General features: G+C 52.7%; 1 protein-coding gene across 9 annotated transcripts; it reads left to right on the top strand.

Moving 5' to 3' along the window:
• The first annotated feature begins 27,255 nt into the window (after positions 1-27,255).
• MYOCD (myocardin) lies at positions 27,256-60,577 on the top strand. Of its 9 annotated transcripts, XM_039700787.1 has the most exons (14): positions 27,585-27,651; positions 34,850-34,915; positions 35,610-35,734; positions 38,357-38,412; positions 42,960-43,035; positions 44,144-44,305; positions 48,437-48,612; positions 50,083-50,208; positions 50,691-50,944; positions 51,280-51,433; positions 52,979-53,920; positions 56,312-56,425; positions 57,372-57,429; positions 58,027-60,577. In XM_039700787.1, exons 3-14 carry the CDS (start codon positions 35,704-35,706, stop codon positions 58,593-58,595), a joined length of 2,718 nt encoding a protein of 905 aa, XP_039556721.1. In that variant the 5' UTR covers positions 27,585-27,651; positions 34,850-34,915; positions 35,610-35,703; the 3' UTR covers positions 58,596-60,577. The 9 variants fall into 9 exon arrangements, with proteins under 9 accessions (XP_039556720.1, XP_039556724.1, XP_039556727.1 ...); XM_039700786.1 differs by lacking the exon at positions 35,610-35,734 and having other exon boundaries at positions 27,256-27,651; XM_039700792.1 differs by lacking the exons at positions 27,585-27,651; positions 35,610-35,734 and adding an exon at positions 28,226-28,318.
• The last annotated feature ends 371 nt before the right edge of the window (positions 60,578-60,948 follow it).

Below are 60,948 nucleotides of genomic sequence, written 5' to 3' on the forward strand. Positions count from 1 at the left end.
TTCCTTGTTTCCATCTGCAGCAGTCAGGTGCTCTGAGGAGGCATTTCTGCCCTGGTGTTTTGTTCCTCAAGCTGCAGTATCCATAACTCCTCCTTATCTCTGAGCCTGCTGTTCCTCCTGCAGAGCCTGATGACATGACTGCATGTGTTCTGCTCTCCTGGCAGCGTGGCTGAGCACAAACCCTCTTGCTGCTCCCTTTCCTTGTTTCCATCTGCAGCAGCCAGGTGCTCTGAGGAGGCATTTCTGCCCTGGTGTTTTGTTCCTCAAGCTGCAGAGGGGTCAGCAGCCTGCCCTACTAACACCCAGACCAAAACATCCTGCTTCCTGCAGCAGCCTGTGAGACTTGGCCATCTCTCACCTGAATTTCTCCTGCTCTACCGTGGGAATCCCTTGGCAACTGCAGCCCACAAGCAATGGACACCACACCCCAGCCTCCTCTTCAAGCTATTCCTCCCAGAAACAGCTTCAGCTTTACTGGATTTGAAGCCTAAATTCTCACATGTCAAAGCCAAATTCTGTCTCCAAGTTGCCCAAGCTCCCTGTCAGCTATTTTCTTGAAAGCTGTGGGGTTCAGGCAATGGGAGTGCTGCTGCAGATAAATCCTGCTCAGAGGGTTTGCAATGCTCTGTTTGACCCAGAGTGTAAAAACCTGCTTGAGCAATGCCTCCAAGCAGAAAACTTGTCAGAAAAATCGATCTGGTTGTCTCCCTATGTGTAATAATCCCTCTGCTGTTAGCAATGCCTTGGGACAGCAGGGATGGAGGGTGGATAATGGGAGACTTCACTGAGCAGTCTGAGGCCATCAGCAAGTCCTCAGCTTTCCCTGCTGCTCAATTTTCCTAGATTGGAAATGAAACACGGGTGGCAAAAGAACTGGAAGATGCTTTAAGTGTGCTTCTGGCCTGCACAAAAGGCTCTATAATGTGGTTGTTGCTGTGCATTGTTTCTCAATAGGCCCCTCAATTAGTTCTGCTGAGCACAGCACAGTGGGAGAACTGGTTTTATCTCCCTGCCTCCAGCCCTGGTTTTGGCTCAGCCCAAGAGGGCTGTCCACTGCTGCTCCAGCACAGGGCTTGGGGAAACGCTGCTCCAGAGAGAGCTCCCAGATGAGCAGGGCTGCAGGAGGGGAGGATGGAGCAGAGAGAATGGCCTCGGATGGCAAACACAGCCCTGCCTCCTCTCACTGGCACTGCAGCTCGCCAGGCTGGAAGAAGCACGCTGGGCTCCTTCCAGATGAGATGCCACCACCAGGATCAACAGACTTTGTGCAGGATTTTGTGATGCTTGGGCTAAATCCCAGCCTTGGAGACGCCAGCACAATCCCTCTGCTGTGGCTGTGACTCAGGAGATGCAGGGCAGGAGCCTGGGGTGCCACAGGGCAGCACGGCCTGGGGTGGCTGCTGAAAGGTGTCGAGGTTCAGTTTGGTGAGAGCAGAAAAAGCAGAAAACTCCCTGCAGGCTGGGCTCTGACACCTGCACATTGGGGTCTGGAGCACAGCTGGAGCTGTCATGCATTCTTTTTGAGGAGGACAAAAGGGTGCTCTGAGGAGAGCTGGGATTGTCCTTGTCTGCCCTCCCACAATCAGTGCACCCCCTGCCCATCCAGAAAACATCTGTTCGATGGTCTGGACTCCAGGTTGAACTTGCATTTTCAGGTTCTGGAGGCCTGATTGTCTTTTTGAGACCATCTCACCAGCCCTCAGTGGTTTTGGAGAGCTAGCACCCTGTTCATGTATCGTAGCATGTGCCTCTCTGCTTTGCTGTTCTCTGAATTACACACACAAACTAATAATAAAGGCATCTCTTCATCCACTATTGTCTTTCCTTATGAAAAAAAGACAAATTCAGAAAATAAATGGACATATATGAGCAAGGAACAGCTTTAATGAGATTAATATTCAATAATACACTAATGGTTTCACACTGAGAAGTAGAAAGTATTGTAGGTGTTGGAAAATTAGATGACATCAGTGAAGAATGGAAGGAACCAGCTAAACTTAGATCAGTCTGACAAGTGAATTTTTGAGCTGGTTTTGGCTAAGTTTTGCAATCAAGGAATTACATTTGCTGATCCCAGTGGGAGATCCATGCAACCAATAAAGTGCTACCCAGGGGTAGATTCTTATCCCTACTGGGGTAGACTTGTATAAAAGGCTGATGTGCATTCACTCATCACCCAGCTGCCTCAGGGGAGGATTGCAGGGTGGGCAGGCCCTGGCACAGGGTGCCCAGAGCAGCTGGGGCTGCCCCTGGATCCCTGGCAGTGCCCAAGGCCAGGTTGGGCAGGGCTGGGAGCAGTTGGGACAGTGGGAGGTGTCCCCCCAAGGCAGGGGGAGAACTGGGTGGTCTTTAAGGTCCCTTCCAAACCATTCAGTGATTCTGTGAAGACAAAACAGAGGGAACCAAAGGCAGATAAGATGGGGAGACAGAGAGTGTCTGATCTGAGACAAGGTGTGAGGCTGCCATGGCATTATGTAGAGACACAAACCCCGAGGGACAGCAGAGAAACATCAGAACATGCTGAGGTTCCCTCCTCACTCTTTGCTGTCATCATTCAAGTGCTAGGACACATTCAGTGGGTTAGACCCTGTGGAAGTGGAGGAGAAGCTGGATGCTGTAAATGCAGCAATCCCATGGACTCTGAGCATGCTGTACATTCATGTGCAAAAGAAACCTCCAGCCACAAAGCTTCAGAGGATGAATTTAAGGCTTGGAGGCATTATCCAACACTAATTTTCAAGTGCAAAGCAGGCACTCGGGGAATTTTTTTGATTTGATTGGTTTGATTTTCCCCTGGAAGCTTTTTATCATGTGCAAAGCCACCAGTGCAGCACTTCCTGCTGTGGGCAGGGTCCAGAGCTGAGCCCCCAAGGAGCCCTCAGTAGGTCATAAAGCTGAGAAGCACTTGGAAAAGCTGATGTAACAATATTTCTGTGATTGAAGGGTGAGGGACAGTGAAGTTGGGAGATTTGGGATACAGCTAAACTCAGAGGAACACGGGGCGTGTGGCTGTGCACAAGGTCACTCTGGGTGCAATTTGTTTGCCATTACTGGTGGCACTCAGTGGCGTTGCTGCCCATCCCCTGGAGAGGCAGGACACCCATCTTCTGGTCCTGTTCCTAGAAACTGGATCATCCTTGGAATATTTTGCAGCTGTGGCTGTTTTCATGGTTTGGCAGGTCAGGAGGAACATCGCTTGTCTTGACAACTCTGACTTCATCCTTTATTAGTTGTTCTTCTTCTGCTAAGTTTTCCTTAGGAAATTTATACTTTCAAAGAGCCCTGGGGTCCCTGATTAACCCAGAATCCCAGTGCTGGAGCCCACAATTCAGTTCAGAGTCAGCAGTGGGTTCCTGGGTTCCTTCACCCAGAACCAGGGTGTGGGGTGTGTTTGCTCTCCTGGCATTGCACTCACCCAGGGGATGGATTGTCCATTTCCCCACCCAGATGCTCTTAGGTTTGTTCTCCAGGAAGAGGTGGAATCCCTGGGCTCTGAGGAGTTGGGGTGTTGGGAGAGCCCAGGAGAATATCTGTGCTGGGTACAGCTCCAGCCCTGTCTCTTCAGGCCATTCTTGACAGTTTCAGTCCATGGCCAGAGCAGAGCATGAAAGTAAACACAACACGCCAGCAGCAAGGGAGAGTCCAACTCCACATCAGCAGAGAAGGAGGGCATCCATCCTGCCACACCAGAGGTGGCTCCACAGAGTACAGGAGGTCCTGCCAAGAGCTTTTCTTGGCTCTTCAGTCAAAACTTCCCTTTGCCTAAATTTCCATTGCTCCCGGGCACAGCGTGTGCCTCCTTGGAGCACCCCAAATAACCCTCACTCGCTACCATCGAGTTATTGTTTCATTTAAATGATATTGGAAGCTCCTCCAGCCCCAGCCAGGGAGAAAGGCTCTCCCTCCTTGCCAGGGGACTATGTAATACCAGAGTTTTGTGCCAGAACTGCTCCATGGGGGCCAGGAGAGAAGCAGGAGGGACATAATGTGCTTTCCATGAGGGAAGCCCATTCTACCAAGGTCTGCTGGGGCTTGTTCTGCTGCTGGCATGGTTGCCTCTCACAACTCGTGCAGGACTTGATAAAGTCAGACAGCTGGATGAAAGAGCATAAATACCCTAAACTTAAACATGCTATTGAGGAGCTGAAGGCAGGACATAAATAACTGCACTCTCGCTTTCATGTTTATCATACAATTGCAACAGGACCATATTTGGAATAAGTATCCCAATATTTGAATGCAACATGTGATTGGAGTTTATCTGTTGTCATGTTTTGAATAAATATTCAGAAAACTCATTATTTCGGATATCCCCCTCTTCTCGCTTTTTCCCAAATGAGCTGGAGCTAGGCAGTTTGGACACTGCTCGAGCTGTCTTTCATATTTCCAAAAGCTCTGAGCCCTGGAACTGAGCACAGCTCACTCCTGAGCCATCCAGGAGTCTGAGCCATCCAGCCAGCCCTGCTCCACACACCAGCCCAGGGTGTCCCTGTCCCTGAGGTGTGGTCACTCTGCCCAGCTCCTGTTCTCTGGAAGCCCTCACTAGCTGGGTGACAGCAGAGAGGCTTTCCTGTGACAGTGAGAAGGGCCCATGCTGCATCCCAAAGGAGAGGCAGGCAGAGCATCTGTGCTGCACAGACAAACTTCCTCTGCACAGGGGCAATGCCAGTCCTGTGAGCTCTCAGGGATGAGGGGAAGCACTGCCATCATTTTACCCTTTGAGTTTTAATAATGTCAAGTTGAGGCTCCCAGCATCACCAGCCATGATCAGGTGAAGCATAAGAACTTGTCAAAAAACCTTTGAGAAGGATGTAACAAAACCAGAGGATCAAGTCAACTGCAAAGATCTCTTTACACCCCAAGCAGTGTTGTTAACTGATTATATTCATTTATAAGAAACTCAGTCCTGTCACTGTGTGGAGGATGAACAGGCAGGTCTGCACCAGCACTGTGGATGATGTTATTATGGCAAAAAGCTGCTCAAAGACAGTCTCTGGGTAACGGAGCTTGCACACCCTGTGGTGGGCACCCCAAGGGCCAGGTAATGTGTTAATGTAAATCTTTACTGGTGCTGCAGGCAGTGAAGTGGTCCAGGGCTCTGCAGAGCACCTGAGTCAGTGACAGTGCTGCTCCAGGGGTGCTTTACCCAGGTCTGCTGCTGAGGGTTGCTCCTGCCCTTGCAAACACCTGATCACTGCAGTGGTACCTTGTTAGGACAATGTGGATTTGATTAGAGTTTGTACCCAAGGTTATCTTTGCTGGGAAATGTAGTGCTGCAAAGTAGCGTTCCCAGTAACATTCCCTTTATTTTCCCTTTCACTCTCACTCTTGCTAGATCAGATTTTGGCAGAGGACGTTTTGCTTAATTCCATTTACTTCCAAAAACATGAGTTCTGCAATTAATTTCATCTTTCTATTGTCTCAGAATTGTTGGTCAACAGGGAGAATAATTCTGGGCTGGATTTCTGGTGTGCATCAGGGTACAGCCCCAAACCGTGCTGCCAGGCACGGGATGCATTAGGGAGGAAATGAAATCTCAGGGCACGGCGTGTGGAAAGGCAGGATGGCTGCCTTGCCATCCAGCACAACCAGCAGCACACATGTGCAGCACTCAGTGCTCTCAGGCAGACATTCACGCCTTCCACCAGGGCTGCAGGGGACAGGGGGTGCTCAGGGAGCCCTGGGGCTGCCCACGCCACGAGGCCCTGGCTCACTCCCTGTCACAGTCATATTTTCTGGAAAAATCCCTTCACCCAGGATTCTTCTCCTGGGAAGCTGAGAAGCCTCAGAGAAAAAGGAAAACAATAATTATCTCATTTGCTTCTGCTGTGTTTTGCTCCTTTGGAATGTGGTTGGAGATTTTGGCCAATCAGTGCCAAGTGTTGGGACTGGAGAGAGTCATGAGTTTTCATTATTATCTTTTTACCCTTCTGTAAGAATTCTTTCTGTATTCTTTAACATAGTTTGGTATTCTTTAACATAGTTTAGTATTCTTTAATATAATATAGTATCATAAAAGAATAAATTAGCCTTCTGAGAACATGGAGTCAGACTCATCATTCCTTCCTTCATCTAGGAGCCCTGCAAATACAAAAACGTCCAGCTCACACCAGCCCAGCCCCACTGTCATGTTCTACTGCTGAGTTTCTTCCTTAATGTGTTGGGCCCCAGGGTGCCCTGAGCCCTTGGGGCTGATGGCAGTGCCGTGTCCCCAGAGCCTGAGCTATAAATCTTCATGGACCCCACTGCATGCTGAGCTGTAGGAAGCACAAGCTGTGGATGAACAAACAGTTCACCACTTTCTGTCATGCAGGGAGCCTACAGGGAGGATGGAGGGGCACAGGACAAGGGGGAATGGCTTCACACTCTCTGAAAGCAGATTTAGGTTAGGCATTAGGAGGGAAGTTCTGACTGTGAGGTCCTGGCACAGGCTGCCCAGAGGAGCTGTGGCTGCCCCATCCCTGGAAGTGCCCAAGGCCAGGTTGGACAGGCTTGGAGCATCCTTGTCTAGAGGGAGATGGAAGTGGATGATCTTTAAAGTCCCTTTCAAACCAGACCTGTCTGTGATGTTGTGCTTCCACGATTTGCCATCCTCCTTTCTGCTGGCTGCATGGCTACACCTCCATTTGCTTTGTGACTGAGAACTGCAGAAATCTGTCAGCCCCTTCTCCCAGGTGCCACTGTCCTTTTGCCAGATTCCCTCTTCCTCCCATGCAGAGGGCACAGCAGACAGGACACGGTCCCCCACTTGCCAGAGACACTCAGGGTGGGCACAGGCTGTGCTTGGTCTCTTGGTTCCTCTCTGTGCAGGCTTGGGGCATAAGGAGCATTCATCCTCCACAGGTTATAGACCCATTCAAATGCTCCATTTACACAAGTTCTTCATATTTATATTTATATTTATATTTATATTTATATTTATATTCATGTTCATGTTCATGTTCATGTTCATGTTCATGTTCATATTCATTTAGCTGCCCTTTTCTGCAACTGCACATCTCAGAAGGAGCACTGTGAACAGGGAAGCAGCCAGGGTGGACAGAAAGGATTGTGTGCCTGGTCTGTTTCTTTGCAATCTCCACTGGAAAGGTGCTCTGGTACAGCTCCTTCATTTGTGAGGTCCTGCACGGTGACTCAGCCCCTGCAGGTTCCTAAACACGGTGCTCATTTACTCAGAGCAGCTAACGCAGAACAGAGGGTTGAATTTGTTGACACATCTCAGAGAGATCTCACTGATTAATGTGCTGAATCTCAAACACAGGCTAAGACCATGAAATCCCTAACAGGGGTTTAGATCAGAGATAACATAATAATACACAGAACTCTTGGAAACATTTTCAAACCATGTAATGTCTATATTCTTAGTGTTCCTGACAGTGCTAATGGAACCAGAAAGTTGACAAGATCTCCTCTGTATTCAATTCCCTGATTGCTTTTAAACCCCTTTTCGTGTAGACATGGTTCTTCCAGCATCACCTAAATCTTTCAGGCCTGCAGGATCTGGGATCTCATGCCAGAGTCACTTCTCCACTCTCTGTGTCCAGGGATGAGAGGCTGCAAAGGCTGCCCAGAAAGAGATGCCCTTGCTCAGGGCAGGGAGGGATGAGCTTTCCTGGTGGAAAGGAAGATGAAACAGGCCAAGAGGAGGATGTCAGCTTCATTTCTCATCTTTGGTGTCTCCGTCCTGCTTGTCTGCAGCGTGGGGAGGGGAATGATGGAACGCTGTTTGAGTGTCCAAGGCAGCTCAGGGAATGCTTATCACTGTGCCTCATCCCACAGGGAAAGGCATATGAGAGCAGACCATGCAGTGATTCATTAAAAAGCTCTGCTTCCCCCTGTCAGAGCCTTACATGGTGTATAGCTTGCTCCTGCTGCCTTAATCCTTTGAAGATGCTGGGTCAGTTTTTCCTGTTCATCTGGCTTTAGCTGCACGTGCTTTCGGCTCATGGAACCGCCAAATTTCCCTGGGCTCTCCAAAGGGGCAAAAGCAAGGCTTTAATTTATCTCTGTTTCATTCTTTATTTATAGAGGGAGCAACAAAAGTGGAAAAGGAGTCGCTGCCTTTTCCCATCCAGCCCCACACATGCCCACACACTCGTGTTTACTCTCTCGAGGGTTCCCAGCAGGCAGCTCTGGGATTTCGTGCTGCAGCAGTCAGGAATATTTTCCCTGGGTTTTGAGGCAGTGAGGGGGAAGGCTCCCGAGCCCCCCTCCGAGTTCTGGCAGCGGTGCAGTTGAATGAGCTGAATAAGGGCCCTCCCCACAAGGGCTGTGCTGTGCTCACCATGGCATGTGCTCCCAGGAAGGGAGGAATCCCTGTCCAAACCCCGCACGCAGCCGGCTCCAGCCCGAGCTGCACCTCCACCTCAGTCACTGCCGGGGCTCCACTCTCACTGATTTTATCTGCTTTGCTCCGCTCGCTTCCTGCCCTGGGGCGATGTTCGCCTTTGCTGATGGGGAGCTGGGAGCGGGAGGGCTCCGGAGCGCAGAGCCCCGGCAGGAGCCTCCAGAGGGAGATGCCAGCCTGGCTCTGCCAGGAGCCTCCAGAGGGAGATGCCAGCCTGGCTTTGGTAGGAGCCTCCAGAGGGAGATGCCAGCCTGGCTCTGCCAGGAGCCTCCAGAGGGAGATGCCAGCCTGGCTCTGCCAGGAGCCTCCAGAGGGAGATGCCAGCCTGGCTTTGGTAGGAGCAGGTTCCAGAGGGAGATGCCAGCCTGGCTCCGGCAGGAGCAGCCTGGAGAATGAGAGCACGTTGCTGTGTGCAGGGGCAGCTCCAGCTCCGTGATCCCTTCTTTGCAGAAGCAGCCCCGTGTCTGGCTCATCTGGGCACAGGGGATTACCAGGAGCTGAGGACAGCTGAAGCAAAGCTCTGGTTATCAGCCCTTCCTCTGAAATGCTGTGTTTGTTTTGCTCAGTCCTTGGTCTCCCAGCACACGCTGAAGTCCAGTTTTTTCCAGACCTGGGGTTGCTGGGTGCTGCCAGAGGCAGTGTGCAGCCAGAGGGACAGACTTTGCTCAGTACTGACATTCTAGCTCATTAACTGTCTCCCACAGTTAATTTCTGTAATTTTGTACAATGCTCCTTCTCAGGGCACACAGAGTGTGTGTGCCACATGCAGCTCCTGCAGCTGGGCATCCTGGGCATCCCCTGGCATCCCCTGGGCTATGCACAGCCCAGGGAACCTGAGCTTCACCTCCAGGCTGTGCAGAGGGCTCAGCCACAGGCTCAGTAATGGACAGGGGCAGAGACAAGCACATGGGAGCTCAGCAAATCCTCCTTATCACACATCTGGAGCAGAGAAGAGGCAGGAGCCTGCCGAGATGCGAGCAGAGGGAAAGAAGGATGTGCTTGTGACACATCAGTGCGGGGTAGTGACAGCTCCTCTCACGCTGAGGAGCTTTTAGCCCCCCTCTCCTGGTGGGACCCAGCAAGTCTCCTCACACAAGCACTTGGCAAGGGGGAGCTCAGAGACCCCAGAGCCAGGAATCAAGCTGCTCCCCCAGAGCTCTGCCAATGTGCCCCCATTCACTACAGAGAGCTGAAACCACTCTGCCTGCACTTGGCTGTTTGCTGGCGCTCACACCGTGCGACTGACAGCCCAAACCATCTGCCATTGTCTCAGCTCCCTGACGGGGTGGCTTTTAAACAGGACACCCAAAAATACACTCTGGTTAGGCTTTTCAGATGAATATTCCACTTGGGGTTGAGTTTGCGTGTTCCTGCCTTGCACACACTTGTCCCAGCGAGGAGCAGCCGTGCTCGCGCTCGCCAGGAACCCCAGCACTGCCAGCAATCCCAGCTAGCTGGACACCAACCGTGCTGAGCACACATCTTGGCAAAGCTCCTCTCTGCCCTGGGTGGTGGCTCCGGGGGGTGCTGAGCAACTGCTCTGAGCACCGGGGGGTGGAGCAGCCTCCAAAACCTGACCTGGTTTATTTATGAGCTCGGTGATCCCTGCTGCACATCTCCCCACGGCTGGAGTGATGCTGGGAGCTTGGTGCTGCAGCTGCTGCCATGACAACTGGTGTCACTGCACTGTCACCTGTGAGAAACAGCTACTCACTTGTCATCCTTTAGGAAGGTTTATTAAACCAAAAATACAACAGAAGACTGAATAAAGAAAAAAGGTTAAGTGCTGGGAGAAAAATATTTTCCCTGCCATGTGCTCAGCCACACAATGGAGATGTTTTTTTCCTTTTTAACCCTTTAACCCCTCCCAAAGTTCTGTCCACCAACCCCTTCTTTGCTGTCCAGTGGTGGAGATCTCTTCCTCAAACCCTGACTGGAGGTCAGATGTCACCATGGTGCCAAGCTGGCCCTGCCAGGTGTCCCAACTCCCGCTGTCCCTTGATAACCACGTGAGGAGGTACGTAACATAAATAACTATAACATAACTATAAATCTATAAAACTTTTCTTAGCCTGTGTACATGATATTTGTCCATTAATTGTGAGAGTCAATCATCACATTACTCATCTATCACACACCCACTGCCCAAGTGCCCTGGCACTGCCTCTACCCCTCTTTCCTCTGGGCTGCCAAGCAGAACTGGAAATCATGGATTTAGCAAAGCCATTTTCACAGCCATGACTGTCAGATTTCTGCAGGCCCAGGGTGCACAGCACACAGCAGGAGCACAACACACTGGCTGCTGCAGCACCTGCAGAGAGCTGAGTGCCCCACCTCATCCCTCTCATGGGCTGGAGGGAGAAAAAGGGCCTGGAAGGTGAAGCCATGGGGCAGTGACACAGCAAAGTGTGTGCCAGGAGCCCTGCTCCTCTCACCACACACCATCTTCATTTGGAAATGTTCCAGTCTGGATCTCCTGAGGCCTTCAGGGAGCAGGAGCTGGTCCCTGGCAGGGAGAGCAGGGAGCCAGACACCTTGGCATGGGCTCAAGCTGGTGATCAGCCCTGCTTGCCTGCAGGTGGTCAGTGCTGTGCTGATGGACCTGGTGTGGCACAGAGCTCCTCCCCAGGCATGGCAAGGAAGCTGAGCAGTGCTGATTTTCCAAGGAAGTGCTGTGTGAGCTCCTGGGAATTCTGTGAACCATCCTCAGGACAGGCTCTGCCCAGAGGCTGCCAGGGAGTGCAGAGACAGGACAGACACAGCTGTCAAGGGAACCACAAACACCTCCAACAGCTCACCTAGGGACAAGAAACCCATCTCAGCACCTTCCTAGAGCAGGCTGGAGTGCCTGGCCAGCAGTTTTCACTGGGAGATGTCTCCTAACTCAGAATTTGACCTTGAGATGGGTCTGAGCCACAAGGCTTTGGGTGAGAAGTGGCGAGTGAGGAGGGCAGGTAGGCACAGAGCCCTGGCTGCCTGGCACCACCGTGGGTGCAGCTCTGTGAGGGTCACTGCCCTTGGCAGCTGCTGGTTCACCCACCCCTGGTGGCCTGGCAGCAGCAGGCTCTCACATCTGGGGGTCAGCACTGAGGGCTGAGCCAGCTGCTGTGGCTCATCCCTGCCCAGCCTGCGTGCCCCTGAAGCTGCCTGCACTCAGGGGACAGCATGTGCAAACCCTGCACCTGCCGGGGCTGCAGGGAGAGGGGGAAGCTGCCCTTTAGCAGGAGCTACAGGAGCAGGTGGGTCTGGGCTGCCTCTGCCAGCATGGGATGTCCCAGGCAGCTGCTGCACAGAGAGGCTGAAGGAGGGGCTGTGAGTCCCCACTTGAGCCACTGTGTCACCTCCCTTGGCACCCTGGGCTGACAGGGCTCCCTCTGCCTGTTCCCAGGTGCTCAGGGGATCAGCACCTTGCAAACCCTGCCTGGGTTTGAAATGTGCTCAGGCAGGTTTCACTTGCCAGAAGACTCAGGGCAGATTTGTGCCCTGGGTAATGTGGTGGGGGCGTTCAGGAAGGTGATTCTGTGCCCCTGACATCCACCCTGATGAGCTGGGTGAGCATCAGACCTTGGAAACTCGAGGGCAGAGTTTGTATCCAGGTCACAGTGGTTGGGTTGTTACTGGAGACAAGGAAATATCCAGTTCTGGTGTCAAATCACCTCTGAAGGGAATTGAATCATCTCTTTCCTGGAAGTGTCTCGCTCCCCCTGGTGAGAGGGAAGGTCCTGAGGACTTTTGATGCTCCACAAGAGGGGCTGACCCATCTCAGAGCAGGAGAGGGCTCACAGCCAAGAGCCTGGAGCAGGGCTGACTTTGAGGGACAGGGTCAAGGCCTCATCCCTTGCCACAGCCTTTCCTGCTGCTGATGTGTGCCAGTGAGGAGGAGGAGATCCAGATGGATGGGCTAAAGATGAGTTTTACATCATGGGACTCCCAGTCTGGTGTAAATCCTCCAAGAGCTTCTGGTTCTCCACCTAGTGACCTCCCTGAGATGGCAGAATGAGCAGATGGCAGCTGAGAATGTGACATGAGTCTCAGAAAATCAGGGCAACGCAAATATTTGTGATATTAGAAATAGCTGCAAAAATACAGAGCAATAGAAGACACAGTTAGAATTATAACGAGAAATGCATTCCAGAGCTGCCACGGTGCCTTAGCTTGCTTGGGAAGTTGGCATCTTGGCCTCTTCCAGAGAACAAGGAGGGACAGTGTGAAATGGAGCTGTGTGAGGAACTGTGCCCATCCCCATCTGAACATCCCTTCCTGATTTCTTCTCCCATGTAGAGGGCTCCCTTTGAAGAGAAAACCTGAGGCAGAGACCTCCCAGCTGGGCTAAGGGCATCTTGTTTGCAATGTCTGCTGCTTTTCCCTCTGTCTCACATTGAACTTCCTGGCTTTATTTGGAATAATTTGGGTTTTAAAGATCCTTTTTCTTCATGGGATGCTCATGGAGAAAATGGCAGCTTGGTACCTCTGTTTCAAAGCTCTGGAACCCTCCTGGCCCCATCACAGGGGCTGCAGACTGAAATGTGCTTGAAATACAAATACAGTGGCATGCTTGCACTGACAGTGGGCAGCAGGGAGGGGAGGGGGATTCTGCCCCTGTGCTCAGGTGAGACCCCACCTGCAGAGCTGCCCCAGCCCTGGAAGGAGCTGCAGATGCTGGAGAGAGCCCAGAGGAGGCTCCAGGATGAGCAGAGGGATGGAGCAGCTCTGCTGGGAGGAAAGGCTGGGAGAGCAGGGATTTGCCAGGAAAAAAGAAGTTTCAGGATGACCTAATTGTGGCTTTGCAGTGTCTGAAGGGAGCTACACGAGAGATGGAGAGAGACCAAGGGAACAGCTACAAGAACTATTAACACTAGCCAGTTTTTAGCAGAAATTTCATGTCTACGGTTTTTCCTTGGACTTCTAAACATTGTTCTGTGTCTCTCTCATTTATGAACTATTTTCACTGTATTATTCTGTATTTAATTGCTCCGTGTACAATCTGCCATCAAAATAATTTGAATCAATTGGTTTGGGAGGGGAGAGTTCCTTGAATTCCAGCTCATGTCAAGATGCAGACACTGTCACAATCCTACAAAACCAAATCTCTTTTCTCCCAGGCTTTAGCCCTGATTTTTTCTTGGTCATTTGGTGTGCAGCCAAGAAGGGAAGGGAACTGTCCACCACTGCAAGCCAGAGTGGTAATGCAGTTCTGTGCTTGCATTCACCAGAAAGCTGAGAATCAAACAGAGTTTGGGGCATTGTTTAGGTGGTTTAAAGAACTTTTTATCAGATCCACTGCTGCCTTGGAATGCCTGCTGCTGGACAATACCTGCCTGCTCTGCAGTGCTGCAGCCTGGCACGCAGGATGGGAGCCTGCAGGAACCCAGAGGCAGAATTGTGGGGATGGATCAGGATCTGGAGGCAGGAAAGCCAAAGGGATTGGCTGTGCAGGACACGGAGGTGGGACTGAGGCAGCAGCCAGCGAGGGGAGGGGTGGTGGGACATGCCTGACATCTTGTGTTCCTGGAGATTGCTGCTGCCAGGAGAGCGCGGGCGGCCGCTCCCGGCACGTCTGATGGCTGTCCCCATGGCCAGCATGGCATGGGGGAACACCAGGAAACCTGCTGGCTGTCCTCTGTGCTACAACCCCACTGCTGACTGTCCCCATCTCTCTGTGACACCACCTCTGGCTGTCCCCACTGCTGACTGTCCCCATTGCTCACTGTCCCCCACCTCTGACTGACCCCACTGTGTCCCCATTTCTGACTGACCCTACCTTTGACTGTCCCCACTGCTGACAGACCCCATTGCTCACTGTCTCCATTACTGAATGACCCCTCTGCTGACTGTCCCCACCTCTGTCTCCACCTCTGACTGACCCCATTGCTGACTGACCCCATTGCTCACTGTCCCCATCTCTGACTGACTCCACTCTGTCCCCATTTCTGGCTGTCCCCACCTCTGACTGCCCCCACTCTGTCCCCACTGCTCACTGTCCCCATTTCTGACTGGCAGCTCTCTTTCCAAGCTGGAATGCCTTGTCCCCCAGGCTGCCCATGCTGCCAGCTCAGCTCAGCTGTCACTTCAGGGACCTCAGTGGCTCTGACTGAGGGCAGCCCCTCAGTCCCTCTCAGCCTGTGGTTTCCCCTGCACCAAACCCTTCCCTGCTGGGAGCAAGCCCACCGTGCTGCAGTGAGGTGAGGCCAGGCTGCAGCGTGCCAGCCAAGGCTCCCCTGTGAGCACAGCTCTGTCTGCCCCAGAACACGAGCACTGGGGCCCTGCCAGCCCCACTGCCCCTTCTTCTTGCCCCACACACCACCCAGGAGGAGCATGTTTGCTTCTGTCGAGTTTTTCTGCATCCTGTCTCATTTTTCCTCCTCATCATTCTCCCTAGGGAATCACTTAGCACATTCTTTGCTGGCATTTTTGTCACTCGCTTGCACCTTTGAGCACACACACACACACAAAAACACACACTCAAATCAGGGTTAGTAATAAATAAAACTATTCCTTTCAAAACAGAAACTCATTCTTGTCAAGATTCCCATCTATAAATACCTCTGAAAAGGACAAGAAAGTTTAGCTTGGCATGAAAATGTGGGTACCATGAGGAATGCCATTTTTCAGTGCTACCAGAAGGGGCCCTGCAATAGCTGCATGCCATGGACACAAATCTCCTGCCTGGAATACGTGCCTCTCCTGTGCCTGGCTGTGCTCTCTGACCTATACATTGGGCATGCCTGGGAAGAAAAAGTCTGCAGAAAGCTGCAGGGAGCTCCAGGCAGTCTGACTGGACAGGCAATAGTTCACAAATTCCAGAAAAAAATGCCTTCTACAATGAGGTAACAAGAATAGGAGTCAGACCATGACAAGGGACACCCCCATGCAGAGGAATTTACCCTCTCAGGAGGAATTTACCATCTCAGGAGATGGAGAGGAAGCAGGCCAAGAAGTGACTTGCTGGGGAGGGACTTCCCTGAGCAGGTTCCCTGAGCCTCTGTGCCAGCCTCTGCTCTCTCTCCTAAAGCATTCTCCAGCTGGAGGTGCCCCCAGAACCCGGTGCCCCTACCCATCTGCAGTGCCACGTGTTGCTCTTGGCTGGTTTTTGATCTGCCCTCCAGCAGCCTTCTCCACAGGACCTTGCACCTTTGGTGGAATTTCCTGCTCTCCACAGATGGATTCATCCCTCCCTACAGCACATCCCACCTCTCAGAGCCCTCCCCAGCCCTGCTCCCACACCCTGCAGGGCCGGGCTGGAGGGCTCAACAACGCAATGCAAATAGTTCAGAAAGGAGAGAGACATGGAACAATGTTTAGAAGTCCAAGGAAAAACTGTAGACATGACATTTGAGCTAAAATGGACACGTCTGGCTGCTGTGGCTGTGCTTGTGAAGGGCCAGTGCCTGCCTGACTGGCTGATACAGCTTCCACAGGCACCCCAAACCATGTGTGAGCAGCAGGAGTTCACCCAGCTTTGCTTCTCCAGAGGACTCACCCTTCCCAGGTGCCTGCCCCGGTGCCCGTGTGTCTCTGGCACACCTCGGGGGCAGAAAGCAGACACCAGACTGGTGTCTGTGGTAGCAGAACAGCCCCTCCTCCCTCTTATCACCTCTAGGGAACAGCCCCATCTGTGGGGGCTGCTGATAGTGAGGTCCTTAGGTCAGGCCATTTCTGAATAAAGCCCCCTATCTTGGCTCAAAATCCTTTCCCATTCTGGGCTCTGAAGCCACGTCTGGAGAGTCTGAGCACTCTGGGCAGGAGACACATTTGGCTAATCTCTGGCTGTGGCTGGCTGCTCAGAGCACAGCTGACACCTGTCAAAGTGATAGCAGAGGTGGCTTCCCAAAGAGTCCTGTCCTCCAAACCCTCCCAGGCTCACGGCAAGTAGGAGCCAGCAGCCCTTAGCCCTTATCTCCCAGCTCTGCTGAGAGGAACCTGAGGTGTGTGAAGGCAGCTTTATCTCCCAAAGTGACAAAACAGCTCCAATAAATAAGCTACCGGGCTGGGGAAGGTCCCAGATGTGTTTCTGGGACGTGTTTTGAAGCAGCACAGCTCAGGGCTGAGCTGGGAGGAGCTGATGGAGGAGAGGAGTGCACTGCCAGTGCCACCCTTCCTCACTGCCCACAGAGGACCAGGGCACAGAGCCAACGCAGCCCCTTGGAGCAGGGTGGCACAGGCTCATCCAGAAGATGTTGGTCAGGATGATGAGCCTGGAGGGGTCACCCAGACAACTCTCCCCAGTTTCCTTTTTGGTCAAACCCCGTCTGCTCCTCCTGTCCTGAGCATGAGGAGCAGCCAGGTGTCCCATCAGAGGGAGAGGCTCCACCACACACCTCTGGACAGGGATGTGGGCTTGCTGAGCTGCTCTCCAGGCCCTGCACTGGGAGGGTGATGAACAGCCCGCAGAGGAATCCAACCACAGAGGACGGGCAGTACCCTACCAGAGCCGTCATCTCCCTCTTTTAGCTCTTCCCAGCTGCTTCCCTCCTTCTCCTGTACGAGGGAAACTGGTGACCAGAGCCCCAGGGTCAGGGCCATGCTCAGAGGAGCAGGCAGTCCTGCCATGTCCTGATTATGTCATTGGAAGCCAGAAAGAAAACCAGGTTTTTAGCATTTTTTCCCCAAATGTCATTTCCATTAGGTCGTCTGTTTCAGCCAATTTAAGCTCTCAGCAGAATTCCCACCAAATTTTATATCGACTATTTTAGGGCAGGGCTTAAAAAAGTGAAAGAGTTTGACTAATTTTAAACCCAGTGTTCCCGAGGGACACTTAACAAAACACACAATGTCTAAAAACCTTTGGAGTTTCAAGGAGTTCAAAATAACATTCCAGAAGGGATCTTTAGAAAAATGTTCCTGCACCGGTCCTGTTCCCGCCGCTGGGCTGGGCCCACTCCCTTTAATATCCCACATTTGTTTTCCATTTAGCTATCAAACCTACATTAAAATAAAATCTCAGAGTAAATGAAATCGAGCTAACCTGCCTCCTTTCATTTCCAGAATATTTAAGGCACATTAAAGGAGCAGAGCCTGTCTGTTTTCATTGCCAGGGGGGTCAGGTAGCTCAGGAGCTGAGCCCGGGCTGAGCACACCTTTGCTTTCCCTCATCCCAAACCCTCATGCTCTGCACCAACAGCCCTGAAACCACTCCAGGACAGAAGTTCTGGGGCTGTGAGATGGAGGCAGCCCAGCTGCCACTCGCTGGGAATCCATAAATCTCATTTTACACTAATCCAAGGGCTCTGTGAAGCTCCCTCTGTACCTTTTGTCTGGAGGAACTGGATGTGTTTAGAGATGGTTTTATTAAAAGAGGCTTGGAAGGAGTTATTTAAATCACCCTGCTTGGCATCCTGACAAAATTACCTGTGCTGAGCCCAAAATAAAAGCACACTGAGGCTTACAGAATCCCATACCTTATATAAATATCAAAAAACTTCCCTCACCTGACAAAAAAATACGTGTTTATTTATTACTGCTCCCCTCCCTCACTCTTCCCCCTTTCTCACCCCTTTGCCCGGGCTGCCCCGTGGCAGGGCTGGTCCCCAGCTCAGTGGCAGGTGGATTGTTTGGGGTTCACACCTGAAATTCCATGTGGGAATGAGCCTCATCTTTGTACAACACCACCAGCACCCCTCTGGTGGTGGCAGCCCTTTGAAAGTCATTTTATTTTGTCTTGATCTGTGTGGTGGGGAGTGATAGTGACAGTGTGAGATCTTTGGGAAGGAAGATTTATTTTAGTTTATTTCTAGTTTTATTTTATTTTTCCTACATTGATTTTGGTTTATTCCTAGTTTTATTTTATTATTCCTAAATTTATTTGAGTTTATTCCTAGTTTTATTTTATTTTTCCTAAATTTATTTGAGTTTATTCCTAGTTTTATTTTATTTTTCCTAAATTTATTTGAGTTTATTCCTAGTTTTATTTTATTTTTCCTACATTTCTTTTAGTTTATTTCTAGTGTTCAAAGTATGGATGCCCTTTGACTCAAAGATTTAATTTTTAGCAGCTTCTTTTTTTATAGATATAAAAGAAATAAAAATTAAGAATTAGTATGAGTCAACATCTGCCCAGAGAGCATTTGCTAAAATATTAACTGTACAAGTAGCTGGATACAAAGATTTCCCTCTTTCCATGAACAGCAGACAACATTTCTTTTTGTCAGCAAAGATATTTCAGATTTATTGAAGCATAGTAGGATAGTCTGTGTCCCAAACATACAAACAAAACTATAAATAGTTCAGGAAGATAAGAAAAGTATCTTACGTAAATACGCAGCCTAAAATGAATCCAGAATCCAGGAATCCTTCCTTGCTCCCCACTATATTTAACATTTCCAGATGTGTCTGGATGACCAGTTTGGGATTTGAGGCCCACTCCTTAGAGACAATAAATTGGAATAAATGTCTTATATAAATAAATAAATAAACAAATCTACTTTTCTGCAGTTGTCCCTGTCCTGAACAAGCATTTGCTATTTCACAACAGAGATGGTTTTCACTGGATTTTGCCTGTCCTGTAGATCATTGCCAGGCAGTTTCCTTTTCTTACTGTGGCTTCCAACTCTTTTATCCCTTGGACCACCTGGTCCTGTGGTCTTCACCCTGACCAGACTCAGATGTTGCAGTGGACCAAGGGCCTCAGTGATCTTCACATTGTCAGTGATTTTGGTCAGGAAAAAATGTCACACCGTGCAGTCTGTGACACGAGATGACAGCTGAACTCCACATCTGATTTTTAATGCAATTTTAGCACAGTCAGGAAGGATGAATGCAGCTCTCACAGAGCTCACAGCAGAGCAGGGGCTAAAGGCATCCCCTGCTTGTTCCATCACTGTCACTCCCACCTGCACAGGGAGGAACCACATCCCACAGCCAGCATGGATTCTCTGCACTCCTCAGAGTCTCTTCCTTCTCAGCCAGAGATGTGAGGCTCTGAAAAATCCCTTAGCACTTTCAAGGAAAATAAAAAAGAAAAAAATAGCTAATTTCTAAAAAATAAGTTTGTAAGAAATGAGAGATGATAAAACAGGCACATTTGGCTCGTTTTCCCTCAGAACTGGAAGGCTTTTCAGAGCAATGTGCACAATGATTTAATCTCCAGGAGTTTCCCCTTCATCTGCTTTAGAGTGGCAGGTCTGTGTTTACACAGCACCTCAGGGACCTGCCCAAAGAGCTTCCCTGTGTGTTCCCAAGCCAGCAGCAGGCAGCTCCTGTCCCCAGTGCTGTGATATTTTCTGGTTGCAGAGCTCAACTCACAGCCCGTGTTTGTACTGCTCGGGCTCTAGCAGCACCTCTATTTCTCATCAGTCAGAAAAAAAACCAAACATAAACACTACAAGGTTATATACAGCACCGATTTCTATTTTTGTCATCTTTAAAATAGTAGGTGAGTCCTGTAGTTCTATCCAAGTTGGCCCAATTCCTCTTTTTGTTTGTTTGGGGTTTAATTATCTTGGAAGAAACGTGCTGGTGATTTTGGGTCTCTGCTGCAGTGCTGTGACCAAGTCTGTGCTCACGTTATTCATCTCCAAGTCTGTGTTTTGCAAAGTTTGGCACCTCCATGCCCCTCCCCACCAGGGAGAATTTCAAAATCTCTGCTTTTTCTCCTCCTGGAGTAGCACAGCCCGAGGGGAGCTTGGGCAGGCTGCTGGAAGTGGGGCAAAGCATCCGCTCTTCACAGCAGCACTGCTCCTGAGCAGACAGGGACTGGTGCAGGGAGACAGCAAAAAAAAGGCTTGTGAGGGGGATTTTGGCATCAAAAGGCCAGTGCCCTGTGGAGAACTGTGGGGGGAATGGGTCCTGGGGAAGCTGGCAGCTCCCGGGCTGGAAAGGCAGATGCTGAACAGAGCTGTGCATGAGCAGAGCTCACAGCGAGCCAAGGTGCAGGACAGTAGCAGCCTGGAACTTTATAAATAAACAGCCCATGCAGATGGCAACAGGCAGATTCCTGCTCCTGCCCCAGGCTGTGCAGGATGAGGTGATCCCCAAGGCTGCTGTGTGCTGTAAGCGCTGCTGGGTGCCCTCACCACAGCTCGCTGTGCTCCTGAGCGGGCAGAGCCCTGCAGAAGTGCAGATTCTCTGGTTTTCAGCATTCTGTAATGGGTTTGGGCTGGAGCAGGTCTGTGTGTGCGAGGGAGTGGCTCCTGTTCTGCCCAAAGCACCATGGCCATGCTCATGTATTCTGCCAGAGCTGGGCTGAGGGAACACTGAGGAACAGCAGTGAAAGCTCTGGGTCAGGTATGAGGGCTAAACAGGGGAAGGGCAGGGCACTCAAAGCATCAGTGATGGGACCAACATCTCCATGAGAACAGGGCCCAGGGTGAGCAGAAGAAAGCCCTGTCCTGAGAGCAGCAGGTGGGATCAGTGTCTGTGCATCCCCGTGCCTGAGGCACTCAGCTGAGTCCAGAGGTCACCTGGGTGGGGAGGGCTGGCAGTGCTGCGTGCACAGTCCTCCAGGAATCTGACAGTTTGAGTGAAATTTGGGATCCATCTGCACCCTCTTCCATGGCCAAGGCAGGCAAGCAATGGCACAAGATTCAGCGAAATAATGCATCTAATCCGCCTGAGTAATGCTAATGCAAGCCTCTTGATTAGTGTTTAGAAACCAGGCAAACAATTGATTTAAAATAATTGGTAAATTATGATTAAATAAAAACATTTATACAAAAGAGTTTGTCATTGATATGGTTAAATAAATATTTGTAGAAGTAACTTATACTTGGCCCTGTGCCTGGGCGATGAGCTCTCTTGGGCTGGCTGTGGTTTCATTTTAATAAAGACCAGAAGGCATTCCAGGAATACATAATGCTCCCAGCCCATCCGATGTATATCTGGGGCTTTAGCTCTGCTCGCCACTAACCCAGGCCCAGCTTTGCTTTGTATCCCTCACTAGTGCTTGTCCCTCCCCAAAACACTCTCCCTGTTTGGGGCTGAGCCACCGAAGCTGTGGCTGAGCCCAGGTGGGGATGCAGGTGGGAGCATCAGCGTGGTGGGAGCAGAGGTGGGGCCCTGCAGGCTGCCCTGTGGGGAAGCCTCGAGCTCTGGAGCTGCTGCAGGGCTTAGAGCAACACAGCCCTTATCAGGCCCTGCTCTGTGGGAGATTTCCAAGAGCTTTACAGAGGGGTTAGCCTCATTATGGCCAGTTGGAGATAAGGGGGCCGAAGAGAGACGTGACTTGCCCGAAGTCCTGCTGGGGAGGGAACAGAAGCCAGGTCACCCCTGGCCAGGCCCTGTGGAGCCTCCTTGGCTCTCGGGGTGCTGCAGACTCGTCCCACCCAGCTCCACAGGCTGGCAGTGTCTGCACTGCCTGGGATCCAGCCGCTCCATGGACCAAAGGGATCTGTGCAGCCCCTCTGGCACTGCGCTGCCAGGGAGCTCTGGAAACACCCACAGAGTGAAGGGTGAGGGGGCACAGATCAGGAAAATTGGTTATCAGGGGTCTGGGGGTGGTACTGGCACTGCCATGGCTTCTGCCTCTCATTTCCAGGCAGCCACCAGTGCTTGGAGGAGCCAGGCCAGGCACAGAGCCCTTCCTGCCTGCTCTGGCCACCCAGAAAGCAGCCAAGGGCTCATCGCTGCTACAAAACACACCAGGCTTGGCCTCACACGTCCCTCACTGCCCTCAGCACTGGTCATGCAGCTGCTCTCACCGGTCCAGCTGGCTGGGGAGTCCTGCTCCAAGGGACATCACCCCTGGCCCAGCCTCACCCTCCTCACGCTCTGGCACAGGCTCCTGAGCCTGGGGGCGAGGGCTGCCCGGAGCGGGGACACATTTGGCTGGCAGTGAAGGCAGGAGAGCCACTGGACAGCACTCAGAGGCATCCAGCAGCACAGCCTGGGGGTGGGAAGGCGTGCTTGGACCCTGGCTGGGGTGAGCAGTGGGGCTGGTTACAAGAGGAGGGACACAGGCAGCTCTAGGCTTGGTTTGCACCATGCATGAGGCTCTGGCGAGGTGAAGGGAGGAAGTTCCTGCTTTGCTGGGCTGCAGCATTTGAGGCTTGCCCCAGGCACCCCTGGAAGGGGAGCTCAGCACCTGGGAGCATCCTGCTGGTGGCTGAGACATCAGAACAGCCGTGGGTGTGAGAGAAGTCCCTTGGAGGGAGTAAGTCACCAGTTCCATTGGGAAACCATCCCCAGAATGTCATCTCCAGTGGATTAAAATAGGAATTTGCCTGCCCCAGCTGTGAGACACAGAAATTCACAGTCCCACTGACTGTACACCCCCCTCAGTTGTGCCCACAGGGAATTCACAGAGCTTTTCCCCAGTTCTCCTCCTCACAGGGACAGGGGAGCAGGCTCTGCACTGCCTGTGATCCACACCAGGGCCACGCTCAGGGCACGCAGCGCTGCTGTGCTGGACCTCCCAGCAAGGCCAGAGCCCTGACCTTGGTGTCCCACCAGAGTCATGAGTCAGGAGGCAGCTACTGGGATCTCCCACCCCACAGCCCATGGCTCTGGACAGCACGGGCTGTGTCTGGCCCTTCCCTCTACTCTGCGTGGGACAGAGGAGGTCCCTGAGTGCCTTGAGCTCCTGCCAGCACAGCCCACTTGACCTGAGCACTGTGCTGCAGCCCCACAGAGAGCATCACCCCTCCCTCTGACCTCCCTCAAACCAGCCTCAGAGCCTGAGCCTTTAACTCTTCCTTCACCTGCTCTGATCCCCTCTGCCCTCCTGGAGCTGATGGAGAGGCTGCTGAAGGAGTGACAGGAGTGACAATCTGCCCAGAGCCGGGCAGTCAGGACAAATGCCAGTGCAGCCAGGGTCCCTGCAGGCTGGAGCACACGGGGAGGAGCAGGCAGGGCCATGGGACACGGGACATGGGACACAGGACAAGGGACATGGGCCATGGACAGCCTCCAGGGCAGTGCCCGGCTGTGGCAGCTCTCCACACTCACTGCACATCCCTGCTCGGTAAACACAACAGCCAGAGTTTCACAATCAAATATTTATGCTAGTAAAAAACATTTTACATAATCTTTAAACAGCTATGTCATCTCCCTTATATTCATTCTCTGATCTCCCTGTTTTCAGTCGGGATTGGAGAATTTAGTGTATTTACAAAGAAATAAATATTATGGTGAAAACATCAAGCAGCTTAATAGTAGCTTTAGCAAAGTGCAGAAGTATTTTTGTGTTCATGTTGTCAATTGCATAATATCTTCTGGACCTTCATAAATTGAGGAACCTTGCATGGGTGCTTGCAGCACTGTGATAAATAGTTCACAGCTCCAATTCAAGCAAGGCTGGCTGCTGGCAGAACAGGAAGGGCTCATGACATCTCTGCCATAAACTTCAGCCCTGAAGATCTGTGGGGAGATAAGGAGGGGACAGACCACTTAAAATCTGGCAGACAGTGGCAAATTCAGGGTATTTCAGAGTATTTCAGGGTATTTCAGGATATTTCAGGGTGTTTCAGGATATTTCAGGGTATTTCAGGGTATTCCAGGGTATTTCCAGCCCTCCAGCTCTGTGGGGAGATAAGGAGGGGACAGACCACTTAAAATCTGGCAGACAGTGGCAAATTCAGGGTATTTCAGAGTATTTCAGGGTATTTCAGGCTATTTCAGAGTATTTCAGGGCATTTCAGGGTATTTCAGGGTATTTCAGGGTATTCCAGGGGATTTCAGGGTATTTCAGGGTATTCCAGGGGATTTCAGGGTATTTCAGGGTATTCCAGGGTATTTCAGGGTATTTCAGAGTATTTCAGGGTATTTCAGGCTATTTCAGAGTATTTCAGGGCATTTCAGGGTATTTCAGGGTATTTCAGGGCATTTCAGGGCATTTCAGGTTATTCCAGGGTATTTCAGGGTATTCAGCCTTCAGTGGAATGCTGCTGTGATGGTGCTTAGCAGGTGGGACTGGACCACCCCTGCTCCCAGCTCCCTGACCATGCTCTGGGCATGTCCTGGGCTAGGACACAGCCAGGATCTTTCTGAGCTAGTCCCTAGAGGCCAGCTCTGCTTCACAGTGGCAGAGGCACTGCTGCCTCACCAGCTCCAGCTCAGAAAGCCTCTGTTTGTCCCAGGTCGTGGAGAGGAATATCTTGACTGTTTGCCATGTGAAAGCCCCAGCTCTTTTCTGTGCAATTTACCCACAGGTGAGACCCCCAGGCCTCAGGCATGCCAAGAGAAGATAATTTCTCTCAGGTTCCTGAAGGCCATGAGGAGCTGGAGCTTTGCTGGTGCAGTCTCAGAGCAGGAGGTTCATGTCTGCCCTGAATTCAGATCCACTAATGGTCAGTTCAGTGAAAATTCCTTCTCAGGGAAAGATTTCTTCTTCCATTACCACAATGATGACATCCTGGCTGTAGGCCTCTTCAAAGGATTGAGTTCCTTGTGAGTCTTGGCTGCTGGTTTCCCTGTGCCCTTGTCTACTGCTCCATACTCTGTACTGGGTATGAATGGAGGAATGCACTCCTCCTGAGCAACATATTTGTAAAACCAACTTTTTCCAGCCTTCCCACCCCTTCAGGGCTCAGAGTTATGCCAGCCTGGGGACATTGAGCATGGAGCTGTGTGCCAGTACAGCTGTCCCTCCCCAGGGGACCTTGGACACCAACAGCTGCACAAGCACACAGCAAATTATCACTGCTCTGCACACGGGATGGGGGAGTCAGGGCTGGGGGCTCAGACCATCAGATCTGCCTTTCCAAAACATGCTGGGAGGATTCAAGAAATAAGGCCATGGCAAGTGGGGTCTTTTCCCAATGGAGCTGCCAGGTGCAAATCAAAAATCAAAATCAAAAGAAATCAAAGGCAAAGCAGTCTCATTCCCACAGGAGAGGACAATCTGAGCAGACATGGCTGGCAGAACACCAGGTTTGGGGAAACTCCCCTTCTCTGGCACAGACATGTCACACACTGACCCCTCCAAGTCCCCACAGGGCTTTCACTGGAACTTCAGCTCAATTTGTTCTTTTTCCCATGGTGGCAAATCTACATACAAACAAACAATCTGCTTTAAAATAATTCAGTCCCATAAACAATAGGGTGTGTTGGAAGATTAGAAGGGATGGCTTCCTGGGATCTGGTGAGCAACTCAGAGCTGATATCCTTATGACTCTGGGGTGTGACTTCTCAGTTCAAAGGAATTCCCTGCCATGACTAATTTATTCTGGCATTTAAGGCTCAATTCCACTCAGTGCAGTCGAGATGACCTCGTTTTCAAGGGAACAGGGAATGGGAATGGGAATGGAAATGGGAATGGGAATGGGAATGGGAATGGGAAGCAGCCAAGGTCTCTGCAGGGACCTGTGTGCCTGTGTCACCTTCCAGAGAAAGGTGGTGCTGAGCCCTTTTCAGAGCTGAACAGTAGTGCAGACACAGCCAAGACACCAGGGCTGGGCAATGTCAGCTCTGGAAACTCATGAGTTTGTGGGAGGATAAATATTTCTGGGCTACCTAAAGCAGGCAGCAGCCAGGCAAATGTCTCAGTGTCTGTGGTGGCATCTCAGCCCTGTCCCTGCCTCTGAGGTTTAGGAGAGACAACTTTCCTGTTTCCTGAGGACACCAAGAGAGTGGCAGGGCTGACTCTCACAAAAGGACCATCACAGGGAAACACCAGCTCAGGACTGTGAGTTCAGCATTTGAGCAATTTACTGAGATGAGTCAACAAATTAGAGCTTGTTATAGGCGGTGTCACCTCCTAAGAAAGATGTGTCTGCATCCCCCACTGGTATCCCAGGAAAAGGAAAAGGAAAAGGAAAAGGAAAAGGAAAAGGAAAAGGAAAAGGAAAAGGAAAAGGAAAAGGAAAAGGAAAAGGAAAAGGAAAAGGAAAAGGAAAAGGAAAAGGTTCTGTGCTTCTATCCCATGGACTACATGAGGGTGAGACACCCCATGATTTCTCTGCTGCATTGGGACTCTGATGAATCAGAGCCTCTGGGGAGATGAGTGTAGAAGCCCTGAAATTCCTATCCCCAACCCGAACTGTTCAGAGTACTTCCCAGAAATCATGGGATTAAAATAAAGTAAAATTAAAAATTAAAAAAAAAATCCCAACAAAACTTCAAACCAGTCCTGAAGTATTTTAATGACCTAGAGGGAATTTAGGCAGCTTCTAGGTGAGCCCCACACATCGGGGAAGCTGAGATCTGTCCTTGACTTAGCTTGGCTTGTGCTACTTGCATTACACAGTAAGAGGTGCCAGCAGATCACCCACTCAAGTGAACCAGATGTGGGCTTGGGGAAGGGGAGCCTCACAGGGTCTGTGTCTCTTTATTTTGTGTGTTTGCAATCTGCTCCTCTCCTCTGAGAGCATGTTTGCTGTGTGGGGAGGGACCCTCCACTACAACAGCATCCTCAGCCTCCGTGGGACCGCTGGCACAGGGAACCTGGAGCCAAGGCTCAGCCCTGCCTGACATGTCCTGTGTCTGTGTGCCAAGGCTCAGCTCTGCCTCACAAATCCCGTGTCTGTGTGCTCTGTGTGCCCATGTCTCGTGTCCCTGTGCCCAGGCTCAGCCCTGCCTGGCATGTCCCGTAGCCTCCCTGTGCCACACAGAGGGCACCATCCGGGAGCATCTCAGGTGGATAATCCCTGGGTAAAGGAGCGCGCAGAGCAGCTCGGCTCTGGGCACACCTGTGCGACACCAGGGACACCCAGGTGACACCTGAGCAGCCCCGTGCCCACCCCTGACCCGTGCGGGCAGTCCTGTGCGCCCCTGGCCGGGAGCGCATCCAAGGCAGCGCTCAGGTGGAACGACCTTCCCAAAGCCATCCTCTGGCCCCAGCCCCTCCCTCACCCTCGGGAACTGAGCCCCCCAGCCCCAGAGAGGCGCGGGACCCGTGTCCCACCACGCTGCAAAGAGTTAAGCCCTGGCTCTGTTGATATTTCCAGCGGCTCCCAAAGCCGGCGGAGACGGGGAGCGCCCGGATTGGCTGCGTACGGCCGGTAGTAATTAGGATCAGATATCAAACTTCTGTCTTTGCTAAGACCCTTTCCGATAGTCGCTGCTCCCCGCTAGACGATGACATCAGCCAGGACACCCAGCTGCTGGTAGTAAACTCGGGCGGGAGGAGGCTCCCGCTGGCTCCACGTTAATTAGTCCAGCACAGCACAGGGGGAGCAGTCGGTGTCTGTGCAGGGTCACTGCTGGATGGGACCAAATCTTACAAAGCCACTTGCTGCTCCTTGCCAGCCGGCTGTAAAAGCACCCCGAGCGTCCAGGAGAGCTGGATGAATCCTGAGCCACGGTTTGGTCGGCTTTTCCCTGTGGAGGAAGTTAATGGTTTAAGTGAGGGGCGGCTGGATCTGGTGCCCGAGTCACCATGACTCTCCTGGGGTCTGAGCACTCCTTGCTGATTCGGAGCAAGTTCAGATCAGGTAGGGAAAACCTTGAGATTTCTCTTAAAACTTCTCTCTCTGTCAAGCCGTAAGCACAGACTGTTTTGCATTAAATGTTCGGAAGCAGCATGTGAGCAAAAGACTCGAGGGGTTGTCACGGCTTTGCTCTTACAGAGGCTGTTCCACAAGTGGAGAGACTCATCTTCCTTCCTCCCTCTTGCTTTTTTTCCTCCTGGTTTTTCACTGTCTTTGATTTATGTCTGCGGTTTATTTCGGTAAAGCTGCAGCTCCCGGTTCTCCTGCTCTGGCCCTGCTGAGAAGGCTTTGGGCAGGAAGCCAAAAGGGCATCTGGGATAAACAAGGTGCCTAATGCTGTCCGTATATTCCAGGTGCTCTTGTGGGTCTGGGTGGGATAACCACGGAAAGGACGGGCCTGACACCCTCTCTGACAGGCAGGCAGCCGAGCCTGTTCCGTTAACTTGTGACTAATTGGAGAAAAATGAATTTGAAGAAATGCGTCATTTTTAGAAGTAAAAATAACAAATGGAACATGAAAAGTATTTAAAGTGACATCATCAGAGAAATAAAACCAGAGGCGCACAATTGATTGCCGCTCGCGGAGGGCTTGCAGTAAAACATGCCTCCAGCTCGTGAGGCAGGGGAAGCACCAGGCAGGGGCTTCTCCAGGGACAGGCACTGAGTGAAGGTGAGTGAAGGTGAACTATGGGACAGCCGCTTCTAGAGCAGCCCCTCTGCTGGATGTTCATGCCTTTAGTCACTGGCTGCATCTACAGTAAGTATGCTCTCCTTGGGACCGGGTGTCTTGACTTGTTGTTTTGTAAACTTCAACAGTAACGCCAAAAAAAACAAAAAAAAATTGTTCTCAAGGTGCTTTCTCTGACCTTCCCAGAGGTGAAGTCCTCCCTGGGAATATTATCTGTGAGGATGTGCAGATAAATCAGCTGCGTGTGCTGTACGGATGCTTTAAATGCGGACAGGGCAGTCACGTTGGAGCATGCACCCGCTCTGGCATGTCACCCACGCCGTGTGTGTTTCTGCCTCCTTACTCATTGTAGATAATGAAATGGGAGATTTATGGCACTGATGGGAGACATGAGTGCTGTTATCGGGATCTCTTAGATAGCTGGGTGGTCAACTTAAACTTTGTTTTCTCAGCAAATACAAAGTTGGCAATTGGTTGAAAACCCCAGAGTGTGTGTGCAAACACAAGTGTCCTAGTCTGGCTGAATTATACAAAGCCTTGGTCCAGGTCTTTGGTGTGGTTTCCATATCGCTCTGATCTTACATTTCATTAGATTAAGTCATTCCTTAAATTTTGTTGGTATATTATGGTACACTGCTGTTCATTTGAAAAAAATCTCAGTCTGTAACAATTCCTCCAGCATGTACAAAGCAACACTGCCACCTCCCTGAGGAGCGGAGGACGGGCTGTGCATTGTCCCTGCATTCTTTTCAAATGAACCAGGATTGTTTTTAAGGCTCATTTCTGGTTTATTTGTAAGCTGGCTTTATTATGGAACCAACAGCGGGCTCTCTAAACATATTTTTCAAATGATTCTCCAGGAAAAGTAAACTTTGTGGGTCTTTGCATCCATAAATTCTCGTGCCTTTCAGCATTTCTAGGACAGTTAATTTGTGGGGCATTCTTTGGTTCATGATTTATTCCCACAACTGCTATCCCTTGCTATGGCCTGGTGAAAGGCAGCCTTCCCATTTGACATGGATTTCTCTGCCTGTTGATTTTGTTGGAGCTGGGCTCCCCAACATCCCAAATGAGTGTCTGCACCTCGCTGTCCCCAAGGCTGTGACCGCTGGTAACGTGGGACATGGCCATGGCACAGCTCTGGTTGTCACAGAGTGTGATGAGGGAGGAGATCAGGATGCTGAGAAACCCAAATAAGTCAATAAAGCAGCTTTCAGTCTGTGCTGGATTTTTAATAACACGGGAAACAGAGAAGAAAAAGCTAATATTTAATGGAATATCTTTATTTGCAAAGCCTCTGTGGCGCAGTTTCCCGTGGTGTCCCTGCTCTGTGTGCAGGCTTTGTCAGCTGTAAAGCCCCACAGGGATGGCAGGAGGTGCACAGCTCTGATTTACCATCCTCCACTCGCTTGGAAGAGGGCTGAACACCCCAAACAGCCCATGAGCTGTGCCCCACGCTGTCTTGCATGGCTCAGGGGCTGTGACAGGGGCCAGCAGCAGTTCCAGAGCTGTGCAGCTTGCACAGAGGCAGGAGGGATCACCCCAAAAATGCCAAGCCCCAAGGAGCCCCGCTGAGCCGTGCTCCATCGCGGTGGGAACGCTCCTCGGCCAGCAGGTGTGAGGCTCTGTTTGCTCCCCAGGTTTGGGAAGGATTAGCTGTGCTCCATGACTCATGATGAGCCTGAATCCCTTTTGAAGGATTCCAGGCCAATATTAAAGAGGGCGGAAGTAAATCTTAATAACTAAACTTTTGCTGTCTCTCGCTGGCCCGCGCACGCTGAGCAGCTGAAGGAGTTATGTGAGTGTGTTTAGGGGAGCTGGAGATACATCACTTGATGTTTCCTCCTCCCAGAATCCCTTTGATCCCTGTGTTATGCACCAGGCAGAAAGTGGAGCGAGGAGGTGGCAGCTAGAAGATGGTGGCAGTGGTGTGGCTCCAGGGTCAGCTCTCCTGTCCCTCACTTCCATCCAGCAGCATCAGCAGCAAGCAGAAGTGTGTTTATGCAGGAAAGGCTGCTGGGATGGTGGCTGTGGCTTTTCTCAGTGTGCCCAGCCATCATCCCTTGAGTGCCACAGTGGTTTCTGCTGTTCTTGTCTCTCCAGTGGTCCCAGTGAAGGACCAGCAGAGCTGTGCCATGAGGAGGGCAGTGGCTATCCCAGTGTCAGGCATTGAACCGCTCCAGAGGAGAGAGAAAATCACCACCACGCTGCAGTCCTGCAGGGTCCTGCTTCCCTTCCTCAAGGAGCTGTGTGCCTCTTTATTTTGTCTGTTTGGCCAAAGATAAATATTCTGATCCGAGGTCATCCTGACAAATTTTGCAGGAATTTGCAGGATGATTCTTCAAGTCTGCCATGCTGTCCCATACGATCCAACTGTCAATGGGATTGCACTAAATCAACAGGACATGGAGGTGCTGTTCCAGAAACACATTTAACTCTTCCCAGAGATGATCATTTATGGGATCTCTTGCTCTGAGTACAAACCAATTGTCCTCCAGCAGTGGAGAAGCTTTGGCATCAGGCAAAGCAAACAAAGCTGACAAATGCAGATCCAACCTTAGCCCTGACCTTTTTTTGCAGCTTACAAGACCAACATCTGCCTAACTTCAGTGGTAATCCAGATAATTGGTGAGAAGTGAAAGTTTAACATTATAAATAAGGCTCTGCATGGCTTGGCATGGCGTACCAAGACCTAATTGTGTACACATGGGTGTGGGTTTGCAGAGAAGAACTTGCCTGGCTCCATGGAGGAAAGAATTCCTGCTTACACATAGGGCTTGAATGAAACTGAGATGGGAGAGGAATTTATTCTGTCTGCCTCCGGTGGCCAGAGCGATTTGGACTGAAATCAGCAGGTCAATAAAGGCAGAAGAGAATAGGTCTTGGTAGGGTGTTTGGCCAGGCGTTTTGGCAGAGCCTTTATTTTGATTTTCCTGGTGTCCAAAGATAAAGCATGCGCCTGTGTTTCCTCTCAGATCATGAACTCATGCAGGTCACAGTCAGTGTGTGTGTGTGTGATCAAACCATGGCCTTGCTGCAGCTGATGAGACAGTTTTGTGAAGTTTTTGTAAAACCCTGACTTGATGTAAATCAGTTTGTGCTTGGTTCCATTTTTCTGGCATCTTATCCCTCAGTGTTTTAATGGGCAGTCAGGTTTCTTTGTCAGTCAAGCATGTGTTGTAGCACAGACCAAAACCCACTGTGCTTCAGGGGACATTGTCTGGGCTGCTCATGGGGGTGCTGAAGGGGTGACTCCAAGGGGAGAGCCTACTCAGGACCATGGTGAGGTTTGGGTTGCACATCATGATGGATCCTGAGGGATTTCACAGCTGGTTGTGCCCATTTGGTGGTCTGGGCTCCTTGCTAGCCAGCTGTGCTAGCCTAGTGTCTCTTCCAAGGTACCTGAAGACCTGGATTTGGGGTTAGAAATGTACTTCTCACCCATGTAGAGATTTTTCAGTGTAGTCTCCCAGCTAACACACACATCTGTAGCACATCTGTCTGTTAGAAGTAAAATGCTCCCAGCTCTGAAGTGACATCACAGGCAGATAAAGCAGTGCCCACCTGGGAAAGGACTGACCAGAGATGTCCAGGCTGTTCTGGCTGAGCAGTGCCATTTCCAGCTTCATCTCTGCTCACACAGGTCCACAGAGGTCATGTGGACTCCTCCAGCCCTGGTTTTAAGCACTTTAAGGGAAAGGTGCAAGCCCTAAGCTGGGATCTGCCAAGCTGCAGCACTGCCTCAGAGGCTGCTTCCCTCTTATGCAGGGATGTTCAGCATTTTTGTCTGACACTGTTCACTACGGTTCTTCAGATGGTTTGAAACAGGTATTGGAAGTCCACAGAAATATTTGGGAGTCAAGTCATGCATCCTACTGCATGAGGAGATCCAGACTAGGATGAATATTTGGTGGCTGAAGTTTCAGCTGTTGAGTGTGTGCTGCTCCTGGAAGTGGCTAGTACTAGTATTGGCCTGTCTTCACATTATTTGACAGCATAAAATTTTCCTCCTTGCCCTGTAGCTTAAGGATGGGCCAGACTTGAGGAGATTTCTAAGCTCAGCATGGCCCATGATGAACTCCCTGCCCAGGGGAGGCGACCTGTCCATGGAACTGCTCAGCTCCCACACCAGAGCACTGGGTGGTGACATTGCTGGGTCACAGCCTTTCTACCCCAGCACAAAAACCAAACTGGAGACCTTTTCTCCTCCTTCATGGAGGGGCTTGACAGCTGGCCTGCAAGCAAAGCTGAGTTAAAAGAAGAAATAACAATGATTTTCGAGTGTATCCATAGCAAGGAAGAAGACAAGGCCGTCAGCATGGAAACAGATTATGAACATTTTTGTAAGCTAGGCTACATGCATAAGTAGATGTGTATTCATGCCTTATTAAAAGCTTTTGCCAATGATACTGATGCTAATTGCTTTGCACCAATGAATAGAATAGGTTATTGTGATGTAGTTAATGACTTAAGATCACGCTTTGTTAAGAGTATACAAGCTGGAGAACACACAGAATAAAAACTTTTTTCTTCTTAGACCCTAATCACGTGTGTGTATGTCACATCCAACCTAACAGTAACACTCCTCACACAAGATGATCATTTCATAGTCCCAGACCCCTCTGTGGCAGTCTCTCCCCAGGGCAGGAGGCAGAGGAGGGGCTGTGAGGTGGAGCAGGGACCAGCTGCAGTGTGGGGATGCCCCAGCCTGTGCCCTGCTCACTGCCAGGCAGTGGGATCTGGAGGATCTGGGTGCCCAAGTGCTGCTCCTGCAGTGGGAGAGCTGTGGCAGTGAGACCCACAGGTTTTCATCACTTCTTGCAGCAGGGCAGATGATGAATCCTACACCCACCACACGGGAAATCATCATCGCCTTCCCAGCTATGCTCCAAGGGGATTTGTGCCCTCTCCTTTTTCTCCTCACCAGCCTGGCTGGCAGCTGGCTGCTCCAGGGGGCTGCTGAATTGTTTGTTTGCTAGGAAGGGCCCTGAATGCACAGACTGCTGGAATCCCCTTGCCTATGTGGATGTGGCACAGCACTTGGCCTGGCTGTGTCGGAAGTTGGAGTGAAATGGTGCAAATAATTTGGCACCCGTGGGAGCTGTGAAGGGAAGTGATGGAGGATCCTCACTCGGGATATTTTACAGCCTGATGGGGCACTGCTGTGTCCTTGGCAGGGTGGTGTGTGTGACTGGAGAAGGCTTTGCTGTCTCTGGTTCCTGTTCATAATGTGATGCTGTGTGTAAATTGCCTCAGCTGAAGGCAGGTTGCTCTAATGCCTGGGACACTGGACCAGGACCAGGAGAGTAGAGAACCATTCTTGGGTGAGTGATAGATTTTTCTTATTCTTGGACAGTTTCTGACCTCCCTTAGTTCACCTATTCCATAAAGATCCATCTCTTCCTCAGGGAAAGTGCCAAGCTCTGCACAGTATTGTGAGCAGTGACAGAGAAGGTTCTGTGCAGAGAAACTGGGGTACAGCTCACCCCGAGTGAGACCCCAGCCAGGAGCTGGTCACCTTTAACCTGCCTGCATGGCCCAGGAGGAAACACAGCATTCCCAGAGCAGGGACTGTCCCATTTGGGGCGCTCAGGGGATGACTTCTGCAGATAACTGGGCGCAGTGTGGGCACCCTGAGAGTGAGGGTCTAAATCCATGTCCACAGGCAGAACCAGCACCTACTGAGGGTGGTGCCATGGGGCAGAGGAGGGTTATAAACCCACTGGCAGCAAGGTTTGCCAGGGATTTCAGCCACCAGCTTCAGCCTGGGTTCAGAAGAGCAGCACACACACAGACTTTACCACATACTGAAGGCTACATTTTTCCCTCTCACAAGAATCTGTCTTTGGTGTCCAAAGAAGTGCTGGAATTTGGCAGGAGATCATTGTCCCATAGGAAGCCTTCACTAAACATTTGCTCTGAATGTGAAACATGGCTTGTGCAGAGGACATGGAAAAGTCACAAGCAATGGCATCTCAGGGAGCCCCATGCTTTGGGGACTGCTCTGGGAGGGATTATTTTTCAGCTCCATCCCACATCCCAGGAAAGCTGTGTTGTAGACATGAGCTGTTGGCAGAGCAGGTTGCTCCCAAGGACAAAAATGCTGTTCTTGCTTTTCTTTTCCTTCCAACCCCAGCTCATTCCGGGCAGCTGAGGAGGAGCAGCCTGGGGCTGTGCTGGTGGGCAGGGAAGTGTGTGTTTATGCTGTGACTGAGGTGTTGTAGTCATGGCAAGCTGCACTGAGCTTCCAGCAGGAAAGCAGGGAACTGAGCTTTGTGTTTTACCTTGTGACATGGGTGTCCTCTTGAAAACAAATTTGCAAAACCAAAGGTGGAGAATACGACCCTAACTCAAGGGCATGGTTCCCAGGGTGATGGGATGAGCTGAATTGTTCACAAGGCTGGTCCAGCAGCAGCAGGGATCAGTGCCAGACCTGTGTGCCACACACAAACCCCACACTCTTTGTCCCTGTCCAATTCTGCCCCTGTCCCTGACACTCTCTCTCTCTCTCAGTTTTGCAGCTCCGGCTCCAGCAGAGAAGGACCCGTGAGCAGCTGGCAGACCAAGGCATCATGCCACGTGAGTATCTCTTCTGCCTCCTTCATCCTGGCTCAGAGGGCTGTGCTCATCCTGGGCACTGCTGGGGCACTGTGTGGCACCAGCTGCCTGCTCAGAGCCCAGAGCTTCAGGGGCACTGCAGAAATGTGATGGTCCCTGGTGCTGCACAGAGCACTTGTCACACACTGTCATGGCCCTGCTCAAACTGAAGTCAGGAGAGATGCTCACCTCACACCATCCAAAATTTCAGCTGCACCTCCCTGTCCCAGAGGTGTAGCAGGACAAGCACATCCAGCTCCAGCAGAGGACTCACAAAGCTGTTCACAAGGCAAGGGCAGAGAATCTCCTGTCCTGTAAAGGCCAGGAGCCCCTGTGACAGGACAAGGAGGAGGATGAGGGGGCTCACCCCAGGGGAGGAAGGCAGCTCTGGGAACTGCCTTGGCCCCGGTGCACACAGGACTGGGACATACCCAGATCTGTGCAAGGCAGGGCCCCACAGGGCAGAGCTGTCAGTGCCCACCTGAGGCCATGGGGGCTGCCTGCTGCAGAGTGACAGACGTGTTCCCCCTCTGACCCCACTGCCCTGCTCACCTGGCATTCCAGCTCAAGGACAAACCCCAGGACAGCGTTCTCATGAAATCATTCTGCACCAGAAAGGCAGTTGCTAGAGCCCAAAGAGGCAGTGAATGAAAACCATCCCCTTCTGCACCTGCAGGTGCATCATGAAAGCTGTAGCAGCACTGGAGAAAGGATGTTGGGAGCTCAGCCCTGCTCAGTGGAATACTCCATCCTGACCTAGCTCAGGCTCCATGTGCAAATCTGGGCTTACCTGGGACCCAGGTAGAAGATTATCCTTTCTGTCTCATCAAGGACCCCTTGGGTTCACTGCTGAGATCACAATTTTCCAGAGGCTGTGTCACTTCTGTCTCTCCTGGTTGCCCTTGCAGACTGTGATGGAGCTCCTGCCTGAGCAGCAGAACTTCACCTCTCTAAGAGCATGGCTCTGGCACTGCTTGCTGCACCCTGTCCCTCCCCTGTCCCTCCTGGAGGATTGTGCTGAACAACAGACTCCTTCTCAGGACATTCTTGTCAGCACCAAGCATCAGGAAAACTTGAGCAGGATGACAAAAATCATGTCAATGATTTTAACACTGATAAATGCATACTTTCATTTTTTTCACCTGCTTCTTTCTTTAAGCATTCAGATTTTATGCTGCTTGCCATGAAAGGGCAGGCCCTTTGATCACAAGACTCCAGGAGCTGAAGCTTTAGACAAAATGCTGTGATATTTGTTAGAATAATGCAAAAGCATGGGGCAGCAGTGCCCCCTGAGAGGTTTGTACACCTGGGGCTGCTCTGCAAGGCTGCACTGTCACACGTGGCACCCGACACCTCCAACCTTACACATTGCAAAGTGTTCAGCCAAATATATTTGATGGCAACTGAAGGGTATTTTCCTCTTACTTACAGCTTCTTTGCACTCCCAACTTCTAGGCTGACATTTTGCAGTCTGGTTTCTGTCCAAGAAGACCATTTTGGGAAACTTGAGCACGGTTCACTCACTGAAAGTAATAGAAGAAAAGGCACTTATGCCATTATAAAAACAAACACGCAGAATTTAACTGCTGAATTTGACATCAAGAGGAAGTGTCAGATGTTAGCATTTAATGCATGGGAGCCCCAGCCAGTTTCCCCACGGCTTGGGCATGTGCAGACATTCCTTAGGAAAAACAAGTCTTTATTAACTGTATCTTCCCATGCCATGTTGGTTCTGAGGACCAGCAGGTGAGTCCCCCTGGCTGTGATGGACTGCAAAAATACCTGTGCTTGAAGGCCCTCCTGCTGTACACAGCCACCACCTCATCCTCACTGAAGCCCTGAAAAGCTGTCCCCAGGTGATCAACACCACACAGCACCCTGCCCCGCTGCCCCAGCCCCTCACCCATTTCATGCTGAAATCTCATCCCCTGACAAGTTCTCTGAACTGCTATTGCCAGCAACGTCTTTATTTGTTCTGCAGTCTCACACAAGCTGCAGCACCTCCATAATTCCTCCAAAAATCTTGGTGAATTACTAAACTCTGCAGCACTTTCCTGTGGAACAGCACAGCACTGGGTCAGTGGCTGCAGCACGCTGCCAACACCAGCACCTCACACCAGCAGGGCTGGGAAACTCATCTCTCTTGCTAACTCCATTTTTCTCATGTGCACTGTTTCATTTTGCTTCTGATTAAAGCAGCTGTCACCAGTGCTGGTGGCTGCTCACTGGAGCGTGGCACAGCAACACCAGCTTGTCTGTCTGTCTGTCTGTCTGTCTGCTTTACTACTGGCAGGAGTAGGAATGTGCCTTCTGTGGCTTGCTGTCATTCACTGGATGTTCCAGGGGCTGCCTGGGTGTTGACTACTAAAAGTCAATTCAGAGGGCCCCCAAAGCTTTCCTGTTTCTCCCCAGTCTTCTTTTCATCCTCCCCTAGACTGAGGGAGGACAACAAGGCCTGCATGAAAATAATTTCTGTCTTTATTGGATCCCATTCAGAAGATGGAAAGAGAATTTCTGTTGCCAGACAGAGTTGCAGCAGATTATTTCTGTGGGTCAGGACACCTTCCCCTTCCTTGTCCCAATGGGAACAGCTAGTTTTGTCTGCTTACACAGACAGAAAAGAATTTTTGTAGGATGTAAGAAGTATTAACCCCTTCACCATGCAAATTCTGCCTCAGTTTCTACTGCACCAGAGTCAAAAGGGAAATGTGCAGGATTCTCCATGACTGCAGTACAGGCTGCTCCATGGGACTGGTGTTCACTGGTCCCAGAGCCACCAGGGATTATTGGCCTGTTTTTGGGAGCACCACTGGGTTAACCCTCCTTGAAACCAGGAGATGCTGAGGACATGGAGGTCCCATGTGACACAGCTCCCTCTGAGCAGGGGACAGGACAAGTGTCAGTCATGGTCAGTGACAGCAGAGGGACAAAGGGCCACTGGCAGTGCCTCACTGGAGGCTGCACCACAGACCCAAGAGCTGAGGCAGGTATTAATTCTCCTGCCGACCTCAAGCCTCAGTCCCCTGCAGGTTTTACTTTCAGCTGAGGTCCCTCACAGGTGTTTGCTCCTCCCAGATCTGTCTTGTGGTGCCTCCCACCACCTGCAGGGAACATGACAGGGAAAAGATTTCTCTGCTCTCTGTGTCCCACAGAGCACTGTGTTTCAAAGCCTGCACCCCTCCCTGCCCACGTGCCTCCTGCTCTCCCCATGCTCTCCATCCCCCCTGCTCTCTTGCCATGGACTGGCTGAGAGCATGGGATTTCCCAGAGCTTTCCTGAGTTATTTTTAGTCAGCACAATAAAGAGAACAGCTAGTTTGTGTTGCTATTTTTATGGCACTCATTAAAATGCTGTTGCTGAATACCCTGGTAGCTGCTTGCTTCCGCTCCTGTGCTGACTGCTCCTCTTTCTTTCCTGTTGCAGCACTGAAAAGCCCATCTGCATTCCATGAACAGCGAAAAAGTCTGGAGAGAGCCAAGGTAACTCCTGCAGCCGTCCCAAAGAGGAACACATGGGCTTGCTTTGCATGAGGCATGGGGTTTGGAAGCACCTTCCACCACTGTCCCCTCCTCTGGCACCCTCCACGCTGGCCCAGTGGCCAAGGACGAGGGGCAGGGCACCTCTTCTGCTTCCAGAAGTGCTGCCAGGCTCACAAATGCTCTGGAGCACCCTTCTCTGAGCAGGGATGGTTTAGAAAAAGGGAAAAGGGGGCATCTGTGTGCCGAGCTGTGGGGTTTTCCAGCAGGCTGTGGGCAGGGCAGGGTTCAGCATGGCTTTGTCAGACCTTGGAGCTGCTGCTTCCCCCCGGGTCACATCCACAGCCTGCTCCTGCTGTGCTGGCTGCTCTGCACCCCTGGCAGCGAGGTGAGGGCAGGGAACAGGTCAGGCAGTGTGCAGGGGGATGCAGGGGCCACCTGCAGCCAGTCCCCAGGGAGCTCACCATTGTCACCAGGCAGGAGCTGTGGCTTTCAGCTCTGCAGTGCAGCTTGGCCATGAGGACACAGCATTCCAGGGGGAGAAGGGCCAGGCTCCCACCCACCCCAGGCTTCCCTAAACACTGCCAAAGGCAGTAGTCATTTACAGAACACTTTGAAATTCTGTGATCTGATCACTTTTTGGGAGATCACGTTGGTTTTCCAATCACCAACAATGCAGCCTTGATCAAGCTGGAGGGATGATCCCAGAAAGGGAAGCAATTAATCATGCAGGTTTTGCTTGAACACAAGAATTTGTTCCATTAATCTGCAAAATGTGCTTGCAGTCACATAGGAAAGGACCTTTGCAAGGAAGAATGATTGTGAAATACAGGGAAGTGCTCTTCTGAACTTAAACACACTCCAAATCACTTGCCCCAAGTCTCCCGTGGTAATAAATGGCGAGCATAAGAAATACAGTATGACTCTGAAAGATTAGCATGCTTTAAAAATTTCAAGCAATCCAAAGTATCCTTGAAGTGTCATATATTTTACAGCTAAAGTATACATTTGTGTCTCTTTGTCTTTCTCTTCAAAAGCTTTCACTGGCTAGCTGCCTGGGGAAAGGGGAAGGATGGTCTAGTCTATCCCAAACCACGGGCATGTTTAGAAAGTGCTAATGAAGACACTGAGCACAGCCCATAATAAACATTATTCCCTTGCAAAGCTGCCCTGCTTAGACCTGGGAAGCTGTTTCCAGACAGTTACTCCAAGGCATTTGTTGTTTAGCTGATATTCCCCCAAGCTGATGTTGTGCAAACACAAAGCAGATAACTGTTCATGTGTTGTGAAAGCTCCTCTGCTTCAGCTGATGTTAAAAAAGCTCACATCTGAAGGGTTCATCATTTGCACCCCAGAGGCACAAATGCAGCTTATTAACAGCCAGGGTCCAAAGGAACTGCAGTCACAGCAGGAACACAGCTGTGGGACAGCAGCTGGAGCTGAGCCCAAGCCAGGACCTGATCTAAGGATTAGCTGGAAATGCATTATGTGAGTTTAAATGCACTCAGGTGCAGACACCAGCTTGCTCTGACCTGGCACAGGGACCAGGCAAAGCCACACATGGTCCAAACACGGGATTGTGTTGGTGGAAATAAGCTGTGAAAAATATGGGGGAAGGGTAAGGCGTTGTAAAGACTTTAGTAAATAAAATGTCTATTATTTGTTTAAACATGTCACTGGCTATGTTAGAGGCTGGCAGCAGGCCAGCGCAGCAGACTTTGATGTCCTATAATAGATTCCTGGGGTGGAGGACAGAGAGCAGGCTGGCTTTCCTGGGGCTGTCTGGCTCAGCACACAGGGGCTGCAGGGTGGCTGTCATGGCCCTGCCCCAGAGCAGAACAGCCCCACTGGGCAGGTCACAGAATTCACAGGATCACAGAATCACTGGGTTGGAAGAGACCTTCAAGATCATCGAGTCCAACCCAGCCCCAACAGCTCAACTAAACCCTGGCACCCAGTGCCACATCCAGGCTTTGTTAAACACACCCAGGGGTGGTGACTGCACCACCTCCCTGGGCAGCCATTCCAGAACTTTATCACCCTTGCTGTAAAACACTTTTTCCTAATATCCAACCCATATTTTCCTTGGTGCAGCTGGAGGCTGTGTGCTCTGGTTCTGTCAGTGCTGCCTGGAGAAAGAGCCTAGCCCCACCTCAGCAGAGCCACCTTTCAGGAGCTGTAGAGAGTGACAAAGTCCTGGCTAATGACAGCCACCCAGTGCCAGTGACCTGCTCTGGAGCTCTCTGAGCTGTGCAGTGAGCCCTTGGCCCCCGATTCCCAGCCCCAGCTGTTCTGCTGAGGTTTGAGCACACTACTCTGTGTATATTCAGAGCTGTGTCTCTTTTTCCTGCAGCACTTTTAAAAGCTGTATTACATCCTGTGCCCCAATAGCCATCTCACCTCTGGGCTGACCCACCTCCCCTCCCCTCAGCCCCCTCACTGATCTCATCTCTGACTCAGGGGTGATGTCTGCAGCTGCTGCCCAGGCCCTTCCATGGCCCTTTCAGCTGCAGGGCACAGAACAGGGCTGAGCTGACACCCTGTGCTCTCTCCCCTGCTGGTTTGGGGTTGTGGGTCAGCTGCTGACCACTGGATTCTCCAGAGCCTTTTATACTTTTCCAATTCATAGAGTAACTAATTTCTGCCTTAGGCCCTGTCCAGTGACCACTGCAGGAGCATCTCTGGTGCATTAAGTTTTTATCCACTGCAGTGCTTAATCCGCTGGCTTAGCTGTGGCTGTGGCCTGACCACAGCCCTTCCCAAATGTCCTTCTTGAAACTGTAGCACATGTATTTCAGATCATCAGTTGTGCCAAACCATGGTGCACTGTAATCACTTAGCCTTGAATGATTCAGAATGAGGGAGTGTGTCTTCTATCATTCAAGGCATTAACTAATATATTGACTAGCAGGAAAAATTGCTTTGTAGCAGGATTTGATTTATTCTTCTGTTTAGACTCTGAGCCATTTCCAATTCCTTTGGTGATCCAAAGCTATGCTCCTTTTTTATATTAGTCTCATCCAGACCAAATTTCTCTGGCTTGCATGTGAGAAAGCCATGGGAGATAATGTCAAAACACGCTTTGAATCAAGCTGCATGATATTCATTGTTTATTGCTGTACCAGAAAACTGTCATTTCTCCATAGAAGGAATTTTGGTTGGTGTGATGTGATTTGTTCTTGATAAATCCATCCTGGCTGTTGCTCACCTCCATGCTATCTTCAAAATTCATTTATACCGATTGTTTGATTACTTGTCCAATATCTTGCTGTCTGCTTTACAATTTCCTGATTTCTTCTTCCCATCTCCTTTAAAGCTAGCAATTACTCCTTTGCCCAGTTTCCTGGAGAACCTTAGATAGCTGCTATTACTCCAGCCTTGTGTGTCTCAAAATTGTTTGGGAACATTTAACTCCTCTGAGTACCCTCTAACCTGTTCTCCAACCTGACAACTGGGGTTTCTCCTCTTTTCTTGCTGAAGGTTCTTGGCTGAGCCACCTGTTTGATAAAGAGCCATTTGTTTTTTTAGTGAGGATGGTTTTTAAAAGGCATTAAATCCTGTAGCCATCTCAACAGTATGCTGAGAATTATTTCTCCTGTTTATGGAACACAGACAGCACTTTCCATTGCCTGATCCTGGCTGCAGAAGTCCTTATAAGATCTTTTTCTTATGATCCTGTACATTTTGTACTGTGGATTTCCAATTTTGCTCCAGCTGCTTGTATTATTCTTTTATATTTATCCTTAATATTTTAGTCTCTTTGAACTATGCACAATTCTTCTTGCAGCTCAGCTTAGCTAAGAGCTTGTCTAAGTTGAGCTCTAGCTTTTCTTTACCAGGGGATAAGCTTATATTTATATTTGCATTTATATTTGTATTCTTAAGGTCATCTGCCCTCAAGGCTGACTTTCTTGGCCCTTCTGGATGGTGTTCCTGTAGCTCTGTGTGCCTCTCTGTTCCTACAGCCATGAGGGAGTTGGCACAAGGCTCCAGGACCTTGTGTCCACCACAAGCCCAGCTGCAGTGACTGCAAAGCAGATTTTCCCAACCCCGTATCACAGCTTGGGTGGGGAGCCACAGAGCACAGGGGCTGCAAGGCTGCAGGAAGGTTAAGCCTCGTGGCTGAGCTGGGTTCAGAGTCTGAGTGGCTTCATGACTTGTTCTGCCTGATATTTCCCACAGAAGCCACTGCTGCCAGGGCATTCTGGAGCATCTCTCAGAGGTGACATGGTGAGCAGGCTCACCATGCCCAGGGAATAGGTGTCACCCTTCCTATGAGCTCTCAACATTTCAGGCATCAGAAGCCCAGTAGGGATGGCAAAGGGCACAGAGTGGATGCAGTGAACAGTCAGCAGCTACGTGCACGTTGTTCCCTTTCTGAAGAACTTTAGAAAAGGAAGAACAAGCCAGCGTTTCAATGATGAAAAATGTCATTTGGAGCTCACACAGCTTGTAATAAATCCAAAAGAATCAGGGGATGGCCCAGGGGCAGGTGCTCTCAGTACCCTACTGCTGCTGCAGGCAGGTAACTTTGTGTTTGTGTTCTGCAGACTGAAGATTATCTCAAGCACAAGATCAGAAGCAGGCCTGAGCGGTCAGACCTGGTCAATATGCACATTCTGCAAGGTAAGAGCCTCTCCCACATACTCCTTGTGTCTCCTGCCCTGGGACTTGTGTTTCTCCTGCCCTTCTTGCGTTCCTGCAGGAATCTCATCACCATTACTTTGTTCCAGCTGCTCATGGGGGGCAGACTCAAATGGGGCACATCATAGGAATTGTGTCCAGAGCTGGTGTTAGGAAGCAGGACACACTTTTATTCCCTGACAGACACAGTCCCAAGGCCACCCAGTCTTTCTCCCATCCCTGGCAGTGTAAGATGTTCTGGGAACAGCTGTGAGAGAGAACTCTGTTACACACTGGTGCCAGTGTCTGATTGTGAAGAGCAAACCCAGAGAATTTGTTGTCCAGGGCACTGAAATTCCTGTAGCAGGTCATTGTAACACCTTCCCAAGGCTGGACATCCTTTGTGCTGCTGTAATTCTGGATATTCTGTGTGACAGCCCATGCAGTCAATGACTCAAGCAGAGCTGTATGAAAAGCCCTGCTATCAGTCTGAGCCACAGCAGCTCTCTCCTCTCCCATCCTGGTGTTCCCTCTCAGGCAGAGAGCTGGCAGGGCTGGATCCCATCACAGACAGCAGAACACCACAGTGTCCCTCGTTATCTCCAGAGATAACAAGATCCTTAGAGACAGAGAGGATGTGCAGCCTCCCTCCCTCCTTGAGTCCTGTCACTTGCCTGGAAGAAGCAGATCACTCTCTGGCAGCTGTGAATGCTGCCCTCTGCTCTCAGCATGGATACAATCTGTATTTCTTTTTAGCTCTGGCAGGCAGGAGGGCTGAGTCTGGGTCCCGTGCTGGATCAGTATTGCTGCCTTGCTTTTCCTCTGGGTTTCCATCCCAAAAACAAGCTAGCACCATTGCTTGTTGAGGAGATGGAGATGGTAGAGAAAGGCTCGTGTTTGGGAATGGAAAAGCCGAGCCTGAGGCTCAGAGAAGGACCCACGTCCCAAATCACGGCAGCCCCACCCTGTCTGGCAGAGCAGATCTGCTGTGCTGAGCCACGCTCAGGTGTTGGCCACAGCCCCCAGAGGCTGTGCTGAGGGACAGCACATTGTCACCGAGTGCTGTGCCCACAGGAGCCCCTGGTCCTGATGCTTCTGTTTGGCCTTTCAGACTCGGCTGCAGAGGGGTCCATTCAGTCCACCCAAATGAAGCTGAAAAGAGCCCGACTGGCAGATGACCTCAACGAGAAGATCGCGCTCAGGCCGGGTCCTTTGGAGCTGGTGGAGAAGAATATTATTCCTGTGGACTCAGCTGTGAAAGAGGCCATAAAAGGTAGTGACAGTGAATGGGAGTGTTGTGTGTGCATGGAGTGGGGCAGGGGCTGCCACAGTGACGGCAGGAAGTGACCAACCTGGATGTAAGAGCTGCTTTTATTGCCTAAATTTAATTATTTTCACAGTAACCATCCAGTCCAGCATATCTTGTGAGCACAGAGCTCTCATCTTAGAGCAGTGACACAAACAGGCACCAGTGCTCAGCCACATTCCCCCAGAAAGACCCTCCCTTCTTACACCCTTCCCTCCCCAAGGCTTTGAGCACAGAAGTGATGCTATTGGAGAGAGGACACTCCTTCCTTCAGCATGGGAGAGAAGCTGAGTGCACAGGGGTTGGTGGTGAGACCTGCCCAGACTCTCCTACTCGTGCTGTGCCAAGCTCCCACATCCCAATAAATGGGGGTGGAGCGGCCCCAGTTCAGGAAGGCTGAGGGTTCTCTTTTATTTTTTACCACTGGTGCTGGTGATATGTAGGACCCAGCAGAGCAGAATTCTTCATCCCTGGGGTGTGGAGCATCCTTGGGGTGCTAAATTGCTGGAGAATATGAGCAGGGGCCTGCAGCCCCAAACAGGGCACACATCTACCAACCAGACCTAGCACTTGTCCTGTGCCTAAGCTTGGTTTTCCTCCATCACCTCCTCCCACCAGAGGAGGGAGGAAGAATCATCCACAATTACTTCTCCCACGCTGCTGCAGGGAAGCTGGTGTGGGAGCCAACACAGAGCAGAAAGGTGACTCTAATTTCACCAGGGCTCAGTGCCAGGACAGGAGATCCAAAAGCAGAGAAAGGAGCAGGAAAGCCAGCAGGGTCCTGCAGTGACAGGGCAGCAACCTGTATTTTTAAAGTCTGGGGCTGTGTCCACCTGTCCAAACTGGCGCTCAGGTCTCCAATGAGGCACTGAGAGCTGCTCTGTTCTGTTGCTCTTGTTCTGTTGCTCACAGTTCCTCAATTAATGGGATCATTTCCATTGGTATAATCCCATTTGAAGGGTCTGTTCTGGAGCTCAGAGAGGCTGGGGACAATGGCAGGGTTTTGGGGAAAAAAGAGTCTTGGAGTGACAGGAGAGATGCCAAAAATGAGAGTTGAAACAGCAAGCTTTGATTTTTATTTGATCTCAGAAACCATCTTAAATGACATGAAATATTCCAGGCTCATACACTGCTCTGTCCTGCCCCACAACTATTCCTGCTCTTGGTTTGGGGGCTGTGAAACGCAGGCTGTGTATGTGCAGCAGCTTCTCCAGCCTGGCCCTGGAGCTGCTCCATTCCCAGCATGTCGCAGCTCTCCTCTTTGAAGGTGAAACGTTCCAGGACTCTGCCTGAAGAGGAATTTTTAAGAAGAGTTCAAGTAAAATCTCCCCAGCCACTTACTAAAGGAGAGAACAGTGGAAAAAAAAAAGGTTCAAAAAATCCCCCCCTTTATAAACATTTGAGGCAGTGTGAGCATGACTTTATCCCCTGGAGCTGAGGTTTGGAGAGGGCAAATGATCTTGAGTCTTGAATAGAGCGTCTCTCCAGCTGCCTTGTCAGGAGCTGGTGGTAAACAGAGACTTACAGGACCAAACTGTTAAAAACAAAAATACTGGCTTAAAAATTATTTGTTCCGTTTTAAATTTCTCCCTTTCACAATGCTTTTCTATCACATTGCTGGGGGAAAACGTGTCCTTGTAAGCCAGTTTCATCCCATTTAGGGTCAAACGTGCAGGACATTAGGGTCCAACATGAAGCTGCTTGGTACCACAGGGTGCCATGGGAAGAAGGTGGTGCAGCTGCACCAGGAACACCATCCCAGCCCTCAGGTTTCTGCAGAAGAAAGCCTCAAGTTGAAGGATCCTCAAGCTCATTTTTGAAGTCAGAGGCACCTTGTGGTACTCACAGTTCGGGTCAAAGGGCTGAACACAGAGCGGAGATGAGTCCTGGCACTTCTGAACGTTAAGCCTTTTGTTTTTGCAATACCAGAAAGATGACAGGGTTTAAAATCATTTTACTTTAACCTTGGAATCTCAACTGTTTATACAGTGGAAAGTTCAGCTGACGTGTTCCTCTAATCACCTCCGGCAGGGTGAGCAGAAAGTGCCAGACCCCAACCGAAAGCCCAAACGTCCCAGTGACAGGAGGCCGCCAGTGCCCTGCATAGCTGAGCCGTGATACAAGGAACTTTTTTTACCAGGTCCTTGTCATCACTTTGTCCAATGCGCTCAAGAGGACAATACCCAGTGCATTAGAAACGGCCCGGAGCAAACACCATCCTGCCTGAGATTACAGCAGGGACACGGGACTGAGAAACAATACGCTCAGGCCGGGCTGGGTGAGAGCAGGACAGATAAGGGAAGCATTCCCCATTGGCACAGCCCTGCGGTATCAAGCAGCAGGATGCAGCACATTCCTGTCATGCTCTGGGCTGTCACTGTGTCCTGAAGGTCCCTTGTGCTCCCAGCTCTGGCACCACTTCCCAACACACGCTCGCCTGCCAGCGCAGCAGGAGCCCTGCACATCCACAAATGCTCCTTGCTTGGAGTCATTTTTCCCAAGAGAGGATGTCCACGCTGGCCTGCAGGCATGGGCAGCAGCTCCCGTGCAGCCCAGGTGGCCCATGCAATGCTGCAGCTCCTCAGGGACCTGTTTGGGTGCCGCCTCTGATGGAGAGGATGGAGAGGACACAGACCCTCTTTGCAGGGACAGCAAGTTGAACACAGCTGATCTCATTTCCCCAGCCCATGTCTGGGCAGCAGCTCAGGCAGGGAGCCAGGGTTCTGTCCTCGCCCACCCTGGCACCAGCAGCCACAGGGAGTGGAGATAACCCTTATCTCTCAGATAGGGGCAGGGGTCAGAGCAGGAGGTGCGTGTCGCTGAGAAGGTGCACATTGCTAGGCCAGCAGCAGGGACAGGTGGAAGCTTGTCCCCAGGCCCTTCCTATTTCCCCATTTGTCACCTCACTATCAGCGTGCCAAGCTGCCTGACAAATGCCAGACATGAGCACGAGGAGATTACGAGTGTGGCCACGCTGCTCCTTCCTCTACCCCCACCTGCAGCTCTCCCGAGGCTCACATGAGACCTTTTTTTTCTCAGCACTTTATTTATCATCAAACCTCGGGGTCAAGAGCCCTTGCCCATCTGACTAGCAGATAACAGTGCAGGAGCTGTGCAGGCGGGGCAGCCTGGGGCTGTGGGGCAGGCAGCAGAAGTGGTTTGAACTGTGTCCTGTGGGTGAAACCTGTGCACAGAGACAGGATGGGGAGCCTCTGTGCACCTGCAGCCACATCCACTCTTGCTGGCTCTTGTGCTGTGAGCAGACGGATCACATTCCGAGCTGATTTCAACCTCACTCCTTCTGCTGAGGATGGAGTCCCATACATGGGGTGGGTGTTCAGACGGGGTGCTCAGCTCAGGAGGGAGATTCGTGCCCTGCAGGATGGCAGAGCCCCTCCTGCACCAGTCCCACCTGTCCGCACCAGCCCTGCTGTGCTGGAGGGATGGGCTCCTGCATCCCCATCTCTCTCTGTCCCAAGGAACAAGGGCCATGGTTCCAGCTCCTCCAATCGTCCTCTCTCCCTGTCTCAAGGAACAAGGGCCAAGATCCTGTCTCCTCTAACCCTACTTTCTCCCTGTCTCAAGGAACAGGAACAAGGGCCATGGTCCCAGCTCTCGGACCTCTCCTCTTTCCCTGTCTCAAGAAAAAAGGGCCACGGTCCTGGTTCCTCAGATCCCCCTTCTCTCCCACAGTCCATGGTCCTGGTTCCTCGGACTCCTCCTCTCTCCTGGTTCCCAGGAACAAGGGCCATGGTCCCAGCTCCTCCATCCCCTCCTCTCTCCCTGTCTCAAGGAACAAGGGCCATGGTCCTGGCTCCTCAGATACCCTTTCTCTCCCAAGGGACCCAGTCCACGGTCCCAGTTTCTCCAAGCCCTCCTCTCTTCCCCAAGGAACAAGGGCCATGATCCCGGTCCCTTCATCCCCTCCTCTCTCCCTGTCCCAAGCCCTGTCCATGGCTGGGCCCCCCTGCTCTCCCCAGCCCCCGGGCAGCCGTGTGCCCCTCACGCAGGGCCGGGCAGGGGCGGCGGGCACGGCCTAGCTCACCCCGTGCCCGTCTGCCCCCGCAGGCCCTGACCGTGCCCCCTCTGCCCCCGCAGGCACCCAGGGCGGCTTTCCCCGGCAGAGCGACGCCTTCGCCTTCGAGGAGGACAGCAGCAACGACGGGCTGTCCCCGGAGCGGCCCCGCAGCCGCGGCTCCCCGGGCCCCGCCGAGCCGCCCCCCGGCTCCAAGGCGCCCGAGCCGCCCCCCGCCGGCCCTGCCGGGGCTCCCCAGGTAGGGAGAGCCGTCCTGGGGCCGGGGGACATGCGGGGGACAGAGCCGTGCGGCGCTGGGGATGGCACAGGGAGCGACACGCGGGGTCCCGGGCCGGCAGGTGATTCCTGCCCTGTACTCGGCACTGATATCCCGTGAGGTGTCCAGTTCTGGGACAATTTAGGAAGGATGTGGGGATGCTGGAGCGTGTCCAGAGGAGGCAACAAGGCTGGTGAGGGGTCTGGAGCACAAGTCCTGTGAGGAGCGGCTGAGGGAGCTGTAGGGGCTCACACTGCACAAGAGAAGTCTCAGGGGTGTGAGACCTCATCACTCCCTACAGCTCCCTGTAGGAGCGTGCAGCCAGGTGGGGTCGGGCTCTTTTGCCAGGGAACAGCGACAGGACAAGAGGACACAGCCTTAAGCTGCACCAGGGGAGGTTCAGGTTGAACATTAGGGAGAAATTTATCACTGAAAGAGTGGCTGGACATTGGAATGGGCTGCCCGGGGAGGCGGTGGAGTCACCACCATCCCTGGAGGTGTTCAAGGAGAGCCTGGATGTGGCACTCAGTGCCGTGGTTTAGTTGACAGGGCGGTGTTAGGTGAGCGATTGGACTCGATGATCTCAAAGGTCCTTTCCAGCTGGGTTAATTCTGTGATTCGGTGTGATTCTGTGATTTTGTGACATTCTGTCATCCTGGGACCGCGCTGCGCGGGGCCGGCGCGCCCACTGCCGGCCGGCGCGGGCACTGCAGCCCCGGGGAGCGCCGGGCCGGGGCGGAGAGAGGGACTGGGGGCACTGGGGAAACTGGGAGAAACTGGGGAATGTAAAGGATGGGGGAATGGGAGACTGGGGGAAACTGGGAATGTAGAGGCTGGGGGAACTGGGGGGAAACTGGGGGAATATAGAGGCTGGGGAAATGGGGAGACTGGGGGGAAATTGAAGGAATGTAAAACCTGGGGGAACTGAGGGGAAACTGGGGAATGTGGAGGCTGGGAGAACAGGGGGAACTGGGGAGAAATTGGGGGAATGTAGATGCTGAGGAAATGGGGAGACTGGGGCGAAATTGGGGAATGTAGAGGCTGGGGGGAATGGGGGAGCTGGAGTAGACTGAGGCAGACTGGAGGGGCTGGGATGGAAGGGGGAGAAAAGGAGGAACTGGGGCAGACTGGGGTAGGGGAGGACCAAAAGGATTGTGGCCATCTATGGGTCAGCTGGGAAGACTGGGCTGGTCTGGAGGATACTGAGGGGCCAGCTGTGAGCAAGGATACGGGGCTCAGGTGAAATTGGGAGGGCTGGAAAACCAAGGAGGAGTGTGGAGGCAGAATACTGGGAAAGGACTGGGGTAGCCTGAGGATGTGGCTGGGATAGACATGAGGGGACTGGGATGCACTGAGGCATGTGCGGGGATTGCGAACAACATGGGGTGAGGAAACGGGACACCAGCAGCACCTGGGTCCAGCCCCACAGCCCCTCTCCCCTCTCCCTTGCAGGATCGTCCCCCCAGTGCCGATGGGCACGCCCCGGACACTGCCCCGGGGCAGGGCAGCCAGTGCGACAGCCCCAAGCAGCCGGCGGGGCAGGAGAGCCCGACGCTGCCCCTGCCCTCTGCCGTGAAGGTAATGCCGTGCCTCCGGGCTGCCCGGGAGGGGAGCCAGCCCGGGGCATCCAAGCCTGGAGTGCCCGTGTGCTGTGCCCCAAGTGTGTGGGAGCTCTGGTGTCTGGTCTTAAAGGCTTTGAATAATTCAGGCAGACAGCCTTGTGTCAAAAACTAATTAATTGTAATGGCACAAGGTACAACATTGCACCTTGCTGGAGGCAGCTGCTTGAGTCCTGCACTGAAAACATCCCCTGGGGCTGGGAGCAGGAGGAGATACCAGGCCACACTGGAGCACCTCCCAGGCAGGGAGGGTCATTCTCCATCTCGTGTGCTCTCCAGCCCAGCTGAGATGGGACACAGTGCCAAGGGAGTCCCCCACATCCAGGCTCAGCAGGTCTTGGAGCTGGAATGTCACAGTGCCAGCAGGAGCTGCCTTTGTTCTGTCCCATGGGGATGACAGGAGCTCTTCTCACACCCAATTCCTTCCCTTTCTTCCCACAGTCCAAATCATCCAGTGACAGCAAGAACCGTCACAAAAAGCCCAAGGACACCAAGCCCAAAGTGAAGAAGCTCAAGTACCACCAGTACATCCCTCCAGACCAGAAAGCAGAGAAGTCCCCTCCACCCATGGATTCTGCATATGCCAGACTGCTCCAGCAGCAGCAGCTCTTCCTGCAGCTCCAGATCCTCAGCCAGCAGCAGCAGCAGCAGCAGCAGCACTTCAGCTACCCTGGGATGCACCAAGGACAGCTAAAGTGAGTGCCAGCAGCAGGACTTAGTCCTGTTTCTCTCCAGGCTTTCCTCTCTGTATCCATTTATGCCAAAGCAAGGGGATAGAGGCACACCACTGAAACAGAAAAGTTTGGGAACAGCACAGACTCCTTCCAAACCATTCTGGCTTTGCATACTGGTGGGGACACCTGTGACTTGCTGGTGGGACACCAGCCATCCCCTACAGCCTGGTTTTCCTTGGCCATTCTGAAGTCTCATATAGGAGAGAGCAGACCCAAGGGAGCAGAGGGATGGGATGCTGGGCACAAAGACCTTGGGGGAACAGACAAGTTATCCCAAATCTCCTTTGTTATTTCAGGCAATCAAATGAGCAAATGGTCAAAAGCTCAAATCCTTCATCAACTTCTGGCAACAACACCCCTCTTTCTCCAGTGAAAACCACCTTTTCAGGCCAGACTTGTGTCTCATCTATCAAGCCAGGCCCTCTGCCCTCCAACCTGGATGATCTCAAAGTGAGTGCAAACTCCGTCACTGCAGGAGGGGAATGTCACAGCCTGAGTGTGTCAGGGGAGTGCCACAGACTGGGAGGGGCTGTGTTACAGATCTGCACACCTGAACCCCCGTGCTCTGAGCCACCCAGGAGTGCAGCCCAGCACCCTGGGGCACGGCTTGGTCACTGGGAGGTTCTGAACACGAGGGCTTGCTGCTGTGCAGGTGGTGAGGGGTGCACTGCTCCAGCCTGTGCATCAGCAAACCAAAGGGGTAGCCTGGGGAGGCTGCAGGTCAGGCTGAAGGATGATCTGAGCTGCTGCTCCTGCAGCTCCTGGCTCCATCCCTATGTGGTTTTGACATTGTGGATGCTCTGACAGACTCAGTGACTCAGCTCCTCAGCCAGGCCAGCTCTGCTCTCTGCATGAGCAGGTACCTCCTGCTCCATGCACTGTTTTGAGCCCCTCATGTAGGCAAGAAAGGGCATAGGGGAGAATCCCTCATATCAGCTATTCTTTTGTTCTAATGGACCCTCAGTGATGGGAAAGGCCAAATTCTTCTAGGAGCAGAGACCTGGGGGCAGCCCTGAGGTAGAAACTTTGCAGTTTGCCCCGGCTCAGGTGGTGAAATTCATGTACCATGATCATCATGAATCATGTGCCTGAGCACAGAACATGTGGCTCCAAGGTGGCACAGTCTCTGAGCTGTCAGATGGTTCTTGGTCTGTGTTAAAGCCCTCTGCCCATGGAGAAATCTGCTGCTAGGAAGGGAATGCTGAGTTGCTTCCCTGACCCAAGGACCACTGCTGGTTCATGGAGAGGAGTCACAGTTCTCAGAGAAAGGAGGAAGGTTTTCCTTTTAGGAAAGGTTGAGATTCTGCAGGATGGGCAGTGGTCAGGCCTGTGCACGGTGACTCTAGTGGCTGCAGGTGAGACAGGGAGCACCTGGGAGGTCAGAGCTTTAAAGCTGGAAGCTGTGATTTGAGACTCCTTGTTAGAAGCACTGGGTTTCTAAAAGGTTGATCTGCCACTGAGACTTGTTGGGTTTTCTATTTGAGCAAGGTCTTACGAGCTCTCAGAGGAGCCCATCACACCTGAGATAGCTCAGCTACCCCGAATGGCATAAAATTAGCAGGATGGCTTCTGAGGTATTGTTGGAAACAGGAAAAGTTTTAATAAAAGGCAAAATAACAAAGCTCTTACAGAGAAAAACCAAGCCAGGGGCATGAGGTTCTTGCTCCTCCTAAAACACTCCACAAAAGCAATTATTTCCTTTGTTCTCTTCTTTTTCTAGTGAATTAGCTAGGTGGGACCTAGAGAATTACCTAGGTGGGACCTAGAGAATCACCTAGGTGGGACCTAGGTCCTCATAGGACCTTTTAGCCTCTGTCTACTTGGGTAGCCCTAGGTTTGAGCACCCAAAGGTCCTATGAGGTGTCTTTTTACCAAATTGAGGAGAGAAACTTCTGGGCTTTTTTCCTTTTTAAGGTGGCAGAGGATAATTTGGTCACTCTGTCAACAAGGCCGCACATTCCTGCAGAGGCTGACCACGGGTGACTTTCCTTCCAGGTGTCAGAGCTGAGGCAGCAGCTCCGAATCCGAGGCCTGCCCGTGTCGGGCACCAAGACGGCGCTGATGGAGCGGCTGCGGCCCTTCCAGGAGTGCAGCAGCAGCACGGTGCCCAGCTTCAGCGAGATCACCACCGTCACCTTCCCGGTCACTCCAACCAGCACCCTGTCCAGCTACCAGTCGCAGTCCTCCAGCAGCATGTTGTCAAACGGCTTCTACCACTTTGGCAGCACCAGCTCCACCCCGCCCATCTCGCCCGCCTCCTCTGACCTCTCTGTGAGCGGCTCTCTGCCCGACACCTTCAACGACGGGCCCATGGCTTCCCCACAGTTTGCTCTCCAGCCGTCACCCGTTCACGGCAGCGCTGAGGAAAGCCTCATGAGCAGCATGAACGGAGGGAGCATCCAGCTGGAACTGGAAGGAATAGACACGGAGAAGGACAAGATGCTGGTGGAGAAGCAGAAGGTCATCAATGAACTGACGTGGAAGCTGCAGCAGGAGCAGAGGCAGGTGGAAGAGCTGCGGATGCAGCTCCAGAAGCGGAAGAGAAGCAACGGCCTCGAGGAGAAGCAGCAGCCTGCTCAGCATTTCTTTGGTGTCCCCATCAAGCAGGAGAACACCGTGTCCAGCTGTCCATTTGCATCCAAACAAATGGCCCTGAAGGGCCAGGCCGGCAGCTCGGACAAGCTGAGTAACTGCGGAGTACCTCAGGTGCCCCACATTGTGAACAGCCACTGCTTGGAGCCCGCGGGGCAGAGCACCATCACCTCCTCGACATTCCTGAGCCCGCAGTGCTCCCCGCAGCACTCTCCCCTGGGCGCTGCAAAGAGCCCCCAGCACATCAGCCTGCCACCGTCCCCCAACAGCCACTACCTGCTCCCGGTGTCCCCCGAGGGCCGCAGCGGGTCCCCCCCGGGCAGCAGCTGCCTCCGCACGGCGCCGGTGAGTGCCAGCCCCGACCCCGCGGGGCACACCTTGCCTCTGGGCCCGGGGCTGCCTGCAAGGGCAGGAGGTATCCCCGGTGGGCAGTGGGATGGAAGCTGGTAGCACTGCAGGGTCCTTTGCAGGGTTCTTTCTGGGGAGCCCTGCCACCGCAGCAAGTTCCCTGGAGGGGCCACAGCACAGCTCTCGTGCCCCGTGGAGCCCTGGCACAGCTGCTGCTGCCCTGAGGAAGCCCTGGCACGGCTCCCCTCCTCCGCAGGGGACCCCAGCACTGCTCTCTGCCCCTTGGTGAGCACTGGCAAAGCTGTTCATGTCCTGGGAGAGTTCTGGCAGAGCATCCTCTGCCTATGGAGCCCTGGCGCAGTTCCCTCTGCCCTGGGGAGCTCTGGCACAGCTCTCTCTGCCCCTGGAGGAGTCCTGGCAAGCTCCCACTTCCCTGGGGGAGCACTGGCACAGCTTCTTCTACCCTAAAAGAGCCCAAACCCAGCTGCCTCTCCCCTCAGGGGGAGTCCTGGCACAGCTTGCTCTGCCCTCGGGGGAGTCCTGGCCCAGCTGTGCCCCATGGAGGCCTGGCACAGCTCTGTACACGGCAGGGAAGCACCAGCGTGGATCCCTCAGCTCCTGGGAGAGCCCTGGCACAGTTCCTACACCCCTGGGAGACCCCACTGCAGGGCTTCCCAGCATCTTGCCAAGCCATTGTGGCTCCCAGCAGTGTGTGAGGGATTTTCACCACTGAGCTGGAGGAGAGCAGTTTCCCCAGGGAAGTCTTTTCTCAGGAAGCTGGAGCAGGGCTGGCAGTTGAGGTCTGCAGTCAGACAGAGCTTGGCCTCCCCACCAGGCCAGCAGCCCAGCACAGAGCTGTCCCCAGCAGCCACCACTGCTCACTCAGCCCCCTGGACAAGCACTTGGGGAGGGGGACATGCTGCACAAAACAGCACAAGGTTCTGCTCACAGCCCCAGTGCCCTCCCAGGGCTGCCCAGGCAGCAGCAGCAGCCCCTTGCAGTGGCCTGTGCCATGCACAGGGGTGCCAGGTGTGCTCACAGGGGTGTGACAGGGCAGGCTGGGTGTGGGGGACAGCCCACAGCAGAGCAGGGCTCTCCCAGCCCACCCACAGTGGCCCCAGCAGGGATTGGGGGTCAGCCCTGCACAGGGGCACAGAGTGGGGCTCAGGAGGACAGCAAGGTAGGTGCCATGGGCAGCTGGCAAACAGCACAGCCAGTGAGGTGGGAAAGGGCCACCAGGTTTAGGGTGAGGAGGGGCAGAGGCAGAGCTGCCAGTGCAATGGGCATGGAGGGCAGTGGGGCGGCTGCAGGGGTGGGGAGGGTGAAGGCAGCACTGGTTTGGGTGAGTGGGGAGCAGGGGATGCAGGGGGTGACTCTGGGGCTGTGCAGGTGAGCTGGGCACTGCAGCAGGGCTCTGGGGACAGTGGGACACAGTGCTGTGAGCTGACAGCCAAAAGGCAGCAGGGCTGCTCTGGGCACATGGACAGTGGTCAGTGAGGCTCAGGAGGGAGCAGTGACACCACAGGGGCATCTCCAGCTGCTCCCTCACTGCCCAAGGGCAGGGGGATGGTCCCTTTGTGTCCTCTAGCTCATCCCAAGTCCACCACCACCCATCCTGGACATCCCTCTGCTGCCTGCAAGGGACTGCTGGGGGTGAGGGTCCTTCAGCAAGAGCTCTTCCTTTGTGCCCAGCACTGCAGTGCTGTTTCCCATGAGCCAGGGGTGGTGTTCCTTCCAGCTCCCCTCCACAGAAAGGTGGCCAGGATGTGCATGGCCAGGCAGAGTGACCCCACTGCTGCCCTGGATCCAACCCACCTGGAGGGACAATCCCCTGGTGCTGGTTTTTGTGGGACAGGGCCATGGCCAGGCAGTGGGGAAGGACACACAAGGGGCTGGAGGTGATGGGGACAGCAGCTGACAGGCACTGTGCTCCAAATGCCATCCATCCTGGCAGGGGAGCCTGGCAAAAAGCTGGCAAAGACATGCCAGGTGTTTGGCACAGGCAGAGATTTCTGGGTGACCTTTCCTGGCATGAGCTCTGTGAGATGCCCCCAGTCAGGTGGTGATGGGAGGGGGCTGGGGAGGTGCCTCACCACTGGCCAAGCACAGCTGACCCCCAGCAGCATCTCTGCCTTCCCTTTGTCCTGCATGTCCCCAGGACACCAGGCTGTCCTGTGCCACCCTGTCTGTGCAGTGACGAGGGGCCAGCCTGGCCTGGCTCTCAGAGCTGGGTCAGGGAGCTGGTTCTCCTGCCTCTATCCTGCTCAGAGCCAGGCATTTTGAGTTGGTTTGACCCACAAAATTGTCATTTTCCCTGGCACCACACCAACCCCAGCAGGGAGGAGAGAGCCGTGCATTGACTCCATTTCCCTGTATCTCCCCATGCAGATGGCTGCGCAGTCAGGCCAAAACTTTTCTATTTCATCCCCAAGTTTTTGTAAGTCAAGCCCAGCCCTGTCAGAGGTAAAGCAGCCTCCACCCTATGAGGATGCAGTGAAGCAGGTAACTGCATGGTTTTTGTTTTCTCCAGGGCCAGGGCTGCCCGTGCTGTCTCTGTGCACTCAGTGGGACTCAGGTGCAGCAGTTCCAGCCCGTTCTGGGTCTCTGGGCAGGACAGACCTGTTTCCACGAGGAATGGGCTTTTCTGAAGGGTCCCTAGCTGCCACAAAGGAGTCAGCCACCCTGCTGGGCTGGGTAGTGTCCCCTGTGCCCCCAGGGGTGCTGGGGTGCCAGTGTACTCTCTTTAGGTGCTCAGTGTTAGAGACAGACCCTTGAGCATTCCCAGGTCACCAGGAAAGCTCATCTTGCTCATCCATCTGCCCCCTGAGCCATACCCAGTGTCATAGGTTGATAAGGAAGTGAGGTTTTTGGGAGGTCAAACCAATCAGTGCTCAGATTTGCATACATGGGAGTGCTGTTCCTGCAGGGAGGACTGGCCATCACCCAGGAACACCGTCCTTCCCACCTGGGAGCAGCCTGAGTGCTGGGACTGCTGGTGCTTTTGCCTTGGGAAAGTGCTGATGTTGGCAGGATGAAAATGGGTTTATGCCAGCGTGCAGGACATCTTCCAGGTTCTGGTCAGGGAGAGGAGGGAGCCTGGGCAGTACAGGCAGCAGGGTGGGCAGGCAGGCACGTGCCAGTGTGAGGTGCTGGGGCTAAAATGTTGTGTCCTGAGGGCCCTGGGACAGGGCAGGCTGGCACAGAGCAGGGGTTGGCAGCAGGGAAGGGTGCTTTGCTCCCTGGATCCACCCTGACTGTGCCACGTCCCTGCAGTGCCCTGAACGCTGCTGCCAGCCCCATGTTGGTGTGGCCTCTCTTCTGTGTGGGAGGAAACCATTTGCGGGGTCTGGAGCCATCCTTTTTGGGGTCTAGAGCCATCCACCTGGCTTGTGGCTGGAGGGACTGTGCTCCTAATGGCCTCTACTCTGCTCTTTGTCGTTTGCTGCAGCAGATGACGCGAAGTCAGCAGATGGACGAGCTCCTGGACGTGCTGATTGAGAGTGGAGGTATGCTCTGCTTCCCTCTTCCCCTCTGGGGCTTCTCTTCCAGCCAGCCTCGGTCTGTGGGGCTCAGTGCACCCCAGCAGAGCTGCCTGAGTGGAGTACAGCTTTCCCCTGCCCTCCCTGTGCCAGCAGCCACTCAGATTGAACCAAAAGGACACTGGTCCTCCTGGAGCCTGCTCCTGCGTGTGCCAGCCCCATGGGGTGGTCTGGGCCCGGCTGTCCCTGTGCAGAGAGAAGGGACAGCAGGGACAGCACTGCCAGCCCCCTGCCCACACAGAGCCCCCAGTGTCCCCCCCTTTCCCAGGGCTGCCAGTGCCATCTCCCACACAGAGCACTTCTGCTGCCCTGCCCTGTGCACGGTGCTGCCTGTGCCCTTCCCCTGCCCCTTGGGGACAGCTGCCAGTGCTTGTGCCCTAGGGACTGTGTCCAAACCCAGGGGATCACGGTCAGAAATCAGGAATGTGTGAGGCTTCCCCCAGGGAGGGTGGGCAGGCAGTGCCAGTGGGGTCACATCTCCAAAGGGATGCCCCAGAGGTCAGCTGGAGGGCTGTGCTGGTGGGCACTGCCAGGGCACCTCAAATCCCTCTCCTTTGTTGACAGAAATTCCGGCCAATGCCAAGGAAGATCGGTCCTGCCTGCAGAAAGTGCCGCAGATAATGGTGTCACCGGGGAGCTCGGGTGGCCCTGTCCCCAAGGGCTCTGCCCCGTTCGAGCCGGTGTCCTCGGCCCCGCTGCCCTTCGAGCACTGCCCGGGCAGCAGTGACGCTCACCTGGAGGTGCTGCTCAACGCCCACAGCCCCCTGGGCAGGGTCAGCGAGATGGCCCTGCTGAAGCTGGGGGGAGAGGAGCCCCACTTCGAGGGCATGATGGAGGGCTTCTCCGGCAAAGCCGCGGACGAACTGCTCAACTCCCAGGAGATTTTACAGACTCCCCTGTCGCCCATGGACACCCAGCTGTCCCCTTCCCCCGCCGAAAGCTCTGCTTTACAAATGAGTTTCACCGAGTCTCCGTGGGAAACAATGGAGTGGCTGGACCTCACCCCCCCCAGCTCGGCCACCGGCTTCAGCTCGCTCACCCCCGCGGGCCCCAGCATCTTCAACATCGATTTCCTGGATGTTGCTGACCTCAACCTGAACACCAGCATGGACCTGCACCTGCAGCAGTGGTGAAGGGACGTGCTGGGGCAGGGTGCTGTGAGCCTGCAGCAGGCAGCACAGTGCTCCTGTCGTGCCACAGAACACGCAGGGCTAACGTGCCTCATCCAGGGGAAACTGGAGTCATTTTCCCAGCATATGGACTTGTATGAATTTCCAGTCACTGAAAACTGACAGCACAACTCTGGTACTTTGGTTTTCCTCCATTGACACAACCCCACAGAGGACACCAGTGCCTGAAACAACACTTCCTTTGATTGACAAGAACTTCCATTTTCTTTCTTTAATCTTCCCCCCCCCAGTTTTAGCAGTCACTCTTGTGAGAACTGGAGCAGCTCATGACAAGACTGTGTGGTGAGGTGACCTCACCTGGGTGGCAACAGGAAATCATGGAGAGGGAAGCCCACTGTTCTCCTGTCCTGTCCTGTCCTGTCCTGTCCTGTCCTGTCCTGTCCTGTCCTCTCCTCTCCTCTCCTCTCCTCTCCTTCAGGCAGACCTGTTGGGCTCACCTTGGCCGTGCCCATGCCAGGGTGAAGAGCAGGGGGCTGTGCCCAGCCAGGTGCCAAGCACCCTTCTGTGGACAGCTGGGCTCTTGCTTCCCCCCTGCCCAAAGCTGCACTGCCCCATCCCCGCAGAGCTCCGCTCCAGGAGGATGAGAGATGGAGATCACCGAGTTCATGGTGGCACCTTGGCGTGTCCTGAGGGGCTGAAAGCCCGGGAGCTGTCCTGGCTGCATTCTGAGCTGGATCAGGCTGACCTTGGAGCAGAGAGCTCTGGACACTGGAGGCAGATGTGAGGATGCAGGCGCAGGAATGGGGGATGTGGCATCCCAGCGGAGCAGCCGTGTCCCCGGCGCACACAAAGAGATGAGTGATGTGTTTTGGCCGAGGTAGGAGCAAGTGGTGTGAAAGGACCAGCCAGGCTTTGGAGGGGCTGTTCTGTGCACAGCCAGGCCAGGGTGATCTCCAGCCCTTGATGATCCCGGAGCAGAGGGAGCCGGGCAGGGACACTCAGTGACCGCTCCTGGGGCAGAGCCCTCGTGTGGCCGAGGCTTCGTGCGAGTGCCTGCTCCTGCCATCCTCCCCTCCATCCTTCTGCCCGTCCCTCCTCCATCCCCAGCAGTCTTCCCCTCCTCCCCGAGTTTATCCAGCGTCACTGCTCCCTCAGCCCAGAGCAAGGCTACCGGAGAACAGCTGTGAATCACCGAGCCTGGAGGAGCCCGTTCTCCCGCAGCCGGCAGAGAAGGAAGCTCTCCCGCAGTGATGCTCCCGTTTGGAATCACCAGCATTTCTCCTAAGAGTCTCTGTGCAATATTCTTCCTCAGGCTCTAGCAAGAAGGAGCCTTTGCTTCACTTCTTGGCTTCCACCAAAGAACTTGCTGCAGACTTTGTGATGGACGCGTCCGTTCATCGCAACTCTGGTTTTGCCAAAGTAAATATTGTTGCTGACAAAGATTGTTAAACTATTTACAGACTGAGTGTATTTAATATTTGTGTTACTGGAAGGACAGCACACGGAGATGGAGCTGCTGGGAGGAGGTCCAGCCTGGCTCCCAGCAGCTTCCCCAGGGATGCTGGAGCTGTGGGAGGCAGCTCTGCAGCCCGGGCAGTGTCCCCAGTCCCTGGCCTTGTTGCATGCTGTATAAAGCACGTGGCAGTAGCTTTCAAGTCACTATTTAAAGCACCATTTTTCTATTGTACAAATGTCACAGGGCACTGCTAGGATAGACAATCACAGGTTGCATTTTTTTTAAAAAGAATTTCTTTTTCTAAGTGAGAGATTTTTTTGAAGCCAGTCCGTAGAGAATATTCAGAGCACTTGAAGCAGAGTAGTGTTAGCTGCTCCACTGAGGCCTTGTACAGAGTTTTCCAGGTAACTTTCTCCTCTCAGCAATTGTATTTCCTTATTTAAAGGGATGCTGTCAGCTTCAAACTTGTAAGCAAGCACATTTCCTTACCTATGTTACCAGCAACACCTTCATTATTAAAACCCTTGTCTTGCCACTCTGTCTGCCCATGGTTTGCTGTTTGACTTCACCACTGGGACAGCCACAGCTGCCACCCCCTGGTGCCAGCTCCATGCCCTGGGACAGCCACAGTCCTTCAAGGCCAGATGAATTTCATTCATGGCAGCAGTTTCTCCTGGAAGATTTCTGAACACGCCAGCTAGAGCTGAGGGTGGGGGGGGCTGAGTCTGGACCAGGGTCCTGCTGCTGGCAGAGAAAGAGATCAGAGGGGAAAGTGATCCTGAGGCTCTTCCCAGGCCCCAAAGGACACCAGAAGCAGATTTTCTGTGCATGGAGAACTCAGCCCAGCTCTGCCTGGGCCCGTGGTCCTCCAGCCCAACCGGAGCAGCCTCCTGGGAAAGC

This window comes from Passer montanus, unplaced genomic scaffold (genome assembly GCF_014805655.1).
Source record: "Passer montanus isolate IOZ18808 unplaced genomic scaffold, ASM1480565v1 scaffold144, whole genome shotgun sequence".
NCBI classification, from domain to species: domain Eukaryota; kingdom Metazoa; phylum Chordata; class Aves; order Passeriformes; family Passeridae; genus Passer; species Passer montanus.

Coding starts and splice junctions, on each gene's coding strand:
- MYOCD (XM_039700784.1), top strand. CDS start 28,336: ATGGGACAGCCGCTTCTAGAGCAGCCCCTCTGCTGGATGTTCATGCCT. Junction 51,434..52,978: donor CCAACCTGGATGATCTCAAA/GTGAGTGCAAAC, acceptor CTTTCCTTCCAG/GTGTCAGAGCTGAGGCAGCA. Junction 53,921..56,311: donor GCTGCCTCCGCACGGCGCCG/GTGAGTGCCAGC, acceptor CTCCCCATGCAG/ATGGCTGCGCAGTCAGGCCA.